A 72,089-nucleotide genomic window follows, 5' to 3' on the forward strand; every position below is an offset into this window, starting at 1 on the left:
GGGACTTTGGTCAAAGTCAATGAAAGAATACAATTTTTAAAACTAGTTGGTTGTTTGGTTGGCTGAACAACTAGTTTAATACTTGCTAAAGCTTGGAAGAGCCAGGATATTTTTAAATATAACTCTGATTGTGTTTGTCTGAAAGAAGATAGTCATATACACCTAGGATTACTTGAGGATGAGTAAATCATGGGATAATTTTCATTTTTGGGTGAACTATCCCTTTAACTGGCCCTAATATAATTATACTGGTTCACCTGACCCTGATTGGACACGTTTCTGTTTGCATAAGGTGTGTTCTTGTATTCAAAAACAGTTAGTCAAAGCACAACAAAATAGTTTAAAGTGTCAATAAGTGTTAAAACAACTGTTTTTAAAAGTTTTTTAATGTTATTTATGTTTTTACCTGAAGGCTTTACCCTGACTACGAGGTGACGTACCGGCCCCATCATCCTTCCCTGGAATGTCTGGAATAGGGGAATCCTCCATAGGAGATATGATGTTCTCCTACATGCATAAAGAAGGATTCGACTAAAACATTTACACACTGATATAAACTGAGCTGCTACAAAGTTGACTAAATGTTGCACAATATAATGACTTATTTTAGCAAATGAGGAGTCACTGACCTCAACAAGCGCTTGTAGAAGACGCTGAGTAAGAGGGCCAAAGGGACAGCCATCGTCAGGAGGCTCATGCTGAGACTCTGATTTCTTCAGTAGGGCATCTACATCTAACCAGAGGAGTAGAGGATAAAAGAAACACATGCAAAAAATTCAGTGCTGCAAACCAGAATCAAGATACCTCTTTATTGTCACAGTTACCTTTAGCATCCAATTCAGAAAGAGGACCCATCATGCTTTTCTTCTTGTCATTGGCTCTGGCTCCCTCTCTTTGCTCCTCCAACAGGTCTTCTTGAGCCCAGCGTTGGGAATAGTGCTTTCCAAGAGCTGGGATCTGAAAGGAAAACCCCGTCAGGTCTCAGAAGTGAACAATCAACAAAAAATCCATTTAACAGGCATTTCCCTGAATATAGAATCAGCTGAAGGAAATGAAAGAGAAAGTTGCCATAATGCAAAGCAGGAACTGAACTGTAAAAGATCTTTACCTTGTAGTACTCAGCTTCATCTTCAGGGGGTTTGAGCAGCTCTTCCAGAACTCTGATCTCTTCATTTGTAATGTCTGCACAGTATGGCTCCACCGAGGCCCAGAATCTGTTTTACACACATAAAGAATATACACAACCTTTCAATAGTTTGGGATTGCTAAGATTTTTAAAAATGCTTTTGAAAGATACTTTTTGCTCACCAAGGCTGAATTTATTTGATCAAAAACACATTAAAATCAGTAATATTGCGACATGTTATTACAATTTAAAATAGCCATTTTCCATTTCAATATATTTAAAAATGTAATTTATTTTTGTGATGCAAAGCTGAATTTTCAGCATCATTACTTCAGTCTTCAGTGTCACACGATCCTTCAGGAATCATTCTAATATGCTGAATTGCTGCTCAAGAAACATTTCTTATCATGTGCTGCTTAATAATATTAATGATTTTATTATTAATGTATTTTATATATCTATTAGTACGTTTGTGGAAACCATGTTTTTTTTTTTCTCAGGGTTCTTTAATGAATAGAAAGTTCAAAAGAACAGCATTTATTCAGAAGAGAGGAATCTTTGAAACATCATAAATGTCTTTTCTGTCACTTTTGATCAATTTAATGCATCCTTCCTGAATTCAAGTTCAGTCTTGAATTTGCATTTAAATGATCTGATAAAAATCTTTAAATGGATACTGATAACTTAATATTTCTACTCTGAAATAAAATAATTAAATGAGAAAGAATTGATAACTGATTTAATTTAATACCTCGTGTTTCTGTAGGCAAAAATCTGATCTGTATCCTAAATCTGGTTTAAATTCATATAAATTTACATTATAGACAACACAAACATAATATTAAGTATCAACAAACCTGTTGGGAGCATCATTTTTAGGATTGCGGGGTATATCTTGGGGGTCCACTTCAAATTCAAAGTCCTGAACCTTGGTCTGTATGTTTTTAGACTTCGGTCTACCTGGCCCAGGTCCGGGACCATGACTTCCTTTTCCATCAAGCTTCTGTTTTTTGGGCTTGGAATGACGAGAAGATGCTGCGAGATCTGGATCCTTACCTAATTTCAAAAATCTTTTGTCCCCTTTTTTGTCCTGCCAGTCTGTAAGAATCTGTTTCAGAGAGAAAACATAAATAACTTTAGACATGAGCAGTAGGTGGGAGAAAGACAAATAGAAAAACATTACTTTTCACCTGTCTCTGTTCTTCCAGCGCTCTGAGACGTCGGCTCGCAGAGGACAGGAGTGTTTCCAGCTCCAGCTGAAGCGTGTCCAGCTCTTCAATGCCAATGCCATCATCTTCTGAGCGGCTGAGTACTGCAGTATAGCGTGGACACACTTTCACATGGTCCACAGGTTTGAAGTCATAGTACTTCAGAGGTGGGCAGTCCTTCAGTTCACTCATCTTCTCATTAATAGAAACCTATATCTGTGTATAAATAAAGTCAGGGTTGTGTGAGGTATCCAAAATGGGTTTGATTAAGTCCTTACTATAAATGAGCAACACAGACTGTAAATAATTTTGTTTAGGTGGTAATGGCATGGTTGCTAGTAAACATTTACACAGAGAGTTAATGCTAGAGATGGACTTCTGTAGATGTTATTCATAAGGTTTTATCTGTGACAATGCCAATCTTGAATGTATTGCACCTCTGTATTCTCTCTCACTCTGTTATGCACCTTATATGTGAGCAGTGTGAGATCATGAGCAGCCACTGTAAGCTAACGGCTACATGCTAATTCAGCTGCATGCTGTTCAAACCACAGGGAACCAGCTGTAACATTTATCAATAAATATGCACAGTGGTTGCAATAAAAAACCTTATAACGTCAATTTATAAATATGTTAAAAGTCAAAACAGGAGGACAACCTGAACTCGTACAAAGCATTTATTCATAAAATATCATTGTTTACCTTCGATAAAGGGGCATCCATTGCTGACTAAACCATTATCTCAGCACGGTGGGAGAACGTTCGCCGATTAAATCTTAATAACAAGAATGTGTATTACAGGTACTTTACTACGATCAACATGTGTTTTATGAACACATCTAAACTCATTTGTATGAACTATCTGCAAAATCATTACACAAGATCAGATAAATACTTCCACTTGTCAGTTAATGTCCACAACATAACAGCGCCAGCGCATGGAATGGTACATTCCTGAATGAAGCGCGTCCAAACACTGTAAATAAAGATTATTTCTTTTTAGAGACTCACGCGCGGTTTCAAACCACAAAAGTGATAATGTTTATTTCAGCACAGTAATATTTTTAGACAAACGCTCTTTTGACTGTAATGTATGTGACCTGTCGTGTTATTTGCCATATAAGGAAGAAAAAGCGAATCAAGGTAAGATTGCTACTGGGCTTAACCGTAAATATTAGAATAGATGTGAAAAGTGCACGGGCGTTTGGTGTTTATATAGTCTTCTCTAAATTTCAGCATTTTTTAAAATAGAAACGAAAAAGCTTGTATATGTATGAAAATGCCTTTAATCATTCAGCATTCACTCGTTTGTGAATGCATTTAAATCATGAGCGTATAATAATTAAACTGATCTGCACGTCTAATAGGTATATTACGGGAGTGTGAGAACGCAATGGAGGCGTGTTTGAGAATCTCTAGGCGTGGCGTGCGGACTTCCGTCTTCCTCCACAGACCTCATATAAAATGGTAAGAGATTTACATTTCTAGAAAGTTGCTATGATTGTTTTTTGTTCTAACACTAGCAGTCAAATTACCCAATAAACAGCCTTTCCGTAAAACATTTGCATTTAATCACAGCAGTGATTTTTTTGGTGTATTTGATCGAGTGATGTTAGTCTGTGTTGATTTATGCTAGCTGGCTAACATCAGTGATTTTGCAGTCAAAGCCTCTTTTGGCAGAATCAAAACAATAAATGCACTATTTGAAATGCACGTTACACTGCATAGATACAATAATCGGTAAATGGCATGTGTTGAATTTATTTAGAACAACCGTTAGTTGTTAATAAGTGATGTTCAGGCAGGTGATTGACACTTCAGCACCTAAATGTCTGATTCGAGCTGAACGGAATGGCCAAGCACAAACCAGCTCTTCCACCCACCGACAATCACGTTTCTATGTGTTAATATTTAATATAACACGCCTTTAAAGTCGGTGTGGTTATAAAAGTGTTACCATTAAATCTTAAATTCAATTTAAGTAATATTTCAGTACTTATTTTAAATTAGTTATCCGTGCACCTCATCATTATTATTGTTTTTTAATTCATGTGCCCTCATAATCTTTAATCAAAATCACTTCCCCTCCCACTCTGGTGACGTGTTAATTGGCGCGAGGGCGGGGCAACCTGTCACTCAAATGACATCACAGCAATACCAAATCACAACAATCCAATCTATTCCCGATGGACAAAAGTCCTGCCCTACTTTTTTTCTTGTTTGAGAAGCAGTTTCATTCAGAATTGTGTTACAGTAGCGAAGAAAATATGATTGCAACTTCCATTTAATGCCGACTTTAATTAAATATTCTATTTTTTTATATGTAGACGGCAACATTGCGACCCTACCTGAATGCGGTGCGCGCCACTCTTCAAGCAGCCCTGTGTCTGGAGAACTTCTCCTCTCAGGTTGTGGAGCGACACAACAAACCTGAGGTGGAGGTTAGGTGAGGAAGTCACTCATAAACCCCACATTCTCCCTTTATATATGATGTATTTTCAAACTGATAAATGTATGCAATGTATGTCTTTCAATACAGGAGCAGCAAAGAGCTTCTGTTGCAGCCGGTGGTCATAAGCCGCAATGACAAGGAGAAGGTCCTGATCGAGGGGTCTATAAACTCAGTGAGAGTCAGCATTGCTGTCAAACAGGTACGAAGATGAACTGCTGAAGACAGATTTAGTGATGTCAGTCCTTTTCTAGCCATCATCTTCTAAAGATATTCATGGTCTTCTTAGGCCGATGAGATTGAGAAGATCCTGTGCCATAAATTTATGAGGTTCATGATGATGCGAGCTGAGAACTTCTTCATCCTGCGGAGGAAACCTGTTGAGGTGAGATCTGTTGTGAAGAACGAACAAGTAATTTATTAAACAAAGCATGCAGGTGTTTTTGGTGTTTTGAGTCATGTAGGACTTTGGGACTGCATAATATATGCTTCATATCAGGTTATTTATGTAAATTATGGAATCATTTTCTGAAATGTTAAATAATGTGTATGTGACGCACATAAACTAACCCCTGTTTTCTTATTTCCTCTTTTGGGCTTTTTAGGGCTATGACATCAGCTTCCTCATCACCAACTTCCACACAGAGCAGATGTATAAACACAAGCTGGTGGACTTTGTCATCCATTTCATGGAGGAGATCGACAAGGAGATCAGCGAGATGAAGCTGTCGGTGAACGCCCGGGCCCGAATTGTCGCAGAGGAGTTCCTCAAGAACGTATGTTTAAGATTTTGCATGTATATCTTTTTACGGACATGTTTAGAAGAATGGAAAATGTCAACTCTTTTTATGTATGTTTTTCTGTTCTAGTTCTGAGGATGCTTGTCTACATTCCTAATACCCATCAGAGATTGGTGTTGCTTTGGTTCTTGCGGACAAAAACATTCAAAGGTTTTAAATTCTCCACAGAGCAAAGGGGAAAGAGTTTATTAGTTAGCAACCAAGCAAGAAGATCTACAGGAACAACTGGCCAGTCCTGCAGCACTATATGCAGTCCCCTTTGCCTTCTGTTCAAGGTGCTCCTTGTGCCCATGGATATTAACAATTGTACATTTAGTCAAGAATTTATAACTCTCGTTTTCTGTTGTTAGGAAAAAAAAGAAAACACACGGTCAAGGCAGGTCCTTAAAAGTATTACCTGTAATTAATATTGATGGGCACAGGAATCTTGTTGTTGGACTGTAGTTTTTTTTTTTTTTTTTGTCTTTTATATACATGTACTCATGTGCTTAATTTTTGTTACAAAGAAAATCAATTCAATGTTAAAGAGATCATGAGAGGGAAAAAAAAAATAGTAAAAAGTTTTTGGCAGAGCTAAACTCCAATAAGATAACTATACAAAAAATGCGTAAAACACAATACCAGAATTTCAATAAAAACATATATTGTGCTTTCTGTACCTCTTTGGATTTATTTCTAAACTGCATTCACTTCTTTAACTTGCTTTTTTGTGTGTAGTTATTTATTATACTACTCTTGTGCTTTCAATCCACTTAAATTAATTGATCTTTCTGCAGTTTTTGTTAGTTCTTATCAGTTTTTTTCTCATACAATGCCACCTGAAACTAGTATTGAGCCAAGATGTTACATTGCCAGGTCAATTGTGTTCCTCATGCATTTTGAGCATGAAATTTGATGAGAATTATAAAGCTAGACTGAGTACAGAAGTGGATATTGATCCTCAAATGCTTAGTAATCAATAGAGGAGTCCTTTTGTGATCTATCATTTTGAGCATGATGACTTTAAAGGATTGGTAACAATAGATACCCAGTCCAGTCAATTAATTGTAATCTGACTGTGATAATGGTTTGTTATTATGTTAATTGCTCTAGTGAGGACACAATAACAACACAATCCATTCATCTCAAGTAAATTGTTAAAGGGATAGTTCACCCAAAAATGAAAATTCAGTAATTCTTTTCAGTCTTCTTTTTGGAACATAAAAGAAGATATTCTGAAGAATGTTTGTAACCAAGCAGATCTACCATAGTATTTTTTATATAGTCAATGGGGGGTGAGATCTGCTTGGTTACAAGCATTCAGAACATCTTTTGTGTTCAGCAGAACAAAAATAAAATGATTCAGGTTTGGAACAACTTGAGGGAGAGTAAATTATGACCGAATTTTCATTTTTGGGTGAACTATCCCTTTAAGCGATGTTTTATATTTACAAGAAATATGAAACAAAACAGCCTGGCTTTCTGAATTGAATGTAAGTTAGGTAGAGAATGATTTGTGGATTTTGTGGTTAGCAGGGTTCACTGTTGTTTCTTAACTTTACTTTAGTCTCAACAGTTATCTATCAAAGCACAAAGCAATCCTAAACCACTCAGGGTTTTTTTTTTTGCTACTGCTGTGCTGCTTTTATTGAACAAAAGTGCATTTTTCATGGATTGTCAAGGAAATTAGCCCAAAATGCATTGTAATTGTGTGATGGCACCTTGCAAAACCTTCAGTCGTGTATTTACTACACCTGCCATCAGCCCTTTGTTCTCCATGGGGACAGCTAGTGAGGTATATATATTATATTTTTCTCCCAAATTTACGTGCGTCATCTCTGTATTTTCACATAAATTATATTTATACTTTAAAGTCTGTAGGGAAGGACTTGATTTTGTCAATTTGTAATTGATTGGATGGTTGTGGTTTGCTATTGCTGTGATGTCATGTGAGTGGGTTGTCCCGCCCTCACACAGTAAACACATCATCAGAGAAGAGAAGAGTTGTTGCTGCAAGAGGGAGGGGAAGTTAATAGGCGTGTTCGGCTTGATGCAGTGCTGCCTATGGCAAGCCGTTTTGACTTTTATTCACATCTCAGGATATGAATTCTTGATATCAGCAGTTCAGTTGTTGATATCAGGAATTACATTTCCACTAGTAACAATGTTAATTCTTGATATCAACATTTGAATTTCCACTAGTAAAAACTAAATTCTTGATATCTGTAATTGTATTTTCACTAGTGAAATGTCACCATAGGCTGCCATTCAAATTCAGTTGTTGATATCAAGAATTGATTTCTTACTAGTTGAAATTCCAATTTCACATATCAGAAATACAATTCTTACTAGTAAAAATTGTAAATTTTGATATCAATAATTACATTGCTACTAGTAAAATGCAAATTTTTGATATCAAGAATTCATTTGTCACTAGTTGAAATGTCAGTTCTTGATATCAACAATTTAATTTGTTCATTTTTGATATCTGAAAATTTTTTTCTGATATTAATATAATTTCAGATATCTAAAATGGCTTTCTTACTAGTAACAATCACATGATATCAGAAACTAACATTGCCACTATTGAAAATCAAATTATTGATATCAAAAATTAACATTGTTACTAGTAGCAATTCAATTGTTGATATCAAGAACTGACATTTCAACTAGATTTTTACTAGTACGAATTGTATTTCGAATATGTGAAATTGGAATTTCAACTAAGAAATCAATTCTTCATATCAACAATTGAATTTGAATGGCAGCTATGGTGACATTTCACTAGTGAAAATACAATTACAGATATCAAGAATTCTAGTTTTTACTAGTGGAAATTCAAATGTTGATATCAAGAATACATATTTCTGTGAGTGATGACATCATTGTTGATATCAAGAATGAACATTTTTACTAGTAGAAATGTAATTCCTGATATCAAGAATTAGCATTTTAACTAGTGAAAACTGAATTGTTGATATCAAGAATTCATATCCTGAGAATGAATAAAAGTCAAAACGGCTTGCCATACTGACCGACCAAAGTACTGCTGCAAGAGTGATTATAGACAGCAGACGGCGCTATACTTTTGAATTGCTCTCATACACCTATAATTCTGTGCAGTGCTGCTTCAAGTCAAACACACCTATTTTGTTTAAAGATTATGAATAAAAATAATAATAATAATAATAAAAGATGTGCACGGATAAATATTTTATAATAAATATCGCAGTATTCCAAATAAAAATAGGAATTGTCAATTTTGATTTCATGGTGCACTGTCCAAATCAGTTTTACAGATATTTTGTTTTGTATGTTCTTTTTACTTTTAATAGGAACTATGCATAAAACACGAATTAATGATGATGTATATATATATAACTTTTTGTCTTTTGACATCTCCAGTTTTGACTCAAACTGTAAACAATGCGTCAGCGACGCCAAACAAGTTTCTGCAGCAGCTTAGGTCATGTGACCCACAGCTAAACTCTTATTGGTCGGCGCTCATTTAATCGCCAAACGAAAAAGCATCGACACACTCGACGAAGAAAAAAAAAAAGAATGCTTCGCTTTCTAGGCGGGAGATTGTTAACGTCGGACGTGAGTAGCTTCACATGAATCCATAGTTTCTATTTAAAATCTTCGTGCAAAATATCTGCGTTTGTTGTGACTGGGCTTTGAGTTGTGTGACACTTCTTTCCTCGTCTGTGGCACAGAGTCACAAGAGAAAGAATCCTGCCAAGAGACTGTGACAGACACAGCAGGAGACCACGCGCCCTTGTGAGTCTGTCACGCACAAACACAGAATATCATTCTATGTTGGTTGACAATGCATTATTATTATACTGTTCAAATATGTTTGCACTTATGAAGGTCAAGGGCTGGGTAAATCTGTTATCATAGTGCAAAGGGATGCCAGCTGACCCCACAGCAATTTACACGGAGGATTAATGTAGGCCTAGTGACAGACTTTAAATGAAGTGGTTTTGGTGAACAGCTTGCTTGTGTACTTTTGAGAGAGTTAAAAGATATTTCAAAGATATTTCTGAAATACTAACATTCATGCATACATACACGCATAGGGGAGATTGGGGCAACCTTAAACTTTTATTGTCCTGTGACCATATATTTTGAAAGCACCCATCATTTCTGCCTGACTAAAAAGGAGAAGCACTTGGGAGGATGGAAGTTTACTGTTTTTGGCTTGTCAAATAAAATTTTAGAATAACATATGTAATGGCTACATCAAAGGAGGATGTAAAGGTTACATCAAAGCAAATTTGTCCAGGTCTAAAAATATTTATGATGCATATTGGTGATAAAGCAATGTATAAATGCATGCAAATGTTAAATATTAGCCTAAATTAGTAGTAGACATACAGTGAGTCTCAAACACCATTGTTTCCTCCTTCTTATATAAATCTCATTTGTTTAAAAGACCTCCGAAGAACAGGCGAATCTCAACATAACACAGACTGTTACGTAACAGTCGGGATCATTAATATGTACGACCCCAATATTTGCATATGCCAGCTCATGTTCAAGGCATTAGACAAGGGCAGGACGTCTGGATGTGCACAGCTGAATCATCAGACTAGGTAAGCAAGCAAGAACAACAGCGAAAAATGGCAGATGGAGCAATAATATCTGACATGATCCATGATATGATATTTTTAGTGATATTTGTAAATTGTCTTTCTAAATGTTTCGTTAGCATGTTGCTAATGTACTGTTAAATGTGGTTACAGTTACCATCGTTTCTTACTGTATTCACGGAGACAAGACTGTCGTTATTTTCATTTTTTAAACACTTGCAGTCTGTATAATTCATAAACACAACTTCATTCTTTATAAATCTCTCCAACAGTGTGTAATGTTAGCTTTAGCCACGGAGCACCATCAAACTCATTCAGAATCAAATGTAAACATCCAAATAAATACCATACTTGCGCGATTAGACATGCTGCATGACAAACACTTTGTAAAGATCCATTTTGAGGTTTATATTAGCTGTGTGAACTTTGTTTATGCTGTTAAGGCAAGCGTGAGCTCCGGGGGCGGGGAGCACGAGAATTTAAAGGGGCCACAGCCTGAATCGGTGCATATTTAATGATGCCCCGAAATAGGCAGGTAAAAAAAAGAATAAAATATATATATATATATATGGGGTATTTTGAGCTGAAACTTCAGACACATTCAGTGGACACCTTAGACTTATATTACATCTTTTGAAAACACGTTCTTTGGCACCTTTAAAATGATAGGAAATATACTGAAATTATTTTAGATACGTTCATTGTACTTCTGCCTCATTTTGACTTATCTTGAAGACCACATGTATAAAAAAAAATCACTCTCCCCTTCAAACATTCATTCATTTATTAATTTTTTTATATAATTTTATATTCATTAACTTAAATATTGTATTTTTTAAATGAATAATATAAAATAATATTAATTGTATATGAAAATTAAGAATACTCATATGAGTACTTACTAAAGTTTTGTATCTGGTTTTCATCTTATGTTTACTGGCTGTGTTATCTAATGTGGTATTATTATGTGCAAGGTTTATTTGTGTTTCAGTGGTTGGCGAGAATGTGTTGGCCTGCAAGCTTGTGATAATGTAGCGCATTGTGATAGTTTTTCTAAATGCATGACTCTGGTCAGGGCTTTGGTGTTTGTAAGTCAATACTCCATCTCAGGCTTTTGAACGTCACCCACATCTCACTCACATACCTTCATTACAGATGCCATCACGTACATCTATTCTTCAGTTATCTTTTGCAGTTTATAAATTTTCTTTTCCAGCAACTGTTGAAATATAATACAAGTGCTGTGGTTTAGAGAAGACTGATTTCTCCTTATTGCCAGCGTATTGTTAAAAGTTTATGTACTGACCATAATGTGAGCTTAACCTGACAAAAATTAATAAATAAAGAGTATATTTACCGGCATTATTGTAAAAATACAAAATGTTTTCTGTTAGGGTTAGGTTACAGTAGTTATAACTAGCTGATTATAAAAACAGTAGAAGGGAATGCAACATTTTCATTCCTGTCAAAAATTTAAATGTGGAGCTACCCTTACTAAGTTCTATAAGTATGCATTCACACAACTAGTCAAAATATACATTAGTAATTTCTGTTTCTGATTCTGATATTTTTTATAACATATTTTGCTTACTTTTTAAAAATCTAAAGGTCCATGCTTAAAAATGAATTTAAAATGTGGCTTCATATATATATTGTAAGAAAAAGAAAAGCAAATATCCATACATATGTACTTAATACTTCAGCTGAAGTACAAACCTCAGACAGCAGAGGGCAGTAAACAACAACAGAGGACAGTGGTGATGCATTGTGGGATTGAGAATACAATACTAGAATCAGTAGCACCGTCATTTTACTTACCAAAAGTTCATGTGTACACTTTACTGTATTTATATAATCATTTTATAATTATTAAATATAATTGAGAGTTTGTCCAGCTGGAAATTCTTCTTTTTTTTATTTAACATAAATAATTATTAGAAAAGCAAAGCACAACTGCAAGACATTTTGATGAATCATTGCCTTTACCAGTAGCTGACCGTAAACTCGGGTCTGGGTCTTGACATTTTGTAAGCTTTATATTCTAGTCGCTGAGCACATGCAGACATGCTTATGGCAGAGGTCTAGTGTCCAGTGTTGATTGACAGGCTTTAAATACACACTGCACATGCATGGAATGCTATCTTAGTATTGCCTTAATGTGGTATTTATTGCCTCAGAATGTTGTTTTAGGATATTACGAGTTGTGGAGGAAGTCAAGACTGAAATCTGCCTAATGGCTGTGTGGGGTGCTGTAGAGCTGGGGAGGGTTCAAGCACCCTCTTCTCCGCTTAGTATCACGATACATGCCTGGTGAAGCCATTCGCTAAATGTTAATACGGTATATCTGCTCACTTTATGACTTAAAATAGACTTAAAAATCTGAAATTGTTTGTTACAGAATGCTGAACACATTTACAATTTAGCATTGCGTTTATATAGAGGTCTGTGTTTGGGATGAATATTTTACACATACAGACGAGCTGCGGCTGGCCTATATTGATTACCATAAAACTATGGTCAGTGGAAATATATATACTTTTGTTTTTAATTTTACTTTAGGTTCATTTTTTTTTTTTTTTTTTTTTTTGAAAGGCATGTAATGTAAAACATTTTCTTTGTAAGATCTGCAGCTCATTTGTGAGGTTGTTTAATGATGAGCTCATATTACCAGCAGTGACATGTTGGACCCCAGACACATGTGTGCTGTCACCACCATACCTGATATTGCCATCATGCTCAGTGACTCTTGTGCTGCCTCTCGACAGCCTGAATGATCCAGTCACTGAGGAGCAGAAACCACAGGCTAAGTGGTCCCATCAAATAAGCCAACATATTAAATTTTGCCAGGGCGCATTATCCTGGCCACAGCCACCAGGGAATAACGTTTCCATGAAAGGGTGTACATGGTCTGCAACAATGCTTAGACAGGTGGTAAGTGTCAAAGTAACATCCACATGGATGACCAGACCCAAAATTTCCCAGCATAACATTGCCCAAAGCATCACACTGCCTCCGCCGGCTTGCCTTCTTCCCATAGTGCATCCTGGTGCCATGTGTTCCCCAGTTAGGTTACGCATACGCACCCGGCCATCCACATGATGTAAAAGAAAACATGATTCATCAGACCAGTTCACCTTCTTCCATTGCTCTGTGGACAGGGGTCAGCATGGGCACCCTGACTGGTCTACAGCTATGCAGCTCCATACGCAACAAACTGTGATGCACTGTGTATTCTGACACCTTTCTATCAGAACCAGCATTAACTTCTTGAGCAATTTAAGTTACAGGAGCTTATATGTTGGCTCAGACCACAGGCACAGCTTTTGCTCCCCACGTGCCTCAATGAGCCTTGGCCGCCCATGACCCTGTGTTGTTCACCATTGTTCCTTCCTTGGACCCCTTTTGATAGATACTGACCTCTGCAGAATGGGAACACCTCACAAGAGCTGCAGTTTTGGAGAAGCTCTGACCCAGTCATCACAATTTGGCCCTTGTCAAACTCGCTCAAATTCTTACGCTTGCCCATTTTTCCAGCTTCTAACACATCAACTTTGAGAACAAAATGTTCACTTGCTGCCTAATATATCCCAGCTACTAACAGGTGTTGTGATGAAGAGATAAACAGTGATATTCACTTCACCTGTGACCTTGTTTTAGTAAATCGTGGCCACATTGCAATTCCCAATCCCCAAAAAGAGAACAAATTGTTGAACAAGTTGTGTGAATGAATTCTTAATTTGTGGTCACAATATATTTTTGTTCGCATGTCATGTGCAGGGCTCCGTATTTGTGTGAGTGTGTTAATATGCTGTAACTAGGGTGTTGCTTGAGACTGGCCCAATTAAAAGATCCGATCCCAAAAAGGGCTGCATATATAAAGTAAAATAGCATTTTGATTGGCATTGATTAGATGAGTTTGATTAGAATTGCATTATAAATATACTTTATTATTATGGAAATACCCGAGAAGGCTTGAAGAGCACACATATTGTCGTAGTCGTGTGTTTGATATTCGTGTTTAATTAATTAAAGCATTTCTTTCTCCTTTTTATTCAGTTGCAGCAAAATTACGATGCCCATTAGTGGATTTCCTGGAACAACATGCATTATATGACTTCTCCAAGGCATATTTAGAATATTTGCTCTAGGGTGACCTCCGGCGTCCAGTATGAAACAGACGTGTTTAGTAATGCTCACTCCATCCTATTCTGGGTAAAAATAGGAGAAATAATACTTCTCTCTAAAGAACTTTGAGGGCTTTGAGGCTCAGCATAGAGTTCAACCCCTTAGAAAAGTATTGCATACATTTTCTCAAGTCAAAATTTCAGGTGTACCACAGTTTAATACTTATGGATAGAGTTTTGATCCCTAACATTAAGTATGAGCAATAGTAATTAGTAATTACCAGCTGCTTCTTCTACTGCTTCCTCCTTTTGTGTCTTCAGCCCTTCATGAGAAGACCCACAGATGTCCTATTTAAAACACAGCACAGCTGTCTGGCCTGAGCTCAGGAAGGACCATATTTGTGAGGAAGTGTCCATCAGTTCATGACTATGTTCTGTTGCCAGGGGAACAGTTGGAAGTGGGATTTCCTGTTCCCAGAGAGGGGGGAGAGAAAGAGAGACACGTTTTGTTGTGTGCTGAGGTAAATGAGGGCAGTTGGAACACTAAGAACAGGCTCATTTGCTCTTTGTTGTTTGAATGGCTTCTCTAAATCACACATTACATTATATAACCTATCATACCTGGATGCTATCGATCTACTGGTGTGCTGATGTGGGGGCCTTTTATGCCATTATATTGATTAGGGATTTTTTCCCACCTCTTTTATGGTCAGCCAAGCTAAAATAGTCTGATCACTTTGAGAAGCAATAATACATCTTCCAACCACAATCTTCCACAAGCCACATGATTTGAGGTATCATTCATGTCTGTAACACAGGTGTGAGATGCATTCAAATCACTAACCCTAAATTGATTGCTGGAACAGAAATAGAAATAATTTTGACTAGGGATGCATGGTATATTGGATATTACCGACATTGGAGATTTATTTTTCATTTATCAATATCTTACGATTTAATTGTGCTCATTTCCCCTATTTTTACATTATTGGGGACCTATAATGCCCCTTTTCACAAGATGTAATAAAAGTCTCTGGTGTCCTGGGAATGTGTCTGTGAAGTTTCAGCTCAAAATACCCCACAGATAATTTATTATAGCTCATCAAATTTGCCCATATTTGGGTGTGAGCAAAAACATGCCTTTTTTGTGTGTCCCTTTAAATGCAAATGAGCTGCTGCTGCTTCTGGCCCACTTTCCAAAAGAGGGCGGAGCTTTAACAGCTCTTAGGTTGCTCAACAACAACAAGCCTTACATTGTTCAAACCGGAGTCAGACACTAACGTTACAACTCTTAGAATGCAACTGGACATTTCTGAATGGTTAGTGGATAAATTTATGTAGTTGCTGTGGAGTTGATTCAACTCATCGACTAGCATGTGCCGTCATGTTAATCTTTTGTGCAAATCCAGCGTTGAATTGACACTCATTTGTGAAGCAGTCCAGCATAGACTGACATCGCATTAGTAGTCTAAGCTTGTGGGTGAGTCATAAATAATACCGATACATTTCTGTTTGTGATCGCTTAAAGTAATAGAGCACATGGAGGCTAAAGGAAAGCACACGGGAAGTGGAGCTGACTGAACAGAAGAAATGCAATGCATTATTTAAAAATACTTACATTTTCTTCATCTGCAGCTTTGCCTCACTTGCGAAAACAAAATGGTGGCGCCGCAGGTGGGGTGGTAATATCATAATAAGATCCCCTTCCTACGTCACTAGGGGAGAGAAATCTGAGCAGCTCGTTTTTTCACATGCTTGTAGAGAAAGACTTACCAAAACAAAGTTACTGGGTTGTTCTTTTTCACGTTTTCTGGGTTGGTAGATGCACCGGGGACCTGATTATATCACTTAAACGCTGAAAAATTCAGATTGCATAATATGTCCCCTTTAAGATTACCTTTTGCCATCATCTAATGCTCACTTAAAGATAAAGATAATTATAAAAAAAAAACAACAACACATGAAATGTAATATTTAGCCAGCCTTAAAATAATATAACTTTTTCATACTGTACATTATAATGTTGTGATGCCTAAATTCACATGTAGCATTTATAAAAAAAAAGTTTTTAGTGTTTGTTTGACATTTAATTTATTTAGACAAGATATTATGTAATTTTAATATTAGACTTTAGTCCCACCCTACATTTGCCGTTTCAGAAGCCGTTTCACTCGAATTTACGTCACATTAGGTAAGAAAAGACTATTGCAACTTCCATTTCATGCCGATTTAAAAATGACAGCGAATTTTCGATTGATGGTGTATAATGTGGAAATGTTTGACAGGAGGCTTTAAAACAATGTGTCATCTTCAAAGCAGCCAATGACCCTGTGAATTTCATCTCCATATCCCATCATTTTGACTGGCAGTTTCTCTGGAGTTATGAGCAATACCTCATTTCATATTACCAATAAAACTCTCCACCAGACACATCCCGTCAGCCTGGGCTGAGAACTAATAGTGTGTCACTGCAAACCAAATCAGACAAAGTAAACCCCCCCCCGAAAAAAAACAAACAAAACAAAACAAATCCACATCCACACTGGCCTATTTGTCCCTAATGTATCATTCATTCTCTTAGAAAACAGCATATTGGACACAAATAATAGACGTCATGAATGATGTTCAGTCGCGCCTTTGATCTCTTCCTAACAATTAAATCTATTTAAAAGGAAAAGCCCCTCCTTTGGTGGGTAAATGACATTAGAAGGGTCTATTTATGAGGATGTCGTCAGTGAGGGTTGGAAAATGTGTGTACGGGGGGGTTGAGGAGGGCTGTGGACTGATTAATTTCAGACTGAGTCTGATTCAGCACAGCCAGTCACCTGATTGCACTTTAAAAAGGTACTCCTCTCAAGAAGCCATTCAGGCCAAGTCCATCTCCCAAGGACAGTCAAATCAGTTCCTCCACTGCTTCATGTGCTGGTTATAAACTCACACAAGATGACCTGGAGACTGTACGCTAATAATTCAGCAAAGTCCAAGGATAATGACAGTTTCTGTTGTTTTCTTTGTAAATCTTAATGTGCATTCACCAACTGAGATTGTCTTGACAAAAAGGCCATGCAAAATAACAAAGTTGTACTTATTGACATGAATTAACTTAGACAACAATAAGCATAAAAAGAATCTCATTTGTTGCTGAAGGTGTAATAAATCAGCCTATATATTGATCAGGATGACAAATGTGTTATGTTAAAACCTTTCGACGTATTTATTGCTTCTAAAAACAACATTATTGTTTATGATTGGCACGCTAGTTATCATTGTTTACTCCAGTAAATATTTACCTAAATACTGAAAATATTGGCTACAAAAAAGCTATTCATTGTTGATGCCCAGTAAAACAAACTCTTTTTTTTTTTTGTACATGCTCTCCTATTGGGGCATGTTGTCACATAAGGTCAATGCATGTTAAAATAAATTTCATTATTTCCTATGGGGTATGTTGTCACATTGGAACCTGCCACAGCTTAAGGCTTTTCAATAATAATAATAATAATAATATAACAATTATGAAACTAACATAAACACAAATTATGGAACAGCAAAATTGTAAAAGGTAAAATTATCAAACTGCTGTTTTTACAAAAAAAATGTATTAAATAAATTATTAAATAAATAAATTGAATGAAGAAATAAAATTTATAAATAATATAATAAATAAATTAATAAAAAAAATGTATTATTTAGTTTTAAAACTTTAGAACATGACATCTTGCCCCAATCAGTCATTATCAGTTAATCTTTTTGTTACAATATTATTTTTAACCCAACCACTGGGTTAAAACAATCCAATCGCCATTTTCAACCCAACTTGGGTTCTTTTTAACCCAGCATTTTTAGAGTGAATATAACCCTTGTGACAACTAGCCCCAGTGTCCCCTATTCAAAGAATAATGTCAGATGACGCATATGTTGGAGGGCTGCTACTGAATTTATTAATTCACTGTAGATTACCTCTAAAAGTGAGGCACTGTTGTTTCTCTTTCTGTGCAAAATCCTACAAGTCATTCAATCCACCATCATTCAGTACGAGTGAGAAATTGCATTCATACATCTGCAACTGACAATACATAATTTCCGGTTAATGGTCAAAAAATGATTTCACTCTGAAAAGCAAACAAATAATGTAACCACAAATACAGAATGCAGAGCTTAACTGAAGTTACAATATTAATGATTGAATAGAAACACTCTATGTTCCTGAAATGCTGCCTTTGGTGCCATTCACACAGGATGTTTTTTTTTTTTTTTTTTCCTTTGCATTATTTTGATAATTATTTGTCTATATGTAATGTAAAGAGATGGATGGCTTGAATAATCATGTTTTTTCAGCTCCTCACACCATGAACATTGTGTTTTTTTCATTTGAGTTCAAGGTTTAAATGCATGCTGCATTCTGTTCAATGCCATTCTCTTGTCTAGCTGGTTTAGAACACTTCCTGTGTGAACAACCCATTAGAATTTGGGATTTGTCACCTACCTTTTAGAACAGCCTTTATTTTGTGTATATAATGCCTTAACCCTTAAATGCATACCTCACCATACGCCATTCACTACCCTCCTCCTCATTCATTTTTTTAAGTTAGACTTCAACCTTGGTATTCCTCAATCAATTCATTATAGAGAATATAACAAGAAAAAAAAATCATAAAATTATAAAAGAATGCCTATTTTTGAATTTCTGTAAAAATTGTGTAGGGTCGCTAACGACCCAAGGTGTGTATCAGTGTTTGTATATTTTTTCTGCACAATATTAATCGAATCTTAGATGACAGAATAAGTGCAATTCTCCTTTATTCCACAAGGTGGCAATGTCTGATACACAATGATGAAGTGACGACTCATTTAGACGGAAAATGAAATAATAAGAAAAACATGAAATGGCTCAACAATTTACTGCAGAGCAAGTACTAAACGCAATCAAATATGACTGTCACTATCACTAGATGGATCTGGTGAAGCTGCTAGTGATCGAAATATTGATTTTGAAGATGTTGAAAATTATATAGTTCTGAGAATATGTTTGAGATCGCGATTGGGCTCATATTTGTGACCTCAAACATAAAACTAGCCTGTTATTTGCTGAATTTACTGGAAAATGAGCTCTGACGAGGACAGTGATAATGGCATAAAACATCTGCTCAAACTGAGCTCCAAAAGGTAACAAAATATGGTTTATTTTATTCTTCTGTAATTTCTACTCTAATATCAGAGGAGTTTTATATTATTGCGACAGGTAGAGAAGTTGGATATAGATCCGGGTCGATAAAGACCCGAATATGTAAGAATGATTGGCGAAACAGTCATGCATTTAAGGGTTAAAATGCTGACTAGCTAGCACACTAGATTTTGTTACACAGCTTTTGGGTCTGCTAAAATGGTGTACTACTAGGACTAGACTGGATTTCATCTGAAAAAACAACAGTTAAAGGGATAGTTCACCCAAAAATTAAAGTTTTATCATCATTTGCTCACCTTCATGTCATTCCAAAACCTGCATGACTTTCTTGACATTTATTCATTTAGCAGATGCTTTTATCCAAAGTGATATACAAATGAGAAATACAACATTCATCTATTAAAGAGGCAATAAACACAAAAAGTGCTAGTAATTTAAAGTTTCAGAATAGTACAAGTACTTGTTTCTGTGCAACACAAAAGAGGATATTTTGAAAAAAAAATGTTTTTGTCTATACAAATGAAAGACAGTGGGGTCCAGTGTTTTTTGGACCCCTACGTTCATAAAAATATCTTTCGTGTTCCAAAGAAGAAAGAAATTCATACAGGTTTAATATGAAGGTGAGTAAATGATGACAGAATTTTCATTTTTGGGTGAACTATCCCTTTATGAGATACATTATAGTAACAATCAACAAATGACCTTTGGTTTTGAGTCGCTCTACAAGTGTTTGTCAAAGAGTCATGAATGACATCAGTCACTGCAGAAGGAAGTAGTGTGTGCTTACCTACTACTTTTAATTTCTGTAATTACATTGGTGTCAGATGGTCGAGACATATCACTACACAGTAGCTTCTTGGAATGGAGTCTCTGCGATCCAGTGGTCAGAAAGTGTAATCAAGACCCCACAACATGACTGCGTATTTTGACCTTTGAGCTTCAGGATTGGACTTGTCCCAATCTGATTGTAGGAAGTTCCGACTTCGACCACTAGGGGCTCTATTGAGCCTGATCTCAATGTGACGGGAAGTTCTCATTCACAACATTACTTCGGCCTTGTGAACACAACCCGGACAGGTTAACAAGGCTGATGGAGCATCAGAGGAAGACCACATGAGAGCAAAAACACTTTTGCTGTATACAGAAGGTTAGAAACCAGGTCCGTTGACCAATTCACACATGGCCTTCTCCATTCATATTCAAACCCTTTCCTGGATGCCACCATTAAACTTCCGAGTGCAGACCTTGGTGTGAGAAGCTCCCGTTAAGGGGTAGAGACCCATCCTGCAAGGAACACAGCGATTAGATCTCTCTCATAAGCACCGGTCTCTCTGGTCTGAGGTATCCATCTGCACACCGTCAGTCTCACCTTTTAATGCGGCTGATCTGCTCGCACAGGAAGGACAAGTACTGAGTGAGCTTGACCATTGCGATGATGAGCGTGCCCCCCACCAGCGTGCACGTGGGCCAGAGGAGGGAGCTAATGATGGCCCCGCGGCCATAGAGACGTGTCAGGAGGACGCTGTCCTGCTGCTCTGAGGGGTCGTAGTAACACAAAACCTGTTGGTGTGTCTTCAGTCGCTCGGAGATGTTCATCACGATAGTGTGCATCAGCGTATGATCCTTGCGGCACTTCGGGATGTAAAAACACTGATGGGAAAGAAGGAAATGCATTTACTTGACACAATTCATTTCAGCCCAGTTCAATTTGTTCAAAGTGTACTATACTGTATAGTGGTCATTTTATATTCTCAGAAAGTACACAGTCATATCTTCTAGGGGACAAATTGTGAATTGATAATTTTACTCTGCGTCCTAAATATTATGTGAGATTAGAATAAGTATGTCTCATAAAAACATAGTATGGATGGTCTACTATTTCCAGTAGATTTCCGAAGTGTGGTTCCATGCACACTTTAAAAGTAATTTTTCCCACATTGTGTTCTGGTGAAAGAACTACAAATACGAATAAAAAGAACTACAAACATGCCGGATGTGTGTGAGACCGATGTTAAGTATAAATGCCCTGAAAGGGGTTTGAGTTATTAATAATTAATAGGTGTGTGGACATGGAGCATTGTAATCAGTTTAAAAGACCAATCCAAATGAAAATGCTTGATATAAACGCCTCAATCAGAATAAAACTGCCCAAACCAAATTAAATTGTACCGGTTTTAGAGGGATAAACCTTTCTATAAAACCAAACAAAATAAAAATTCTTCCATGTAAACACGTTAAACCAATTACTTTGCATCTACGCCATCACATCAAGAGGCCAGGGGCGAAATCAAACTAGAGTAAAACTGAAACAAAACATTTATTAAATACACTGAAGGAGCTCAGTTTATCATTACAACAGATCTTCATCCACATATGCTACAAATTCATGCTGTTGCTTGATTAAAAGCACTTTACATAAAAATAGCGTGCGCAAGAAAAAATGGAACTCCGTGTTGACAGGAATAAAAGGCGGCAAACAGGAGATAGGCTAATGTGCGCATGTCACAAAATCATTCCGATTGAAAGTGCCGGCACATCGCATTAGATAACGCTTCATGTAAACATTCCACCGAGTCTTTTAATCGGAATGACCAAAAAGTATGTAAACGTGGCTAATATCTAAAAAAGTTAATCAAAGTCTTTTTCATTTTATTTATTTATTTGCTTTTCTTGGGTAATTTTTTATTTATAAAGTTCACAAGGACTTGATGGTCACATCAGGGCCTGTATTTATCAAGTTTCTCAAAGTGCCATTTTAGTCTTAAAGGGATAGTTCACCCAAAAATGAAAATTTGATGTTTATCTGCTTACCCCCAGTGCATCCAAGATGTAGGTGACTTTTTTTCTTCAGTTGAACGCAAATTATGACTGCAACCGCTGCCCTCTGTCAGTCAAATAATAGCAGTGGATGGGAACTTCAACTATAACAGTAAATAAAACTTGCTTAGACAAATCAAAATTAAAACCTGCGGCTCGTGACGACACATTAATGTCCTAAGACACGAAACGATCGGTTTGTGCGAGAAACCGAACATTATTTATATAATTTTTACCTCTAATACACCACTATGTCCAACTTCGTTCAGCTTCCTGTTAGTGATGTCAAAAAACGCGTTCTGGTGACGGAAGTGATGTCTCGCCCATATACTTCAATGATCGCGAGACATCACTTCCGTTGTCAGAGCGCGATCCGACCTCACTAGCCGGAAGCTGAACGAAGTTGGACATAGTGGTGTATTAGAGGTAAAAAATTATATAAATACTGTTCGGTTTCTCGCACAAACCGATCGTTTCGTGTCTTAGGACATCAATGTGCCGTCACGAGCCGCAGGTTTTAATTTTGATTTGTCTATGGAAGTTTTTTCGACTTTTATTGTTCAAGTTCCCAATCACTGCTATTATTTGACTGACAGACGGCAGCGGTTGCAGTTAAAAATCATAATTTGCGTTCGACTGAAGAAAAAAAGTCATCTACATCTTGGATGCCCTGGGGGTAAGCAGATAAACATCAAATTTTCATTTTTGGGTGAACTATCCCTTTAAGTGCTGAGAATTTATGAAATTTACTCCCACTTTCAAACTTAAGCATAAAAGCAAGTTATCAAATTTCTTAGCTTTAAGAATCACTCTTGCTCTCTCAGTTATTTAAGACGGCTCGAGAGGTCTCTCAAGTGGTTAGGAGTTGCCAGTAGGGGCTTGTGATGGCACTGAGGAGACAGAGACGTGTTTAAATCTTTCAGAAGAGTAAGAATGATTTTGAAATGTTTGATGACGAGCAGTTAATCAAACGGTATCATTTGGACAGAGCAGGCATCATCTTTGTCAGCTCTGATTAATGTTGGGCCGTTCACATTCTGCTTTTGCGTGCACAAATTCGTTATTTCAAATGTAGGCGCGTTTTGTCCAGGCGTACATATGCTGCAGCGAGATGAAGCAAGCAAGCGCACCACAGGTCATGTGACAAGAACCAACCGATCAGCTTCGGCCTTTTCGTAACAACATCGAAAACTCTGCCGAACAGCTGATCGTAGTTGTACAGGGCGGATTTTTATTTCATCTCCATAAATATATCTAGTAGTAAAGCTAAAGCAAGCGCTAGAAATCAATTAATCCTTTGCTGATACTTCCTCGTCATCGTGTAGAGCGCAGTTCATGGTTGCACAGCAACTACAGACCCCACGGGAGCACAAGCGCTTGTGGAAAGAAGGAGAAAGCAGCGCGCCCATTCACCAAGCAGTAGCGCTTCTTCCTCGCACCAGTTTGGTTTTCTTTTGGAATCCATGGTGACTGATTATATCATAATATCTAGGCTATATAGGCTATAGGCAGGACAGTTAACAGTCCACCGGTTTTAAATTTGCAATTAAAACATGGTGGAAAACGTGTTTATCTTTCATTTCCAATGTGTATGTAATGTATTCTCTTAAATTCTTTATTGCCAAATGTGTGTTGAATGTAAACTCCTCTTAGGAATTTCACCATTCAATGTGAATTTATCTGAGAATATTCATAAATAAGGAAATATATTCAGTGATTGTTCCATGCCTATGTCATCATCCAAAATCCCGTTTGTGGCACAGCAAAGTGTTGTGAATCATTTCTAAGACTGACACTTAAGATTTAGTCCTGCACTTCACTTAAATTACAACTGAGATGCTTGATAACTAACTTTAAGCGCAGCTTTGAGCCAAGAATTTTTTTACTCTTAAGTCAATTCTTAGCAGTGTTCTTGTGAGTAATTCTCAGAGGCTTGATAAATACGGCCCAAATTTTTACACATATTTAGAAACATGCAAAGAATTTCTAGAACTTGGATCTCTTACTGACTGGTTTACCTTTTGAGGATAAGTGACAATGTGCTGAATACCTAACAGTATTTTATTTCTTGGACAGTGAGGTTTGTACACAATGTTTTAAGTAACCTAAAAAAATTATTTATATGGTAAATAGACTGGTTTTATTCAGGGACATAACTGTTAAAAGGAATCAGCCTGACCACATCGGGTTACGCCAATAAAAAAGAAATTCATTAAAATCAGTTAAATAGATCCTTAAAGGAACACTCCACTTTTTTTGAAAATAGGCTAATTTTCGAACTCCCCTAGAGTTAAACAGTTGAGTTTTACCGTTTTCGAATCCATTCAGCCGATCTCCGGTTCTGGTGGTACCACTTTTAGCATAGCTTAGCATAGTTCATTGAATCTGATTAGACCGTTAACATCGCGCTTAAAAATGACCAAAGAGTTTTGATATTTTTCCTATTTAAAACTTGACTCTTCTGTAGTTAAATCGTGTACTAAGACCAACGGAAAATAAAAAGTTGTGATTTTCTAGGCTGATATGGCTAGGAACTATACTCTCATTCAGGCGTCCATTCAGCAGGATGAATCAAGGAACTTTGCTGCCGTTCCATGGCTGCAGCAGTGCAATGATATTACGCAGCGCCTGTGAGCCCCTGCTTGCACAGGGAACGTGCCTTGCAACCATGGAGACGTTTGTGAGAGATGCTGCATAATATCATTGCACTGCTGCAGCCATGATACGGCAGCAAAGTTCCTTGATTATTACGCTGGAATGAGAGTATAGTTCCTAGCCATATCAGCCTAGAAAATCGCAACTTTTCATTTTCCGCCGGTCTTAGTACACGATGTTACTACAGAAAAATATCAACTCTTTGGTCATTTTTGAGCGCAATGCTAACGGTCTAATCAGATTCAATGAACTATGCTAAGCTATGCTAAAAGTGGTACCGCCAGAACCGGAGATCGGCTGAATGGATTCGAAAACGGTAAAACTCAACTGTTTAACTCTAGGGGAGTTGGAAAATGAGCCTATTTTCAAAAAAGTGGAGTGTTCCTTTAAGGCAAATGTGCGTTTTTAAAGCATAGTGTCACAGAAGAACTGCCCATGCATGTAATGTGATATATCCCTATAGTTAATGCATATGGCTAGGTGTGGTGTACCTCAGGGTTGGCCTCATGGGCCTCCTCATTGTATGACAGTCGCAGAACTTTCCCTGTGGCGTTCAGACTGACGTAAACCTGAAGACAGGGATACCTGGAGCTCTTCCGGCACTCTGAGCCGCAACTGTAGCTGCAGTTAATCTCAGCAACTATACCAGAGTTCAGCACTGTGCAGTTTGACTCCTCTGTCCAAACGCTTAGAGAAAAGAAATGGGGACAGAAGTAGAATAATAAAGTTAAGAAATCGCTTAAAATTGCATTAAATGCAGACAGGATATGCCAAGATGGCTGATTGTGGGTTATATGGTTAACTCAAAGTGTGTTTGAGTTGAAATAAAAAGCGAGGTAGATCTCCAGGAGCAGGATGAAGCACACCTGACTTAATGTGAACCTTAACCTGTGGAGAGTTGTGACCAGTGAAAAGTTTGTTGTTGAAGGGCATCTAAGTTAAAGTCACCATGAAATCAAAGCAGGCAATATTTCCTTTTAAATGCATGTTATTCTAAAGAAAAATAAAACTTTTTATACTCCTCCCCTCCAGCCACCTGTCATCTACAGACTACTTTTTATGATCCTAACGGTTCCTAATGGATATCCTGTCATATATACAACGATCAGTCATAACATTATGACCACCTTCCTAATATTGTGTTGGTCCCCCTTTTACTGCCAAAACAGCCCTGACCTGTCGAGGCATGGACCCCACTAGACCCCTGAAGGTGTGCTGTGGTATCTGGCACCAAGATGTTAGCAGCAGATCCTTTTAAGTCCTATAAGTTGTGAGGTGGGGCCTCCATGGATCGGACTTGTTTGTTCAGCACATCCCACAGATGCTCAATTTGATTGAGATCTGGGGACTTTGGAGGCCAAGACAAACTCGTTCTTGTGCTCCTCAATCCATTCCTGAACCATTTTTGCTTTGTGGCAGGGTGCATTATCCTGCTGAAAGAGGCCACAGCCACCAGGGAATACCATTTCCATGAAAGGGTTACATGGTGTGCAACAATGCATAGGTAGGTGGTACGTGTTAAAGGAACATCCACATGGATGGCAGGACCCAAGGTTTCCCAGCAGAACATTGCCCAAAGCATCACACTGCCTCTGCCGGCTTGCCTTCTCAAAGTGCCTCCTGGTGCCATGTGTTCCCCAGGTAAGCATTGCACATGCACCCAGCCATCCACTTAATGTAAAAGAAAATGTGATTAATCAGACCAGGCCACCTTCTTCCATTGCTCCGTGGTCCAGTTCTGATGCTCAGGTGCCCACTGTTGGGTCAGCATGAGCACCCTGACTGGTCTGGTCATACACAACAAACTGCGATGCACTGTGTATTCTGGCACCTTTCTATCAGAACCAGCATTAACTTCTTGAGCAATTTGAACTACAGTAGCTCATCTGTTATATCGGAACACATGGGTCAGCCTTCGCTCCCCATGTTATTCAGTGGGCCTTGGCCGCCCATGACCCTGTGTTGTTCACCATTGTTCCTTCCTTGGACCACTTTTTATAGATACTGACCACTGCAGACCGGGAACACACAAGATCCGCAGTTTTGGAGATGCTCTGATCCAGTCGTCAATTCACAATTTGGCCCTTGTCAAACTCTCTCAAATCCATACGTTTGCCCATTTTTACTGCTTCTAACACATCAACTTTGAGGACAAATGTTCACTTGCTGCCTAATATATCCCACCCACTTCACCTGTCAGTGGTCATAATGTTATGCCTGATTGGTCTATATATATATATATATATATATATGTATAAGTGAAGCGCTGTGAATACTTTCCGGATGCAGTGTGTATATATATATATATAATTTTATAAATATAAGATTTTTAATGTTTTTAAAAGAAGTTTCATCTGCTCACCAAGGCTACATTTATTTAATTAAAAATACAGTAAAAACAGTAATATTGTGAAATATTATTACAATTTTAAAATAACTGTTTTCTATTTGAATATATTTCACAAAGTAATTTATTCCTGTGATGGCAAAGCTGAATTTTCAGCATCATTACTCCAGTCTTCAGTGTCACATGATCCTTCAGAAATCATTCTAATATGCTGATCTGCTGCTCAAGAAACATTTAATGTGTACAATTGTACAAAATATTTGTGTACAATATTTTTTTCAGGATTATTTGATGAATAGAAAGTTCAAAAGAACAGTGTTTATCTGAAATCTAATCTTTTGTAACATTATAAATGTCTTTACTGCCACTTTTGATTGATTTAATGCATCCTTGCTGAATAAAAGTATTCATTTCTTTAATTTCTTTTCAAAAAAATAAAAATTCTTACTGACCCCAAACTTTTGAACGGTAGTGTATAATGCTACAGAAGCTTTGTATTTCAGATAAATGCTGTTCTTTTGAACTTTCTATTCATCAAGGAATCCTGAAAAAAAAAGTACACAACTGTTTTCAACATTGAAAATAATCATAAATGTTTATTGAGCAGCAAATCAGCATATTAGAATGATTTCTGAAGGATCATGTGACACTGAAGACTGGAGTAACGATGCTGAAAATTCAGCTTTGCATCACAGGAATAAATTACTTTGTCAAATATATTTAAATAGTACACAGTCATTTTAAATTGTAATAATATTTCACAATATTACTGTTTTTTACTGTATTTTTAATTAAATAAATGTAGCCTTGGTGAGCAGACAAAACTTCTTTTAAAAACATTAAAAATCTTAGTGGTTCCAAACTTTTGGACTGTACTGTATATATATATATACACACACATATCATATTGGTGATTTGTCTGGATTTGGCCCTCTGTTGTGCCGGCCGATTTGTATGTTAGTGGTTGTCTTTGTGCCAGGCCTCTTGTCTCCTACTCTATGAATAACAGGCCTCGTGTTCTTTGGCTATTCCAAAGGCTCAGCTGCCTCTAATTGCATTTGACTGCAGTATATGCCAGCTCTTATCTGTGTGCAATCTATTGTAGGTCAGTGGTATTTGGAAGTTTAAGCTCCTAGTACTGTTAGCTAATCTGCAAGTTACGATCAAAAAGGGGATGTAATCAGTAAATGTGTGGTACATACAGTGTGGACCGTATAATTAGTGTACATTTAATAGCCAGCTGAGGAGAACGAAATAAATTATGCTGACAAATGTTCCGACTAGAATGGACCCTTTCACAGACTGTGCTGCTGATACCACACAGCAATTAACAAATCTAGCAAAAACTTTTTTTGCATTTAATGTACATTTTATAACATTGTACTTTGTCATATTATCCTGACAAAAAAATTACAAAAAACAAACAAAAAAACTACTGAACACCTTTGAGGGTGTTTCTAATGCAGTTACTGATGGAGTTAGTTAATTTGATTTTTTTTGTTTAAATAAGAATTATTATTTTGCTGTTTGAGCCCATTATAATGCAAAAATAGTATATGCTGTATAGAATTTTACCCTGCTGTAGTTCACTTCTGTGCTCCAATCTCAGAAAAGTGAAAAGGTTCTATAGAAGAAATGAAAAGCATTCACGAGCAGAATAGATTAGCATATAACACAACAAAATAGAATAGATATTAATATAAAATAAAGACGTGAATGCTATTGACAAGATGTTTGCCATAAGCAGAATATAACAGAACACAAAATAAATAGAATAGAATACAGTAGAAAAGGAGATGAGAAACAACTGCAATCACAAGCATTTAGAAAAAAAGAATAGAGAAGAAAACAATACAGTTAAAAATAGAATATAGTAGAAGACTTGAGAACCACCTGAAACTAAAAATGTTCAGGAAAAAGAATAGAATAACACCTCTAATTAGAATACATTATGAGAAACATAATCAAAGGCTTTAAGGATGCATACAAATAGTTTTTTGTTGTTGTTTTAAAGCAATGACATTGAAGAACCATTTTTATCTCCCTAAAGAACCTTTCAGGGACCAGTTCTTAGTGTGAATAACATTTGAAAAGAGAACAGTTTTCCACTATAAAAAGGTTCCATGGAATCATCAATGAAGAACCTTTATTTTTAAGAGTGTAGCATATTTAATCTTTGATTTAGAAATGATATAAAGGTGTACTCAATATTTTTTTCCCAAAAGTTTGCACTCTAAAGAAAAATGGTTCTAAACAGTAGCAAATTATGGTTCTTTGGCTTATAACAATAGCAGAACACACCCCTTGTTGGTGCTAAACAGAACCCTTTTTTATAAGGTTCCATAAAGAACCATGCTTTGAAAGTGCTATAGGACCTCAATAGTGTGATTAAAGGTGATTGGTAAGAAACTGGTTACAATCTGAAAGTTAAAATGTGTTGACAATTTAAGAAAAAAATAATTTACCTGTTGAGAATGTGTTGACAGTCTGTGTAATTGAATGGCTCCAGAAAACCCAGGAATGATATGGCTTTGACAGTTATAGATTTGAAAGACAAAAAGGCGGGGAAAAAGAACCCTAAACTTTAACACAAAGAACCCTTTCAGCATGTAAAGGGTTCTTCAGGGTCATGCGGTTCTAAATAGAACTGTTACTATGTGTAGATAGACAAAAAAACTTCAAAGAACCATCTTTCTTTAGAGAGTAGTTACTGTTACCATTGCAGAAATTATGATTTTAAACGTATTTCTCAAAATTACTATTCATTTCAATACAGCTTTAGAATGGGGAGAAATTACTGAGTGCACCTTTATTTCTGTGGTTTAGGTGTATTTTTGTACAGTTTTGTTCCTGTGAGGGTGTCTGGGCATTTTTACCTGTCTGAGTAAGAGCGCACCATTGTGATGCCCAACACAAAGTACATCATGGCAGAGAAAAGGATCATGCTGAGGCCTAAGAGAATGGCTCTGTCCTCTCCAGCCTTCAGCGCTGTGACCGTCCTCCTCTTCTCCAAAATATCATACTCGCGGATCTTCTGATAAATGGTCCTGCTTGAGTGACATAAGAGTCACAAGACACACAAATGGCTTAATGACAACATAGTGTGTGCCAAACCTAATATAACAATATTGCTTCAACAATCATTTTAACAGTCCTTATCATTTTTAGGTTGATTTAGGTTTGGTTCAAAAGCCCATGACACACAGATATGTGCTACTGTCCTATTACCTATGCATAGTTAGTTCCTTTCCAAATATTTAGCTAATGATTCTTTAATCAGGTCATTTTGCTTTTGAAGATTATGCATGGGTGTGAAGGCAAGCTGTCTAACCTGCCTATCTTTATCAGTGACCTTTTGATAATTGCTGTGAGTACAGTGGTCAAAAGCATAACCCACTTCCTGTCATTAGTTTACATCAGAATCCGTGATTAGTTTGATTATTTAAATGTATGTTTTCTGACACTAAATTAAACTGCTAAATTAGTGCAAAACAGAAGTTAAATGTAATAAAAAAATTTTTTTTAAAAAACTGCTAATAATGGTGGGTGAATTTCTGTGCATTAAGTAAACAATGATGCATTGGTTATAAATGATGAGAGTAATTTTTTATTCAGAAGTTGCATGTTTTCTAGGGATGCAGCCGATATTAGTAACTTGAAATAATAGTAGTTTTAAATGTATCAGGCACTATTGGATATTTAATTGTGCATGTTCATTTTTCATCTTTTACATTTATATTGCTTTTGTGACATGACAGCCAACGTTCACTTGTAGTTAATATTTAATTAAACTTTATTAACACCTGTAGCATTTTAGCATTTAGGTTTTTGTTTTATTTTTCACATTTTTTGGACACATTTTTAGATCAGCCAGTTATCGGTTATCGGCCATAACATGAAAGCATTTAATATTATTTAACATTAACACATTTTTAAGTAAATAAAATTATTAATTTATTTATTTATAATATATTATAAATTATATGTATATAATATATTTGTATAATTAAAATTGAGCTGTTTTTATAATTATTTTTATAATGTTTTTTACCCTGCACTGAATCAAAATAAAATCAAACATGCAACCTCTTCATAGAGACTTTTATAGGCTAAAATAATGCTGTCACAAGTTGTTTAGCTAGCTAGTTAGTTATTTGAGTCATTGTACTTTACCTTCTCTCACTTCCTTGAGCTCCTTTGCTTCCAGCCCAGAGAAACATTCTCCCAGCTATTCCACTGTGTGCAGCTCTCTCTGAAGCACTCACAAAAGACTGCTGGGACAAACTGACAGAAAAACACACTCTTAGTCGACCATGTGCTTCAATCCACACCGTTTCGTCTGCACGCTGTTCCTGATACGAAAAGCTGGGTCTTATTTTTATAACAGCCTTCAGAGAATGTTCTGGGTTCCCTACTGAGTTTCACCCCCTCACAAGTTGGTGAAATTTGACAACTGCAATATTAAACAAATGGCTCCATTGTTGGTGATAAACATAGTAAGTCCAAAAAGAGAATCCAAATAGAGGAAAAGTTTCTATAATCCTCAGCAGCAAAAGAAGTCCATCTCACATGGTTAGAACCAGTTCTCCATAAATATAACTCGCACCAGGCATTGAACTAAGCATCTGATCCTTTGTTTCCTGCTGTTGGATTGTTATTGACTATTCATGGGCTATAATAATGAGAGTAGTGAGCAAGGAGAGGAGGACCATTCACGGCATTGATCCCTTCCTCCTGCCATGTCGGAGAGAGTGAGTGAGAGAGAGGAAAGAGAGGCAGCGCCGTTTAAAGCCGCATCCTCCCCAGCACCCTATTGCTGATTGGTGTTGATGGAGAGTCCTGTAGTATCAAGGTGACACAGGTGTTTTGGGCCACACGTTTGCGACTGACTGACTGCACACTCCTGCCCTCATATGCTATCCAGTCCATGCTCATGTGTGTCGACGAATGTGGCGAGTCTACCAAGCGTTTAACTGGAAATATAAATGTGATTCAAAGAACTGAGCTTGTGAAGAGCTGATGTTATAGTACTCAAAATACCCAAAAGATGCTGTTTTCATGCATGTATCTTTAAATGCAAATGAGCTGCTGCTCCCCACCCCACTTTGTAGAAGAAGGCAGAGTCTACAGCTTGTGCGTAATATACAGTACCTACTGCTATATATGCATATAATATGAATCAAACACAGAAAATCACTCACTGTTCTGAATTGAATAACTTACTAGCTTCAATAAGAATACATTTCTTACTTGAATGCTGCTCTGGCGAGGAGATGAACATGGCGGGCTGTGTACACCTCCCTGAGAGCGAGGTCTATGCTAATAGGACAGAGTTCGTCAGCAGTCGTGGACAGGGCCTAAGCATTTGTGATGTCACAAAAGCTACAATCTGCAAATGGCTTGTTCTGAGACACTGCTTATGATTTATGGGGATTAAAAAAAGAGGAGTGGGTGGATTTTTACCATTATGGGGCACTTGTGTACACACTACTGTTATGGTCAAACACCATGTAAAAGTGAATTCTGCATAATTGGCTTAATTCACTCAAAAGATGAAATTCTGTTCACTCAACCTCATGTCATTCCAAACCCATATGTGTATTTTTGGAACAAAAGGAGCCTTGGAGAGCATTATATATGAGTGCGGCTGCTTGACAGTTCTTCAGGATCTTAGTTTCTTTTCTCAGTTTCTTAGTTTCAGCTTACGGTTTCAAATCATCACTTGCGCAAGTGTAAACTATTATGTTCCTTTATCCACAAAAGTTTTGTTTCCAGTGTGACCTGGAACAGCTTTGTGTTTATCCTTAGAACTATTTAATATTTACTTCTACTAGTTGTAGCATTCAATCATTATGGTCTCACTTTATATTAAATATCTTTATCAGCTGAAATTAATTTCTGTAATTATGTCTATAATTACACTGTTGACCCTTGCCTTATACCTTAAAGGTGCAATTTGTAAGAATTTTGCAGTAAAATATCCAAAAACCACTAGGCCAGTGTTATATATTTTGTTTACTTGAGTACTTACAATATCCCAAATGTTTGCAGCTATTTGCAAATCGCGAGAAAATTGCAATTTTATCCAAGGCTTCGGGACGTGTGAGGAGTTGCCCTGTCAAAAGTTCCGCTGCTCACGGCGTGTGTTGCGCAATCACTCCAGAGGCCTCGTTCAGCTCCCACAACACTCGGTCCTGCTCTGCTTCATACTACAGTAACATCCATGAATGTGAGTTCTTCCTGGGTCCTATCCCAATTCTTTTCCACCGGCCATTGAGGTGAAGACCACATGTCCCAAGATTCCATGCTCAAACATGGCGTCATCAAGCTATGCCTTTGTTTTGAATAGGCCTCTAGCGACCTCTAGCAGACAGAAAATATTACATATTGCACCTTTAACCTAGCCTGGTAATACCAGACTCTGCTACTTCACTTTGCTTCGTAGACAGAGTCTGGAATGGCATAATAGAGAAGTGTTTTCTCTCTCGCTAGGGGACGCTTGTCTGAAGTTTAAAATCATTGGTTACCCGTAAGCCAATCAGATACGTTTAGTTATGACGTATGTTATGTGCCTGTACAGCCGCATCGAAGCACAGACATCATGCATCGAACTCAAATCTATGATTGAACTTCCACTGTAAACCTGTTGTAAACACATGATAAAACATGTTTTTTAAACACTCTTCTTGTTCTGGCTTCAGTTTGAAAAAGAGTTGAATGTTCTCCAAAACAGAGCGAATTGCATCCCGCGTCTCGTTTCCTATTTCCGCGGTCGTTTCGGTTTTCGATTTCTCTAACCTACAATGTAAAACTCTGCGCTTAGCATCTACGTTACGTCTCTTAGCCCGCCCTCTGTTCGTTGATTGGCTTTTTCCAGACCGGTGGCAAACAGAAAGCTCTGACGCTGTATCAGACGGAGTACAGAAGCGAAATGAAATTGAGCGGAAGTAGGAAGTCTGACGTAGTCAGGCTACCTTTAACCCTCCCTTAAACCAAACCATACCATTAAACACTTAACCTTAACAGTATCCCAGCTCAATAGCAGAAAAATGGTTTGCAATACAACATTAACACAGATTAACACAGTAAGTACATGTATTTTATTATTATTATTATTATTATTATTATTATTTATGTGAGTAGTTAAAGACACCTAATATAAAATGTGACCATCATTACCAAATTCATGTATCAATGTATTTACTGGGTACTTCAAAGAATGCCATTGTACAAAATACACGTTACCAATTTACCATGTCAAAACAAATTGCAGTACTGTGGTAAATGTTGGTGTGTTTTTATGAGCTCTCAGCTTGACTGAGTGAGCAATTTCCACTCTCTGTCTGCCCTGCCCACAAAGGTGCACAGCAACATTTTATCTCAAATGAAGGTCTGAAAGGCAACAGTGAGCAAATCTCTGCCCTGCAGCGGAGAGCTGTAAACGTCAATGATGGGAATATGCCACATATCATATTTGTGCATGTTGACTCTTTCCTATGCTGAGTGGGGCAGGGTGGGGAGTGATGAACTAGATAAGAGGCTGAGGCAGACAGGAAACACTGACCCAAGGAAACCCATTGTCCCCACTGCACCCAGTAAAACACCTGCCAAGAAATGCCAGGGCAAAATGGCACCAGGAGAACCACATCAAGTGTTTTTAATATAGAATTGCTGTCTTTAAAAAGCTTGGTATGTCCTGGACAGTTGTTGGTATTTGCCCTTCTGATCACCTTAGCTGGGTACATAACGCCTTACAGGGGCCTTTTTTGTTGCGAAAAAACACAGACATCTGGCATTCACCCAAAACAGCTGGAATGTTCATCCAATGTGGCCACGCATGATGGGATTTACTAAACCCGTATTGTCACTGATTTATGAGGTATTGTTGATATTCCACATTAGTAAAATCATGGCTGGCTCAAGCAGCGCTATAGAGTAAAAGTACCTTTTTTTTATTTTTCATTTTTCAGCATTGTAACAATAGTTTTTCTGTTTTCAAAACAGAAAAGAAGTTTTTCTAGTAACAAGCTACTTCCAAAAACTAGCAACATAGCATTGCTTATTGTATGTGGAGTTTTACAGACAAACAAGCTAAAGAAATAATCGAACAGGTGCTCATGCTACTGAATCTGTTCAGAAAATGATTCACTGATTTCCTGAAATCCCTGTGTTGCATTATTTCTCTTTTTTTCAATATTTATAATTCAGGTATGGGGGCTGCGTGGAGTTCTGATCATATGCGAATGCGTACATTTCGGATCCGATTTAAGCTTCCGATGCGTTGAAATATTTGAACTTCTGCGGCTAGACCGGCCGACTGGATATGATGTATACTAATCAAAACTATGAGCGCGAAGTTAGAATTACCAATATATTAACACTTTAACATTATTCTGTAAACACTATTTCTGTAAAATGGTGTTTTTTTTTAATAATTAGCTCTATAAAATCTACTGTGTTTTTATTTTAGATGTATTGAGGGTCATTTGCTTTGTGTGGATATATTCATACATGCATTAACGTTACATTCTTTAAAATCGTTCAGTTTACCATGGTGAATAAGCCTGGTTGCTTCACGACCAATTTAGAAGTTCCGTGCGACTGCCACTAGGGTGCGAAATGCGACAATCAGATGCGAATGTCGAGTGCAGTGGAAAGGCAGCTTATCACTAGCTGCATTTACATGGACTCTAAATAATGTAATCCATATTTTTATAATGCCTTCTATTTGCTGCATCACGCCATGCTGCACCGCTGGCGTCAGATAGAGGGGTTATAGCTCTGGATCTATGAATGATCATAATTCGTGCATAGTCTTTTATCTCGATTCACTGATCCTGATGGCAATATAAAGAATATACTCCAAAAATCTTTTGTGTAGTGGACCCCGTCCGAATGATGGCTGAAACTTTACTGATGAGTTTCATGAATTTATCTACCATGAAATATCCATTTTTAACTCCAGATATTCACCGTAAAAGCTTGTCTTTTCAAGGGGTGCTTAACAACCTGGTAAACTTTCTATCCGTAAGAAAACTCTGAACTGTAATAATGTGCACGACACGTTCTGTTGTTCATTACTGCCGTGATCAGTATCACTCCGTAGACTATAATACCCGTCAAAATAAGAGTCACCCTATTGTAAGACGGATAATGCAGACCTTATACATAATTACACCCACAAAAATATGTACAAAAACAAATTAGAAGATTAATCACAATAAAGTATGTTACATTTTATAAACGGGGTGTTTTAATCACACAAACCGCACTTCACCTAAATTTGAAAGAAGTGCCCATGGTGGAATAGTATGGAGCTCCTTTCAGGGGTGCAAAATGAGTCCGTTCCCATCCCGATTGTAAAGAAAAACGTGATTGGTTTTAGCAAGAGTGTGCTGCGATTGGTCAGCGCAATGTGGCCGTTATCTGATTGGCGTAAGTAGTCGGTGGGTGGAGTCAACCTATTTGTGGATTTGTCTGCAGTCTTGACGCTAGAACTGTTTCAGAATCCACAAATGCGTGAGGCGGATTCACAAATGTACAGAAAGCAATTCACAAATAAATGCAGGCAGAGTTGTGCTTGTGACCATAAAAACATATTTATGAATGTTTTTTATTAGCAAATCTCATTTTATTTTTTTGTGAAACTCCTAACATATATTTGTAGATCTCATTCTATTCATTTGTGCATACGATTTTTCTTTTGTGAATCCCTTTACATTTATTTATGGATCATAATCTATTTATTTGGAATATTGGATCTTTAGCTTAATGACATGCTAATTCTGCCTACTGGAGGCCTGACACATGAAAATGATAAATAATTATTGCTCTTTCACTTCACAACTTATGAATGATACTTAGTGCTAAACAACCTGAGAACTAAAAACAGAGTTTAATCCACTTCATTCAGTTACTTTCCTCTATTTATAGCAAACATTTTTTCATCTAAGCATTACACACCTTACACAAAACATGTTTCAAACAGTTATTTCTAAATCTTTAAAGGGTTAGTTCACCCAAAAATGAAAATTATGTCATTAATGACTCACCCTCATGTCGTTTCAAACCCGTAAGACCTTCGTTCATCTTCGGAACACAGTTTAAGATATTTTAGATTTAGTCCGAGAGCTTTCTGTCCCTCCATTGAAAATGTATGTACGGTATACTGTCCATGTCCAGAAAGGTAATAAAAACATCATCAAAGTAGTCCATGTGACATCAGAGGGTTAGTTAGAAGTTTTTGAAGCATCTAAAATACATTTTGGTCCAAAAATAACAAAAACTACAACTTTATTCAGCATTGTCTACTCTTCCGGAATCCTTTCCATTGAATTGATTCCATTGAATCCTTTCATCTGCCGGCGTTGGTAATGAACTTTTACGTCGTTGTTTTTGGCAATTAGGACATCCGCGACATGCACACTTACGCACCATTTTAAAAAATATAGCAAACCAAAATACAAACAATGTAGAATAGCTTGAATACAGCTTTAAGAGAATGAGCGTTACTGTCCGAGTTGCTTTTGGGTTTGTCTATCATTAACCATTTTGCATTCATTAGCAATATGATCTCTGTTCACCCTTGTTATTTAACACACAATTACACACCTAATGTTGCATGAAATTATGGCTCTAATGATAAAAACTGAGGTAAACTCCAAAGGACGACATCACTGATAAGGTTAAAGACAAGCTAAATAAAATGTTCAGAGCTGACTGAAACAATGTGTCAGTCACCGAGCCCATGTAGATACTGTAAATAAGTGATCAATTGTTAAACTAAGATCGGAAAGACAATAATAACCGAAGCTAATATCGAGTATTTTCATGTGTGAAATAATATAAAGCTAAATGTGTATTTGTATATATGTGGTCTAAATTCCTATTACACACCTCTCTGGTATACTCTTTTGATTGTGACATTCAGTGGTCTAATATTTCCAAATGAAGAGTTTGTTTGCAAAAACTAAATGAAAATTATATTAATTCTCATAAATCATGTCTTTTTATTGTGCATTCCAATTAATATCAATCAAACTGCAGTTGGGTTGTTTTGATTAAGTAAGAATACCTCCAAAAATACAGGTAACTTACAAAATTAAAGTTCATTGAAAGTATGTGTTAACATGAGACTCTTATCGGGCGATAAAAAAAATATCGCCGTTAATGTATTCTCAAAGTTGGGTTGGGAGCTAGGTCTATACTACGCAAGCTATGATGACTTTTACTTTGATATTTTGGCGCGGATGTATACCTAGCCGAACTGACCCTTCGCAAAGACCTGCCCCCCTTAGTTACTGTTGCTTTGTCTGACAAGCCGTGGCGCTGTCACCCCACACAGAGTGGAAAATACATCACGGAGCAAAGAGGACACTGACAACACGTCGACAGACAACACAGAGCAGGTTACTTATGATATTTAACAAAGTCCCAGCTTTAAAACTGTGTAGTTTTTTTTATGAAATTCAAACAATAAAACCTGTTTTCTTTAATGTGTCGTGACCATGGTCGTGAAAGATTGCTGTAATGCCTCAACTCAAGAGGCTCGTAAACCGATCATCTCTTACTACGAGTCCATTTATAGCATCAAATAAACATGAATGAGCATGAGAATCAATGTTGTTTCAAACGCGGAAAGATGTCAATATACAAAATATAATATACAAAAGTTTAACTCCACCGAGGTTAATCTTCTAACTCCTATCTGCTTTGTCAGACAAAATGGCAGATTACTTTTAGTCATTTGCTGCGTCCCAATTCACCTACTTATACTACGCCCTAAAAGTACTCTTTCTGTGAACAAAAAGTACTTACTTTTGGGTGTGTAGCAAAAGAGTAGACAAGCTTTGGGACATACTATCACGTCATACAATTGCGTCTTTGCTCTCTGTCACATCCAGTCACCGTAAACTGCCCTGTCAATCATCTTAAATCCTCCACATTTCTACCGTATCGGAGTGAAATGCAGCACGTTGATCTGCAGTCGCGAGTCTTTCATGTGGAGAACTCTCCTCATATTAATGCATAATGTTGCATTTAAAAGTTAATGGCCAATCAGATCTTTATAAAAGTCCACATTGGTATTTGCAGATGAAAAATAACATAGATAACATTAAATAAATATTTTCTATCAACCTCTCAGCGTCGATCGTGCATATTCGCCATGTTTTGTAGTTTTTAACACTTTTTAGGAGTTTGTTAAGCAGAACTAAATGAACTAAATGTTAAGCAGATAACTCCACATTTCAGGTTTCAGAGTTAAACCAAACCAAGTAATTGCCTTGTAATTGCATTTAAACACATTTAACACACTCAAACATACAGGTGCACACACATATACACACACACGCAAATGCAAAAGGACAACCAAGGGTTCAGCAATTAAGTCGTGTATGGTGTACAAGGACTTGCACAACTCAAAATTATAAATCCTCAGTCACTTTTAGTCAGCTTTGACGAAACTTCCCTCAGCTGGTGCATCTTTTTTGAAGTGACTAGCAGCCTGGTCACCTGACCTGAATACTGCGCGCTGATTCACTAAAACGTGCTTGTCGGTTTCTGCTCTAAAATGTGAACTTGTGATGCCTTTGTTGGTATAACCGGCTTTTCTGACAAAATGTATTTAGGGTTCAGAACGTGCTATATGTGGAGAAAAACGCACAGCAGTCAGTTCCTTTTATTCATTTTTTTTTTTAAAAGTTGTGTTTATCGGTTTTTGCAAATGAACTTATCAAATATTCACCTTTGTCCATGACAATGCTATATATCATTCATGTCTGTTCATGCAGGCAACTGAAACTGGAGCACTTCTCTCGTATCACACTGCAGACTGGCGATTTGTTTCATATAAATGCAGCTAGTGTCTTCTTACGTTTCAGTCATCGATTGTTGGACTTCAGTATTGAAATTATATTATTGTAACATTACTGCAATGTTCTTGTTGCTAGGCAGATTTGTACAGGGTTCTGATCGCATGTTTTTTTTTTTTTTTTTTAGATAATGACTTATTGGCCTATGGAATATCAAATGTCTTTTAATGGTGCATTCTGGGAGGGATCAAGCACATTTTTAAAGTTAGAAAATCAATCACACTCCTATCTGTGTTGATGTTTAGAAACTTAATTAGTTAGAAGGATTGTCACCCAAACATGCCAAAAACTCATGGCTGGTTAATCACTGGGCGTTTACAGGGTTGGATAGATCACTTTTTGTGCTGAAAACTCCATTCAGTTTCAAATCTTGACAGCTGTTTCTTTTAGTGCTAATTTACTGCTTTCATCAAGCAAACATAATTACCTTTTAATGGAGCATTTTCAGGTCTATTACTCTAATGAGATTTTTATTTTGGAATCTTTCAATGCTGCTGGCCAGAATTCAGACATTGGAATATAAATATGTTTTATTTTGCACAGCAGATGCAAATGCATACAGACAAACTGGAGAGATAGTCGCAGATAGTGACAAGAGTGATTGATGAAGCCAACAAAAAAATGAACAACATCACGCTGCTACTCAAACTGTGTAAGTTTATGACATAAATATGTGAACTGAATCCAAAAATGCTGCAATAAGAAGCCTTGACTTCATGATAACAAGTGTTGCTTGCTAAAACAAGATTTGGTGACTATCCAAAGCACCCAAGTCTATTTATAAAACTGAATGAATAATTTACTACATACAAATGGCTCCTGTGGAAATTCCCTCACCATTTACATTAAGAACTACCAAGGATATAAAGATGTTTTATATAGGGTCGATAAAACTGTTCAGAGGTAAATAAGGTTTATTTGGAGAGTGCCTTTCTCGGAAATTAGTATTGGATCTTCTGGCATGACACATCACATAATTGTACTGTATTGGATAGCGGCCACAGTTGTTGTAGTTTTAATTGTACGTTCAGCCCTCATCATAGATCATCAGAGAAATCCCAGCGCTTCAAGTCCAATAAAGAGTTCCAGAAATTGACGTTGTAGATGTTAATGCTGATTGTCTTGGAGACAGCGAATATGATTTGGATATCTCTGCTGTATAATTGATTGCTGTATTAAGCATCCAAAATTAACACCCATCAATGGCAACGTGAGTTAAAATTGGTGTGGCAAGTAAATAAATCTATTATCAGATAGTTGGCTGGTAACTTTAAGGGAATGACTAGTGTTTGGGAGTCGACTCCAAAAGAGTCGATTCCTTAACTCTTAAGGTGTAACCACACTAGGCACGGTTGCCTTGTACCATGCCCTGGCACTATTGTCCCCACTCCCCCGCTGACCTGCACCCACATTGCACTTAACGTTCCGGAGCACGCTTACATAATTTACGATGCAACTTTTTGTTTCGATGAAAACAGGACGAAAAGCACTTTCAATAATAGACTGCCTAATAAATTTATCATTAATGCCATGCAGTGGTTTTCACTTGATTGTGCTGCATGTATCAGAAGATCATTACAGAGACAGTTGATGCGACCGTTATAGTGATTACAGCCAATCACATTACTTTCTGGTGTTGCACGAACGCAGTTGGCTAGCGACTTGCTTTAGGGAATTTGCATAGGGCCATCTGATTGGATGACGCCTGCGTTGACGCTTGAAAAGTTGAGAAATCTTCAACTTCTGCCGCTTGCAACGCAAATGTGAAACGACGCGATGGAACCCACAATTCAGTTCGGCAACGCATGACGTCACCCATTCAAAGTAAATGAAATGCGTTAACGCCGGTGCCCCGTGTGAATGCAGCGTAAGGTAAGAACCATACCCGTTATAAACCTAAATGTACTCGATTTAATTAGGGATGTGTCACGATGTTTGAATATATTCGATTAGTTGATTTAATTATAGAATATCGAATAGGTTGTGTGATTATCATCTTAATAAAATTCTCCATTTGATGCGGTGGTGACTTGTAACCAGAGGGTGGCGCACACTGCCAATAACGCACCTAAAAGCTGTCAATCAGCTCAGACATTGCCTCACATGCACACTAGACTTGTGTGGCATGTAACAGACACATTAAAATTCATTTTAACTTAAGTGCCGTCATTCAGTCTGTTCACAATATGTTATTACGTGTTTAGGCAGCCTAAAATCATTATGGCTTGAGGTAGGCTTGCTGTGTTAGGCAGTGTTCCCGGTGTTCAGCCACAACACTGGTATCATCACTTGCCCACTGCGGCACTGCCACCCACTGTCGTTTTATTTATTTTTTTATTTTTATAACAATAAAAATCATTTAGTTCAGTATGAGAACAGACACTACAATTAAAATCAAAATGTGTCTACTCAATTCAGCGCTAGCCGAACGAGAGTCACAGCACAAATCAGCAACAGTGAATCAGATTTCTCCTCACTTCACCTCACTCTTGACTGACAAAATGGCGGTGAAAGTTTTGGTTTCAAATCGAAATGTAAAAGCGTCCATTTAAGCGGGTTTGTCATTGTACTGCCTTGTTGTTGTGTTTTTCATTAAAAATAACAATGAACCCAGCATTCAAGCAATCGCTGCTACTGAATTGGCGCTAATTTGAAAGTGAAATTAAAAGGCTCACGGCCACACGGGCGTTCATAATGGTGCGGTGAGCGAGCGTTTTCAGTCTGCTCTGCACCGCTATGAATGACCGTGAAAAAAAGATTGAAAGTGTGAATGGTCTCTCCTCCTCTCTTTTTCCGTTTATGTATGTGTAGCCTATACATGCGTGATGCGTGCATGCGGGGGAGGGGTGTATAATATTTGATAAATAATATTTGAATGATTCCCAGCGATCTTCGAATATTATTATTTAATGCCCATCCCTAGATTTAATTAAATTAATTAAAAAGTGTACTATCCAAGTAGTAATAGAAGATGTTTGGTGTCGTAACGATGACAGTAGCGCACACAAAAGTAGTAGCTGTTCCGTGCTCTGGCATGGTTAGTGCTCACACTATATGCGTACCATACTCAAGTCCAACTAAACCGTGCTCTGGCCCACCTCTTCCAAGCAAGCCAGGGACAGTTAAACGAACCGTGCCTTGGCATGGTACGGAGTGATCACACTAGTCAAATGAACCAGACTTTGGGGGTCAAATGCGCAAGTACCCCCTTAATAGCCCTAGTGTCCAAGTCAACACCAGCACAGGAATCTACTCTCATTGTCGACTCAGTTGCTGTGCCTGAAATCGCTCACCTATCCACCAGAGAGCAGGAGTTGTTGTAGAAACATTGTCACATCACAAAGTTTTATCCTGCATGTAGCTTATTTACAATAAAATAACAGGCAATTAGGTAGTTATATATTTATATAATTGTTATATAATTTGTTCATAATCGTTAAACTAATCATAATTTTAAGAAAACTGCCAACAAGAATAAACACATTAATACGTGTACATTATTGCATGTATTTAGACTAAATATTATTTTTATTATCTTGAACTCTCCTTTTCTAAGCAGCTTTTTTTGGCCTATTACAAGAGATGACAATGTGCATATCACCGTCATCTGACCGTTTGGATGAATTCATTAAAGAATATATTACCTTCTCTCTCATTTTTTTAACTATAAATTAATATTCAACCAAGGCTTTTTCTCATGAATTTCCTTCTTTAAAATTAAGGGGTATTGGCAACAACTAGGAAACAATGGTGACACATCATTTCAAATGTCATCTCTAAATTGGATGCTTTAAATGTATTGTTTTAATAAGGGTAGTTTTTAGGCTTCATGTCGCAAAAAAAAAAGAATAGCCTACATTTAGTGTGTAATGATGGCAATCTTATTGCCGACCCTGAAGTGGAGTCGATTCCAGGAGTCTATGATAGGAGTTGGGAATTGGAGTCAACTCAGAAAATCCCGGTTGACAATATATGACAACATAATAATTTAGAATAACTTTTAAAAAAAGGTAGTTTGACTGTCGCTGATGTAAATTACTTTTTTTTTTTTTTTTTTTTTTTTATGTTTCCTTCAATAAGCTAACAAAAAAATTTAATCATTGTGGGCAGGTTCACTAAAAGAATATTGGGTTTGCCATTAATGTGCTGAATTTTATAAAATTAATAAATTGTTATATTTTTTATAATATAAATGTGTTAAAAACATTTAACATTAATTATAACATTTATTGACCACAATCAAATAAAGCATTTCTGTGGCTTTAAAAAAGAGGAAATAAATATCGAGAGATTGATTATATTGTAAGAAAGGAGAGAAATATGCCAAATTTGTTATACAAAAGTGTTATACTTGTAGATACATTTTTTTTTAAAAATGAAAACATAAGGATTGCTAGATTAACAGCGTTAATAACTATGGAAATGCTTTGTCACAGTCTGTGAAAATGGTCAGTTTAATGTATGAAAATGCAATGCACAGTCCAGATAGGAGGTGCCACTTTAATTAAATGGCCAACAGTACATGATGAATGTAAGGCTCATACAGTACCATATTTCTCCATTGATAGGGAACAAATGTCACTTCAATGCACTTTTCAGTATTAGGTGTGTTATTGAAATTTGAAGTCTGAGCAACAGGATATTCCTGCCTTGTGTGTGAACAGGGTGTGTATCCTGAAGACTTTGGTGTTGGAAGGTCAGCGTCTCTTTCAAGGCTCCACGGCAGCTGGAGTCTGACATCACAACAATACAGAGACATGCTTCACATTTTACAGTGTAAAATTTACAGCCATCACCGCCACGATTAGCTTTAAAAGTATGAGTGCGAAGAAGGAGGGGGTCTGGAATCCGGTGCCGGTGGGCGTGTATGACGAGCGAGTTCTGCTGAACTATCTGTTGGGTTGTAAATATTGCTTGAGAAGTGTGGTTGAGATTGAAAGAACAAAATAGAAACTGTGTCTTCACTTGGCTTCATTGTTATTGTGTGTCATGACAGGGCAAACGGGTCATTTGTAGAGCCGCGTGTTGAAAAGATGGTGTCTAGATGATAACATTTATTACCCCAGTAAACACATCCAAGTAACTGCCTTACTCACTTTAGGAACGTGGTATTTCAAGTGTGACACCAGCTGGATGCTATTTTAGGATCTTGATTCAAGAAGAGCAGAATTTAGATGAACACTGTGATAAGTGTAATTATTTGAATGTGCCTTTTATTAAAGGGGACCTATTATGCAAAATTCACTTTTGCATGGTGATTAGACATAAATGTGTGTTGGCAGTGTGTGTACACAACCACCCTATAATGATAAAAATCCAACCACTCCTTTTTTTTAATCCCCATAAATCATAAACTGTGTCTCAGAACAAGTTCCTGGCAGTGTGACGTCACATTAGCCACAGGCCCCGCCCACAAATGGTGACAGATACTACCGTTTTAACATAGAACCACCCTGAGCAAGTTGTACACAGTCTGCCATTGCCACGCTGACGAGAATGTCTCCCGCGTTTTAGGTGATGATAATGCAAGGGGGAGAGAGAGAGAGAGAGAGAGAGAGAGAGAGAGAGAGAGAGAGTGTTTATGGATATTTTAATGCACACTTGCACTGTGTTTTATTAAGCTCTTACAGTGATTTTCTAGAGTGAAAACAGACGTTTCATATTTTGTGTGAAGTATAATAAACATTATAAAACTCATTGGTAAACAGGCTTGTACTTATATAGTGGATAAAAACAAGAAGACAAATATAAGTTATAACCATAATTAAACTAAGCTATACCTGTTCTAGCTCCATGCAGCATACATTCGCAGTTTCTGACATTATAGTGAATCCTGACTGACTCCTGACACCGGAGAATCAGCTCTTGAAGCTCCGCCCTCTTAGACCGAGCACAGCAGCTCATTTGCAATTAATTCACACAATGAAACGGCGGGTTTTTGCTCACCCCCCAAAATTTTAACATGCTATAAAAAATTATCTGTGGGGTATTTTGAGCTAAAATTTCACATACACACTCTAGGGACATCGGAGACTTATTTTACATCTTGTAAAAGGGGGCATAATAGGTCCCCTTTAAGGAGATTCTTAAAGATATTTACAGATATTTAAGTAATTTTACCCAGATGGACCCAGAATTATATGCTACAATTTCTATTGTAGGCCAAAACTAGATTGTAGATTAACTATCAAGCAATTTTAGAGATTTATCGGTCAATATTGGATATTTCATTTTTTTTTTTTAATGATTATCTATTGTTCATACTGTACGTTTTTAATTTAATGAATTACTGAATCCTAATTATTGACATTAATTATTGACATATGTTATTAATGCTTAAGATTTTAATTTTCTTTTTTTACATTCACTTTTTAAATCAAATGTTATAATTATAATATTATTTTATTATTATATTATTTACTTGGTTATTTTATATTTAAAAACAAACACTATCGATCTGTCACATTCAAGGCAATGATGAACAGAAGAAGGGATTAGCAGCAGTATTTAATCCAAATAAACAACACAATCCAGGGAGTGATAGCATAACAGCTTGTATATAAACAATACAAGACAATACCGGACAAAGAAAAAAACAAACTCAGAACTTTAAATACACGGGGGAAGCTAATCAACTGAAACAGGTGCATAACTTAATCAGTAACCAAGGGAACTAACAAGGGAATACAGACAGGGAAAAGCAAATTTAAGTGGCCATTTACAGGACACAATTTTCAACTGAAGACAGAAACTTTAAGTTTTGGCTTTTCGTTTTCATGACAACCGCGTTGAAAACGCATTTTTTTGAAAACTGGTTTCAAAGTGCAAGTTTTTGAAAAGTGTACTGTTATAGTCTGTGTAAACTACAAAAACGCAAATTTGTGAAAACTGTGATGTGCATTATGTGTTCAGTCTATAGGTGTGTAATGTTTCTTTTCAAAGTGACATCGCCATCTACTTGCCTGGCATGCATAACAGTGTTTTTAGTCGTTTTCGTGGATCCGTGTGAATGAGGATCGTTTTGACAAAGTTGTCGTCTGTACACGAAAAAAAAAAAGAAAAAACTTTTCAATTTTTTGGTACATGGTTGTCGTATAAACTTACCTTAAAAACAAACAAACCCAGCATTACCCTGACACTTTCAAACGTTTGGGGTCAACAAATTTTTTTTAAAGAAATGAATACCTTTTTTTTTCAGAAAGGATGCATTAAATAGAAAAGTGATCATAAACACTTTTACAATGTTTCAAAATAAATAAATGCTGTTTTTTCAGATAAATGTTTTAAAAATACTATGAAGACTGGAGTAATGGCTGCTGGAAATTCAGCTTTGCCATCAGAAATAAGTTACATTTTAAAATATATTCAAATAGGAACATTAAAAAAAAACAAAAAAAAAAAAACTCAACCTTACTAACCTCAAACTTCAAAACGGAAAATGTCCCAAAAGGGTTTTGCTAAGATCAGAGAGTCTATATCAGTGGTTCTCAAACTTTTTTCCCAGTGGGCCGCACAATGGTCCAAATGAAAGTCTCACGGTCCGCATATAATTTACATATGACGTCACCAATACAAACCAATCAGATTTAATGTTATCGTATTAGCAAATACTATTATTATGCCTAGATGTTGCACACAATAAATAACAAATAAAAACTAACTTACTGACATTAGCTTTACAATAATTATCAGTAATGCTCAATGAACACACAAACTGTATAAATCACTTTAAGTTGCTATTTAATTCTGTATGACTTTATTTCTTCAACAGCATCGCAATAGTCACCAAACAATCACATAAACGCCTTAATAGGCAAATGTTACTCAGCTCTTTTTACAAACAACATTGAGCGCATTGTAATTACAATCTCTGACGATATCAAGCATTCTGTGATGTCGCAATCCCTCACGCAGCATCGGATCCGCGAGCGCGCGCAGAGTTGGACTCATTCCAGCTGCGGGCGCGCTGATGCGATTTAAAATACATCAAACAAACACATCGATTTCACAGTTCAGTCTTTTGAAATTGTAGGTTTTGCTTGTCAACAGGAAGGCCGTCCATCTCGCTCAACTGATTCTTCCATTCTTCTTACCTTCGATGCTGACTCTTCTTGTTTGCATGTGTTCCTTCATTGTATGTTACTCATTTTGTTTTTCTCCTCTAATAACAAATTTGACCATTTTTGACCAGGCTTAAATTTACAAAATTAATGGCTACTGTTTGAATTCTTCCTAAGCGCGCACTTGTGTTTGTTTCGTTAACTGAGTGATTGCGTCATTAGCCTACATTGCCTGATGTCTGAAAATAATAAATGCTCACCAAAATTATTTTATATGACAAATAAAGCATTATAGCTCATTTATATTTATTTAATCCACTTTAATTTAAATTTTAAAACAAAAATAAATTGTATGCTATAATTTATTTATTTTTTTATTTTTTTATTGTGATCGGCATATCGCGAGCCGCATTTACATTCGTGACGGGCCGCAGGTTGAGAACCACTGCTCCACACCCATTCAAACGCTTGCTGCAGTGAAGTGTCGCGTTGCGCGACTCGCGCCCAATTACACTCACTGGATGTCATGGCAACTGAATCATCGAGGAAAACTTTAAATATCTCGCCTTCGCTTTAATTTCTGACCATCTCCAAAAAGACATAAAACACTAAACAAATGATTCTGGCATGCGTTTATCAAAGTAGGAAATCCAGACTTTTAATCCCTTAACACAATTACTGCTGTTGAAATACGAAATTGAGGCGGGTCCGGATCCGGACCGGAGTCCAGACTTTGAGAAGTGCTGGTCTATATGATCACTCGATCTTGCTGTAGATTTTAAATCTTTGCTATTTCTTAAAAAAAAGGGTTTGTCATTTTTTGTAGAAACACCAAAGCTCTTTCCTATGGATAATTATGCTATTAGGTCAAGAAATACTATCTAATCTTTTTCCAAGTTCTTAAATGCACAAAGTTCTCACATCATCTCTCACACCAAGTGTGTTAATAGATGAATCAATGGTCCTCACACAGAATCAGTACATCAAGAGCAAATGGTGTTGCCCACATTTTCTGTACATTCTGTGTTTTATTCTGTTCTCCCTGCTTGCTTAGCAAATAAAATTCATCATAGATGATTACACCACACTCTACCTACCACCAAAGACATCAGCTTCAGGTCAGGTTGCAAATATTTGCTCAGCATTGAGAGAGTGGGCAGCAAAGCTAATTTCCTTTTTCCACATTAAGACTATAAATCCTTCGTCTGTATTTCAAGTTGTTTGTCTGTTGCGCTGCGTTTAGAAATACCTGAAATCACAAAGGCTTCCCCGGCAGGTATGGCAACCGTCGCATTCAGCATCAGCCATAACGTGAGGCCAGGCATGTGCCAGTAGATTATTTAACAAAGCAGACTGACTAGCCGTGAGAGATTGACATGCCACTCTCAGGGAGAGCGCAGCCCGTCCGTTTGTCAATACCATTTCGAGTGAGAAAGCGGAGTGCTCTCGACAGCAGCCATCAATTGGTGAATGTAAAACTTGCTGTTTTCCTCCAGCTCTGCCACTGGTCAGAGATCTAGTCAGCAGACTGTTAATCACACTCACTCAGGCCCAGTGAGACAGCCACAGCCGCAGGGTAATGACACCTAAACAACAGGGATAAATCACAGAGCGGGGCCCTCGACACGAGCACAGGAAACAAAGTCATGCTGCTAAATTTGACCAAAACCAGGAACAGATAGGACATCTGTTTTGCACTTGATTACAGTGATACACTCAGATGTGGTTGTAACATATGCAAACATTTTTACTAGGACTGTGAATTAATTGATATACTGATTAAGTAATAAATTTAATCGTAATTAATTGCATATATCAATATTTGTTTTGTAATGCCTCAGACAATATTGTGGCAGATGAGTAAAGCATCAAAAGATGACAATAAAATTAATGCATTCTTGCTGAATTACAAAAATACAAACAAAAATATTTGAGAATTTTTATATAGTCCAGAAAGCATTGATCTAAATGCATTATTTTATGCATTATGATTTTTGCTGTTGCAGAGTTCCAAACAACACAAATAAATACTAAATAATAAAGAGAGATATGAAAAAACATGGCTTTAAGTTTTTCAGGTGGGTATGCAAAATATTCAGGTAAGGAATACTACAGAGATCAAATAACATTGGATAGTCTTCATAGTCTTATTAAAGGTCCCGTTTTTCATGTTTTTTTGAAGCTTTGATTGTGTTTATAGTGTACAATATAGCATGTGTTCATGTTTCGCGTGTAAAAAAAACACAGTATTTTTCACATAATTTACTTATCTGTATACCGCTGTTTCCACTGTCATAAAAACGGGCTGATGACTTCCTTGTTCTATGAAGTCCCTCCTTCAGAAATATGTAACGAGTTCTGATTTGTGCCAGCGGTTCCTGTGTTGTGATTCGTCAGCAGCTTAGCTAACCGGTTGTCACCTTCTCCAGACAAAGAGGGAACTGCTCCATCTTTCAAGAATAATCTTTGTGCGAATCCGGCATTAAACTGATTGAGATTGAGGAAGCTGTCCTCAGCAAAATGTGCTGCACATAGTTTTACATGTGGATTATTATTTTCGGGAACTGAGTTAAACATAAATTGTTACCATTGATCTCTAAGTACAGCGTCTCTGTGAAGGCCAAACAAAGGTGATTGGACTGCGGGGTGAAAATAACAGCGTTTCGACGACATGGCGACAAACACACTCTACAAACGCAACTTTTGCTCTTCTCCGTGGGAATGCAACAAAACCACGCCCCCTTTTTTCCTGTGGGCGGAGGTTAGTCAAAAAACTGTTTTAGTGATGTCATTAAAGAAGGAAGTAGAGGGATGTAGTCCAAACTGGCCGTTCGATGTAGGCGACTTCTGTTAAATAAAATATCTCGCTTGGCATTGAACTTTGAGCTTTAAAATTTTACAGATTTTATTTATACTCTAACAACAACATTACACACTAACTAAAGTTTGAAACATGGGATCACGAAGAACGGGACCTTTAAATACAGATTAATGCTTACTAATAGTTACAAACGTTATTCAGTCAAGAGCAGAGTGACTTTCTTTGTCTTTCACTCTTTGATTAACATGACAGACAGCAGCAGGAATATTAGACTGCTGTCCCTTTAAGAGTTTATGCATGGATCCAAAATACTTACACAACTTGCGCTATCTTTCTCAACTAATTCAGTTCCAAAACTGACTGTGTTTAACTGGATACTTGCCAAGAAGGGCATTTTGACATAATTTTGTATGTGTTTGACAGTGTTGGGGAAAGTTACTTTTAAAAGTAATGCATTACAATATTGTGTTACTTAGTTACTTTTTATGAAAATGAATGTGTTACATTATTTTTGTTACTTTTTCTCACCTGGGCTGGGCTTGCTTGTTTTTAATAACAACAAAAAAAGTTGTATTTTTGGTAAATGTAAAGACCCTTTCACACCAAAAATGAAATGAATAAGCCTTAGTCTGAAGGACATGCATTTTTATGCCTGTACATTAGAGGGCGCAGCTCAAACAAACCTTTCAGCTGTGCTGCCGTTCTGGATTAAGTAAGAATAGGATACAGGAGATGGAAGATGAACACTCTTATTTCTAAATTTAATATAAAGTAATTTTTGAATTGGATAACTGAAGGCCAGCGGCAAAGACATTGGTTAATAAAGTGACATTAAATATTTGTGTAATTTAATACAGTTGATTATTACAGGTTTGGATAAAATTCAGAGATTGCATTTCACTGTTTTTATTAATTTTGAGGAATACTGAATGTTTTCGTGCAAGTGAGATGAGTAAATGTATGTTCACATTTAGTCTAGAACTACAATAACCGTCATGATCACGCAGCACATACAACACCTCTGCATTTTATTCCTCTCAACTTGAGCACTGGAGAGCTGTCAATAAATGTGAAAAAGTAACAGATATATTGTTGTAAATTGAAAAAGTGTTACTTTACTGGTTACTTGAAAAAGTAATCTGATTTCCTACCTCAAGTTACTTGTAATGCGTTGTAACGCTGTTTAAGCGCAGTGAGCCACTCATTTTGGTACTCGCGACTCACAAGCTGCTTGAAACTCAGAGGCGGCTTATGTGCGCGCCACTTTTATAGATCAGTGCACGCACAATGCAAGCCCTACTTAACTGGAGCAAATGAAACGAGTTAGTGAGAGGTGGGTGTGACTTTGATATTGGAGATAAGAGAGCGAGAACGCTGCTGACGTTATTGCCTGTGCCGCTGGCAACAAAACGGGCCGTCTCGATCCCTGGCCGATCGATTGGTGCATCTCTATTTATAGGCTAATTAATACTAAATGAACATTAAATTGACAACCCAAATTTTTGGTCATGTGGTCAAGAATTCTGGTCAGAAATCTGGTCATTTGATCTATACTTGTTAGCCTTTATGAAGCAGCCTGCACCATGTAAAATATATTTTTTTTTAATCTAAAAGTAATATGGATTTTTAATAATAAAATACTAAGTGCACCTTTCCTTTCACTTAACAGGTTTCAGAGATTTGATTGTCTGATTTGATACGTGTCAGAACACATGCTGATTAGTGTAATCAGACTTCGCCTACAGTCAAAAAACACATTCCCTCCATTAGTTGCTCTTTTTCTGAACAATCAACCTAAAGTCTAAAATAGAATCATCACATTTAACTGTCACCAGCTTTTCAAAGTCTTGCATTAGTTACAGAAACATTGTGTGTACAGAACATTTGTACATGTGGCTGCCAAAATCCCAATGTTATCTTAAAATGAGGCTCCAACTTTTCTCTGCTATAGTGGATGTCCTGTTTGTCCTCTGGCCCTATTTGGACTTTAGAGAGTTTTTATAATGAAAAAGCGTGTTTAGTGAGACCAATCCTTTTGATCAACCATTAACTGACAGTGTAAAACAGAAAAAAGAGAGAGTTCACCCTAAAATTTAAAATTCTGTCATATCCCTCACTTTGTTCCAAACTTGAATGATGTTAGTTCTTCTGTTGAAAACAAAAGAAGATATTTTGAAGAATGTCTGAGCTGCTTTTTTTTTTGGGGCTGTTATGTCATGTTATTTGGGGCTGTTTATGGCACAGTATTCCAAATCTGAACAGACTGAAATAGAAGTATTTACTTACTGAAAATGACACACAAAAAGCATCACTTTATAGCCAGGTATATTTTACATTCATGGAACATGCTAACAGACTAACATCAACACGATGCACTTTTTATAATGTTTGTTACCCTGTTTCAATGTACTGTTCAATATGTCTGCATAACAGCCATAAGAGAGATGCCAAAGTGTAAAAACCATGTGTAAACATATCCATGAGCTTACAGCTGACATGTCAAAAACACAAAAGGTTCATACCCCTTCTGAATCATTGTTGCAGCCACATGTATGAACAAAAAACACTTTATAACATCACCAAACCATTATGTTTCACATCAGCCAAGCGGACTGTATCATGTTATGCAACGACCCTGTTTATTTTAGCAGTCACTCTTCATTCAAAAACATTTCAACCCCAGTAAAGGTCACTTCATCGCATCGGGTGAAGGTAACCCTGTAGCCATCTGTGTGTTGTTAAAAAAATAAATCTCCTCATGTCTGGACAAACAATGGCAGGCGAGAAGTGCATACAAGTTGTGAAGAATGCTCAACTGCTTTGCGCAGGTTGTAGAGTGTTTCTCTAGGGGGACAGAAACACCCGTCCCCCGCAGATCATGTAACCTAAGATGAATAAATGAGCCTGTGCACTTGCTGTCTCATAAGAACCCAGAGCATTTCTGGGAAGACATAGTATGTTAGGTGTCATGCTGGGCTTTCTGGTGCTGTCAGAATCTGGAAACTTCCATAACTAGCTATATACATGCTGCAATGAGTAGTGTGTCAATGCCTAGAGGACCTCTACTGACAAATCCTGGCTGAGTCAGGTGGAAATTTCTGACTGAGTACACACTTAGCTTTTTATGTTCCAACATTTTGGCCCAAGGTCAAAATAATTATAGCATTCTGTTGATCAATGGGTCTCCGTTTGAGCTCGCAAATGCACTGGGGTATGGAAAATTACACGGCTTAAAACTCAATAACAGTGCCAGCTTCGAGCAAAACAATATCAGTTGAGCTTGTGATGTTGAAAGCCCCATGTTGCATGGTCAAACAATGTCATTTGTCAAAGATCCTTGACATTGCTGTGACTGTAGAAAATAACTACAGTCAACAAGTCAACAAGTCGAGGGTTATTTGTTCTTGTTTAACCTTGTTCAGATGTTTACAGATGGACTTTATCCCCAAATGTTTCCCAAACCACGTCAAGCAGCAAAGTGTGGGAATGAGCTGCCGTTTTGTGTGAGGAGAGATGCTTGGCATCAGCTGGCACTTCAAAGCTGCCTGTGCCCATCCAGACAAAGCATTGGCTGTAATAAAAGGCTCTGCTTATTTAAATTTGCTTAGCTGATCATAGCGTGACTTTTTATGATGAGGACGGTAAGGTCACAATATTGGGGGTTTGCACCACTTGAAGATGCAGCACACTGTGAGCCTGTTCCACTATGGAATGAGGGACATTTTAATATCAAACTATACAAGTGCACAATGTTTTTTCTTTGTTCTGTTTTGTTATCTATCAGTCTGTCTTTTGTTCTAATGTTCTGTATGTCATTCTAACGTTCTGTCTCTTTCATTTTAATGTTCTGCCTGTTGTCTATCTGTCATTTTTCTACTCTATCTATTGTTCAAATTTGTCATCTATCTATCTATCTATCTATCTATCTATCTATCTATCTATCTATCTATCTATCTATCTATCTATCTATCTATCTATCTATCTATCTATCTATCTATCTATCTATCTATCTATCTATCTATCTATCTATCTATCTATCTATCTATCTATCTATCTATCTATCTATCTATCTATCTATCTATCTACTTTGCCAGGGTCATCCAAATCTGCTCCCATGGTGCATCTGTTGTCTTTAAAGTTACATTGATTCACAGCCAGTTAGAAAGCATGATGTTCTGTTTGCTCGCTCTTATGTTCTGTGTGTTCTAATTTTCTTTCTGTCATTCTAATGTTCTGTCTGTTGTTCTAATTTTCTGTCTGTCATTCTGATGTTCTGTCTGTTCTAATGTTCTGTCTTTCGTTCTAATGTTCTGTCTGTTGTTCTAATTTTCTGTCTGTCTGACATTCTAATTTTCAGTCTCTGTCGTTCTAATTTTCGTTCTGTCTGTCGTTCTAATGTTCTGTCTGTTTCTGTGTGTCTGTGAAGTTGCAGCTCAAAATACCCCATTTTTTTTTTTTTTTTTTATTAATTTTTTAAACTGCCTATTTTGGGGCATCATTATACACGCCGATTTATGCAGCGCGGCCCCTTTAAATTTTGTGCTCTCTGCCCACGGAGCTCTTGCTTGCCTTAAACAGCTATAAACAAAGTTCAAACAGCTAATATAACCCTCAAAATGGATCTTTACAAAGTATTCGTCATGCAACATGTCTAATCGCGTAAGTAAAGTATTTAATTGAATGTTTACATTTGATTCTGCATGACTTTGTGCTCCATGGCTAAAGGCTAATGCTACACTGTTGGAGAGATTTATAAAGAATGAAGATGTGTTTATGAATTATACAGACTGCAAGTGTTTAATTATGAAAATAACGAAAGTCTTGTCTCCGTGAATACAGTAAGAAACGATGGTAACTTTAACCACATTTAAAAGTACATTAGAAACATGCTAACGAAACATTTAGAAAGACAATTTACAAATATCACTAAAAATATCATGTTATCATGGATCATGTCAGTTATTATTGCTCCATCTGACATTTTTCGCTATTGTTCTTGCTTGCTTACCTAGTCTGATGATTCACCTGTGCAGATCCAGACGTTACTGGCTGCCCTTGTGTAATGCCTTTCATAATGTTGGGAACATGGGCTGGCATATGCAAATATTGGGGCGTACATCCCGACTGTTACGTAACAGTCGGTGTTATGTTGAGATTCACCTGTTCTTCGGAGGTCTTTTAAACAAATGAGATTTACATAAGAAAGAGGAAACAGTGGTGTTTGAGACTCACTGTATGTCATTTCCATGTACTGAACTCTTGTTATTTAACAATGCCGAGGTAAATTCAATTTTTGAATCTAGAGCACCTTTAACGTTACATTGATTCACAGCCAGTTAGAAAGCATGACTTTGCCCCGACACACCCCTCAGCATGCGTCTCTGTCTCCCATGTGTGCGAAGTGCTAATGGGACGTGGCTTTGCTGCCTGCTGGCTTGGGATCTGATATGGTAGCTGAAAAGAGCGGCACCAGAGAGGCTGCAGGCTCTGGCTGAAGGTCAGTCGGTGGGCCTTCACCAAATACAGGTCACGAGGTCAGGGTAGGAATTCACATACCCTCCTACTACAGCTGGATGATAAACGATCAACTACACACAAATACATCAACGTAACAGCAAAGAGTTTTGTTCTGTTTTGTCATCTGTTTTATATGATAAACTAGTATGTTTGGATTTTTTGGTGGTAATTTTATTAAATAAAAAGAAGCCATGGATTTCCTCAAAGGGTCTGCTGTAATAGTCAAGCAATCGCAGCTGTTTTCAAAGACTCTGTAAAAGTTTGATCAACAAACAAGACGCGACTTAAAAATGAAAAGGATAACGCCTCAGTGTCTTGAGGCTAGAAGTTCAATTTCTGTGGATGTTTACTCAAGTGCATTATTTTTTTCTCTCTTTTTTTTTTTTTTCATTCTCTGTAACTGGCTAACCGTTATTGCCCTTCAAACAAACTGCCACCCACTAAAGCAAATCCATTCATAGATGTTAAAAGAAAGTCAAAAGTCTAACTTCCAACTTATCCTAGAAAAAGCATTGATATCAGGAATCGAACCAAACTGTGTTTGACAAACATAAATTGTGCCTACCCTCAGGTGTCTTTGTTCCTTCTGGATTATCTGGCCGATAATCCCATTCCCAGCAGGTGATTGTGTCTGTTGGTGGCAGTTTAAATTTTTCTGCAGATGTTCTATTAGTTAAGCCGGTTTGTGAGGAGCACTATTAGTGAGAGAGACGTGCTAACTCTGAGTGTAAGCCTGTGTGCTCAAAATGTTTCAGATAACTGCTGGTGCAACAAGAGTGACAGGCACAATAGACTCACTTGCTCTCTCATGCTTAAAATTAGTCAACTAATGTCTGTATGTGAACATAGACCCACTGATAGCCAAGATACCATGGTATTAGATGGTAAGACTATGATTCTCTGATATATAATACCATGGTACTGAATCATTGCCATATTCAAATACTATAGTATTGACATGATACTTCAAGGAATATCAAAGAAAAAAAAAAATGTAATAATAGTAGTACACTACCATTCAAATTTGGGGTCAGTAAGATTTTTTTTTCTCAACCCAACCCTATAGTAAGTTCATGTAGTTTATTATTATTAATCAGTTATTAAATGTATAATTACACTGTAATAACCAAATTAATACTTTCATACAGTATAAGGACTTGTGAAATTGATCAAAAGTGACCGAAAAACTCTCTATTTCAAATAAATATATTCTTTTGAATGTTTTATTCATCAAATAATCCTGAAAAAAGTGTCACGGGTTCCAGAAAGCACATTAATGTTTTTAACAGTGATAATAATAAGAAATGTTTCTTGAGAAGCAAATCAGCATATTAGAATGATTTCTGAAGGATTATGTGACACTGAAGACTGGAGTAATTCAGCTTTGCGATAACCACTATAAATTAAAATAGATTAAAATAGAAAACCGTTATTTTAAAACGTAAAATGCTTGTCAGTATATCAGATGATCTTCTAGGTCATGATGACTTTTACATCACCTTTTACATTAAAAAAAAAAAAAAAATGGAAAACTGTAACTATATAAAACTAGAATTATAATTGATTTTTAGACATTTGACCTATAGAAGGAAAATAATAAAATGCTGCACCTAAGACACTAAAAGGTTATGGAAATGAGAGATTAAAATACATTAATTTGTATATAGGTAAACTACTATTTATGGTGATTGTTTAGGCAGAATGATCATGTTTTTCACCCATACACAGAATATGTCGTCAGGATTGCTGAACTAGGCTGCCATCTAGTGTTAAGAACCTTGAGTTGCACATATTCTCACAAACGTCTCTCATGAACCCTTGAAGTGGCGTGATGGGCTGTAGTGATTTAACAGCCTTTTTTTTTTATTTTTTTTTTTACTCATTCCTACAACACCAATATCTCAATTTAGCAAAATAAACTTAAATATAAATTATGTTTTATTAACAAAGTTTAGGAGAAGCACATTCAAATAATCAACCTTATTAGCACGAGAGAAGGTGTGTGTGTGTGTGTGTGTGTGTGTGTGTGTGTGTATATATATATATATATATATATATATATATATATATATATATATATATATATATATATATATATATATATATATATATATATAATTTCGCTAACCTACCTCTATCCCACAACAGTTTTCCAGTATCTGTCCACCACCCCTACTCCTCACTATTAACTATTTCCTATCCCAACCAGGGATGGGGAGAGTACTCTGGGTCCAGGCCAGATTCCGAGCTTGGAGCCCTCCCCTCAGACAGCATGCCAAATTTGCATACTTGTACTATATCCGATCATATGTAAGGGTGAACTCGTGAAATGATCAATCAACTTGCAATATCCTCTTGGATGGACTTGAAAGTTCAAAGCATCAAAAAGGTGAAAATCAAATATTGAAAAACAGTTTGAAAAGATAGTTTTTCAAGATTTTAGAGACCATGAGTGAAAGAGGAAAAAGACTGAATAGGAAAAATCACCTTACCCCTGTTCTCTCATAGGTCTTTTCATGTATCTTTCTTGCAGTATGGTGTTGTTCTCTGACGGAGCACTTTCTGTTGGTCCCAGGAGGAAAGAATTGAAGGAAGTATGTAACACTTCCGTCAGTTCTGATAGAGTGAAAGCGGCAGCTCTGGGAGCCACAGACTTCTGAACAATAGTCTACAACAACAAAAATGCACGTCTGCACAGGGACTTCATCAAATCCTTACATTTGGCCTTGATGTCTGGAGAGGTGTGTTTTTGTTTTTTTACCCCCATTTCCAAGGAAAGTCACATGTTTGCAAAAATGAATGAACATCAGTATTAGATGAATTATAATAAACTGGAGTGCTTGGATGAAGTCTGTTTTGTCATTCATATGCCTATGTGAACAGTTTTTTTCCATGAAATCCAATCCAAGTGAAGTTCACATAAAAATAAGAGGGTTAGTTTTGGTCATTTTTCCTGAGAAATATCACTAAAATCATGTTTGGGTAGAGGCTAAGACATTCTGATAACTTTCCTTGCCATCTTTTTTTATATATACTTTTGTGTTCCACAGAAAATGCCTTACAGATTAGGAAAACATTAGGGTGAGTAAATGGTGACATTACTTTCATTTTTGGGTAAACTATCCCTTTAAGGGACTTCTTTTTATGTGCATTTCATTGTGTCTTTGCTTGGTGAATGATATGCACAGATTTTTATCAAGTTGACCGTGACCAGTATTTTACACATTGGCCTTTATAATTTACTAAATAAACTAAAATACATTTTAATATTTTAATATTGCTTGCCTTATATAATTATGTATTATTTGAGGGTTTTTTTTCTAACACAACTATTAATGAGCCATCAATAGGCTGATTTTCCTGAAGTATTGGTACTGTGGCTCGGTTTGGTCACTGAATGTGTACAGGATGTACATATACATTCAGCCATTAGGTGGCTCTGTTCACACAGAAGCCAGTTGAAATTCATGTTTACATTCTCTTTCTTCGGTCTGTCTTTATTTATCTCCACGTTCCCTTGGCATTGGCCTTTTAGTTTTTAAAAGCTACAAATTTAAGATTGATACAGCTAGGTCTAACATTGAAAGGGAGCAAAGCTTTTGAAAAATGGGCCATTTGAAAGCACTGTAATTATACAGTCATCAAAGATAATAACAAAAACATCATTTCAAGTAGAATTTCTTTACATGCCAAAATCACACTAATTTAATCATGTCTTTAACCATCTGTAGCCTGCATTTTTTTTTTCTAGCTTTGTGATTTGAAGAACGAACCACACTTAAGTTGAGCTGGAAATTGTACAGTATGTATTGAATTTAGTATATATGGGGCGGCCACTGTGTTTCTCAAGGGGAGTCTGTCTCAATCTATATGACTGACTCAATCAGGTCCAGTTGTCTGCCTTACTGCATCAGGATGGGGGAGACTTGCTAACCTTATATTACACATTCACTTAGAATAAATTACATTGTATTGGCTGCATGGTGTGCCCAAGAGAACGAGCGATAAATCTCTAGGGTGTGTTGCTTAATTGGTGCAATCTGCGAAATTCTCGCGAAGTGCTGAAATCGTACCTGCTACAGATAATGGAGCTCCGTGGGGGTCTTTAATCGAAGGGATTAATCAATCGTTCCAGACTGAAAGGAACAGGGGAGTATGTTGTAGGAAGAGATGGAGTGGGGGTGGGGAAGATAGGATCAATCCGTTTAGTCCTGTCTTTACTCATCCTGCCTGCAGTCTTCCAGCCTAGAGCAGGAAAAGGCACTATCTACAAATCCCACCCGACTCCCAACCACATAGAGCAGCTAAAAATAGCCCGCTGATTTGACACATGCAAAGGCTTTATAGTGCAATCTGAGCTCAGTCCATATGATCCGATATGGATATGATCTCATCCTGTCACACCTAAGAGATCCAATCGTGTCCCGCAGCCGTGTGCCCAAACATGTTAGCATTAATTAACTATTAGAGTGTAACTGTACTGATCACTGGCTGGTGAATGTAAATCTGGATCATGTGGAGAGGAGGATGGGACTGTGCTAATGTGTCATCAAGAAATGAGTCTTAGAGTAGAGAGAGCGAGAGCTGCCACACATTGAATTAAAGTGGCAATAGTCAAGGAGAGAATAGCAACCTCTAGATGTGTAGTTGCAACATACAGTAACAATAACAACTAGATATGAACTGCTTGTGCAAAATCACTGATAGGATGTTTGGGTAATTGCTAAGGCATTCTGGTTGATCTGGTTGGTCTGCCAGGGTGTTCTGGGTGGCACCTAGGGCATTAAGATATTATGTCACTAAGTTGTTGCTAGGGCATTCTAATTAGTTGCTAGGTGGTTTCTAGGGTGTTCTGGGTTGTAACTAGGGCATTGTTAAGATATTATGCCACTAAGCTGTTGCTAGGACATTCTAGTTAGTTGCTAGGATGTTCTGGGTGGCAGCTAGGGCATTGTTAAGATATATTATATCACTAAGGTGTTGCTAGGTCATTCTGGTTAGTTGTTAGGCAGTTGTTATGGTGTTCTGGGGGGTAGCTAGGGCATTGTTAGGATAATGTGGTGTCAAGGGTGTTGCTAGGGTGTTCTGAGCAGTTGCTATTAAGATGTTTGGGTGGTTGCTAGGGCAGTCAGGTTGGTTGCTAGATGGTTGCTAGGGTGTTCTGGGTTGTAGTAAGGGCACTGTTAAGATATGGTCTCTAGGGTGTAGGGTGTCTAGTGTGTTCTTGGTGGTAGCTAGGACAGTGTTAATATATTATGGTCTCTAGTGTGTTGCTGTGTTCTGGCAGGTCACTGATATAATGTTTAGGTGGATGCTAGGGTGTTCTGGGTGGACGCTAGGCCACTGTTAAGATATTATGGTTTCTAGGGTCTAAGGCGAAAACTCTGAATTAATGTTCTAATAGTGTTACTGGAAGAACATTTGTTCATAACTTTGAGAGAACCTTTCCAGAATCTTTGCCAATGATCTGAGAACATTCGCTGGTGGTTGGTTGGATGTGAGCTTGGCTAGTTGCCAACTGATCCTATAAACCCTGAACCATGTCTCTGTTATATTGTGGTGCCTAGAAAAGGCTCAGGTCCTTCCCTCAGTGTAAGTCTATGGGATTTTATCAAATATATAAGTCTGATCAGTGATCACTTATAAAAATAAAAGTATGCCTTTCCTTATCAATACGCATCCTCACTGATGTTTAATACTTAAGGGTTTGTTCAATTCCATCTAAGTATGTGTAATAGTAATACTACATCACTAATAACCACACATCAGAGAAGAATGCAAATAGGTGATCAAATTCTTTGAGGAAAAAAAAAACATTTATTAAATGCGCACAGCATTTCAGTTTGTTGACAGCAAATGCAATGAATGATTGAATATGCATGTTATTTATTCATTATTACTAATGCCAAAAAAAGACTCTTTATATAACCCAGAAAATTAGGTTTTATGTGTGTAATATGTATCACAGCAGTGAATATTAATGTAAGAAGCTGTGATTCTCATATCTTCTATTGCTGCTATCATTATGGCTACTGTCTTTGTTCTGTCCTGTTGGCATGGCAACTAAGTCAAGCCCTTGCTGTTATCAAAGCAAACCTACTGGGGCACAGTGTGTCAGCGTATATATGTGTGTGTGTAGTATCCTGCGGTAATGAAAACTGCAGTTTGGAGCTCTGTGGCAGATGATGCTGCTATGTATACCAAATGTATCTGCTGTACTACATGTCAGACTACATGACACAGATTCAAGGAGAACTTGGAGAAGAGTGTAAGTCTAGACCCAAAGTGGCTCTGTCTAATAAAGTTCAAGTGTATATTCTCAGATATCTTATTAAAACTATAGTATAAGTGCGCCAACCATAGGTTAATTCCAATAACACGGGGGCTTTTGCTGTGTTTTAACATCCCGACCAGCCTGAAATGCCAACATTGGCTCAACCAGTGGTTTGAATTTGGGCCTGTTTGGTCAGCCAATGGCAGACGGGTGAGTGTTTGGGAAATCTCTTGAAATGACTCTGTTGTTGCAGAATTTCACTTTCTCTCATGGGTCTTATTAAACAACTATTAATCAATTACAAAACTGCACATGATAAAGAATATACACAGTGATTAGTCCCTTTTCTAGTAACCTTACAACAATAGTTATAATTGTGCCTATTTTGGGACATTTCCTGTTGGTCTTCTATGGTAGAAACTGCAAGAAGTAAAGCCAAACACTCAGTTACAGGCAGATGTTATCACCCTTTACACAATTTTCTGCACAACTGAATCATCAATACCATATGTTTTGCAGTTCAACAGAATTACAGTTAATATGCAAGTAAGCGAACACTTACATTTCAGACACATGATTCATTGTTTTGATTTCAAAATGACAGTAATGCAATTCGTGTATCTGAGATTTATCTAAAGGACATCCAGCAAGATAATAACAACAAAATTACTGTGAAACATTCTAGGGTGTATTCAAGGAGTACTCAGATTACACCATATTTCTTTTCAAAAACATGCATTTTATTTATTTCCCAAAACTCTAAATCAAGTTTAACAAAACTGCACTGAAATAGTGCTTCACAATTAGTTTCATAGCCATTGTCATTCTTTTCAGTGCAAACATGTCTGTGCATGTAAATTTGACTTATTGTTGATTTATGTCTTCATAAAATTCATGCTGTTTACCTGCCGCAATTAATTTCGCTATTAAAAAATATTTGTTAAATTTTTAGAAATCATGGCAGCAGTCACTTATCGTTTGATGTACAGCAATGTAGACTAGGCATATATACATATGCAATGTCAAGCAATTTTTCGTTATTTTATGCTTGCATAATGTAAACTTATTTTAAATAACAACTTAATGCGTCTGGATCACAAGTGTTAAGGCCTGTACACACTGGGACGAATATTTTTCGAGACGTTTTTGTTCATACCCAAGCCATTTTCACTGACGATGCGCAGAGTGGATGTGCAAATTCACTCCCTGATAGTATGTGGCGCTTGTGCTTAACGGTAGTGCAAATAAACATATTTATGATATTAAAGGTGCTCTAAGTGATCCTGGGTGGATGTAATTTCCTGTTGACGTTCGAAGTGTTGTCAAACAAAACAGAGGCTAGCTAGACCCTCCCTCCTCCTCCTCCCCCTCCCCTCCATGCTTCCTGAAACAGTCATAAACACGCATTTAAAATCATTCTTGTTGGTTATTGGCTGGAGCATGTTTATTATGTTTTGTGGTCCAGGCTGCACCAGTTTGTTTTTATTGCCGTTTTCGGAGCTTGTGGCGACTACAGAGACTGCAATTTTTTTACAGTGTGTACAGGGGACAGGCAGTGGATAGTGAGGAGATGTTTGCTGTATGTGAAAAAAAAAAAAAAAAAAAAAAAAAAAAAAATATATATATAAATATATATATATATATATAAATATATATATATATATATATATATATATATATATATATATACATACATATACAGCTCTGGAAAAAATTGAGACCACTCCAAGTTCAGAAATCAATCTTAATTTTTTCCAGAGCTGTATAATTTCTTATGAGAGATGGTAGTCAGAAACGTTAGTGCAAATAAGTCACAATGACAGTAAGTGCAAGTGAACGGCAGTGCAAATAAACATATTTATGAAATAGACATTCTCAACTCTATTTCTTGAATGTAAAAGAAAAAAGCTGTTTGAGATGCAGGGATAGTTTGTAGGGGTCTTCCTTGTCTACTTACTTTCTCTTCGTCGTCTTGGTATCAGTGTGTGTTTGGCAAGACCGTTTTGTGCTTGAGCGCCACCAAGCCGTGTTTTACTGTAACTTCAGCAGCTCCACGCACGTGAACGAAAGCGCCACTCTCATTGGTCTGCCAGTTTTTAACGTGGCGCATCAAACCAAAGAAAACAAACCTGAGGCGTTTTTTCTGTTTAAACGTTTTTTCGCGTCTGTGTGCACACTCACATTGGCGCCCTTTGTTTAGTCAGGAGGCATTAAACGTCGGCAATAATCACGTGCAACATTCGTCCCGGTGTGTACAGGCCTTTAAGGTGCGAAATTTTGCATTTTGGGGCAAACAAAAGTCAGTTTTCAGTAACATTGAAATATAAATATATAACCACAGCTCACACAGAAATCATTTTTAAACCAAGCAGCTTTCTGTTGGTCAAGGAGTTGAATTTGTGTGACCAACTTGAACGTGAGTGGAATCTGTATGCGGAACAATTGCGCCTGCAAAATTTCGCTGAGCAACAGTAAATGTGCCTTCACCTTTATTGGGCACAGCCCCAATAAAGTATGCCAATTTGCCGCAATCTGCTGCTGCTTCGAGAATTCCACAATAATTAATCTGACGACGATTTTTAGGGTTGTTTATGCTGTTAGCAAATTTGCATAATTCCTTTAGTGAACTGGCCGTTAAAGGATTAGTTCCTGATAATTTACTCATCCTCATGTCATCCAAGATGTTTGTCTTTCTTTCAGTCGAAAAGAAATTAAGGTTTTTGAAGAAAAACATTCCAGGATTTTTCTCCATATAGTGGACTTCACCAGGGTATAACTTCAACTTCAAAATCGTCTGACATCATTGTTTTATCGTAGATAAATCATCGTAGATAAATGTGCGCTATTATTAAGCGCACATTTAAGTGTTTGTGCCAAGTGTGTAAGCTGAAGTAGTGCGCTTACTGCATGACATGGAGGCGTCGGTGCGATCACTTGCATTTAACTTTAAAAAATACTGCGTCATTTTTGGTCTTACATCAAAAGTAGCCTAATACATCATTCGAAACTGAATAATTTTATTTGTGTAAAGTCACAATAACAACCAAATGTTGTGTTTTTGTAAAATAAAGAAAACAACAGGATGCGCTTTCTGCTGTCTCGGTCTCTGTGAACTTGAGCACATCAAAAAATAAACCAAAACTCAGTGAACTTTCCTCACAGACATGAGAAATGCATCTATCAAAATCTTGAAATGTCTATTTTTAAATTAACTGACAGGCTTATTATTTTGATTTATATGGTTTATTAATAAAAACCATGCGATTTCACCTAAATAAACGACTACTAATCGACTAGAAAAATCTTTAGTTGAGTGCAGCCGTACATATTACGTAATTGCCCTGAAATAACCTGTTCACAATCACAAACGCTAGGTTAGAGAGTGACTGGGTAAATAGATATAAATTGGTGTGCCTTCAAGACAGCTGTTTATTTTTTTCTCTCGAGGGGCCTCTCTCAATTAAACTCTAATCTGTTGTTCTTACTTCGAAACAGTCAGCACTGTTCTAACCATCCACTTATTCATTATTACATGCAGCTTTCATGTCACGTAAATAACTTTAATCAGCAATACTACATCTTTATTCCCCTATTCCAGTAAAAGCCCATGACATTCTCAATTACTGCGGGTGGGCAGGGATGGGGGTCTTTCGTCCATGCACACTGAGCATGTATGAGAGGAGGAGAGAAAGAAAAACAGCACACTTGTATCATAATGAAACGACACACAGTCCTCGTTGGTTTTTCCCAGAAGCCATGTGATCAGTTGCCATGGGAATGGTGCAGAGACCCACTTCAGCTGCCTTTGTGCTTTCACAATCTTGGCTGGAGAACCACAGTCACCTACAAAATACTGCCCCGTATTTAATGTCAACACCTCACCTTGGTCTTTGAAACCTGCATGTCCATTTACCTGAATTCTCACATTTGTGCTGATAGTATTTTAATGGCACAGGCAGATTTGGTTGATTGTGTGATATATGAATAGAGCAGCCCAGCTTGTCTTTGTCATCTATTAGCTTGCCGGATCAGTTGTTACCCTTCCCTCTGTTATTAATGTGAGAGCTACTATTTCTCTCTCACAGCTCCCTTTCAGCTAAAGGCACATTCTTACTGCATTGCATAATTTTCCGGCTGTGGGGTGACCTACTTCTCCTGATCTACCACACACACACACACAGACAGGTCCACATCACAACAATCAGCAGCTACTTATCTATTTGTATTTATTTTTAGGACTGTCAATCAAAATGTTTTACTGATTAACCCTTTAAATTATGAATTATGACAATCTCAGTCAGGATTTATTTCCTGTGTGTTTTTATTGCTCTTAGGGCATGAAAAACAAGATCCGGCTTGTTTTTTGTTTGTTTTTGTTTTGTTTTTGTTTTTTGCACATTTTCAAACAGGGGCCTGTACCATGATGGTAGATGAACAAACTCAGGGATATAGGATTAGTTTGGAGATGACAAAACCAAACCACTCCAATCCAGCTTTGTTGGTACCATGATGCTGATCATCAACTTTCTCTGTCAACTCAGGCTTTGATCCTGAGTTTGTGGAGCGCGTGCACATGAATCCGTAACATCAGTGGCAAACAGCCAATCACATGCCTTGCAACATAAATAAACTGTGATTCACTTCTCGTGAGAGAGCCAGCGCCATTCAAAACTCTTTCACTGAAAATGAAGAATTTAAATGCATTTACACTAATGGAAAATACTTGTCTGTGAAAGAGGACAAATAAAAGAAATGATCTTTCTCTATCAGTGCAAGTGAAAGTTGTGAAGTTAGTTTATGTAGTTGATAATATATAGTGATAGACTTAAACATACAAGGTCACATGTAGTCATTTTTAAAGAGTATATTTACTCCTTATTTAGGCCTATATTACATATGATCTATATATATTAATATTCATTGAAACTTAGTGCTTAATAACTACTGTTACACTAAACTTGCGTGTGTGTAATGGATTAATAAAAATATATATCATATAATTATACAAATCATATAGATTATATTATCATTAAAACCAGATAATTTCATCATTAAATATTTGTTTTTACTATATAATGACCTTTAATATGGAGGAAGAGAAACTGGGGGAGTGACTTTGTGTTGAGTGTGTCAGTGTCACTTGGCTCACATCTGATGGTCCAATTTCAGTTTGAAATCTCTAACCCAGAACATAACCTGCCCCGGAGCAGGTTAGCCGTGGAGCGCAAGTTACTATGGTGATGAACACCACTAAAAGCCAAGTTACTTCCAATGTACCTAAAACCCAGGATTGGCACAAACTAATCTGAAACTTACCTGGCTAGCCAGCTAATCCAGCTTCATGGTACAGGCCCCAGATTTTAAGATGCCAACTTGAGCAGATAGTATGCATTTTTGGTTTTAACTGAAGATATACAGTAAGAACAGTTTACTTTTTGATTTAATGAATAAAGTAACATGTTACAAGTAAGATACATTACGTAATCGTATTACTTTTTTGACAAAACTGCAAATTACATTCAAATAACACATACATTTATTTGCAGCCTGAAATGTTACTGCAGATGAAGTATTTCAAGAAATAGAATGAATTGTAGCTGGAATATAGCTAGTGATTCATGATGTCCAATTAAGTGGAAAATATACTTGGAAAATTTAACAATGATATGACTCTATGGGCCAGCGCAAACCCACTTTTGGCATTAAAAAACTATGGTCGGGATTTACTAAAGACATGCAGTGCAAAATTAGCGCGAAAAAGGGCGTGAACTGAGTTGTTTTCATGGCTAACCTTATTGCATATGCATTTGTAGGAGTTTCCCTTTCAGACACTAAATTTATGGAAGGAGAGTATTTAAATGAATCATGAAACGCGATTTACTAATGTTTGTGCTAGTCAATTTACTGGTATTTGTGCCATTTGTATAACGCCCCAAAAAAGCATGTGTTAACCCATTTTGCGACATGGCTGCAATTGTTGCTGTTGAGACCGCAGAGATCAGAGAGCTTGTGGTAGATGGGAGAAAATATTTTCCACTTGCATTCGTTTCTTTGGAATGCCAGAAGAAGACGTTATCTGAACATATCGTTTTCCAAGCTAAGTTGGCCTCTATATATACGTGTATGTGTCAGATTACATGTAACAAGTTGCGCCTGTGTCGATGTTACTTGATGTTCCAACATGTTGTTTTTTTGTTTTGTTTTTTCCCTGCAAGAGTCTCCTATGATATAAGGAATTTATGGATATTCAGGAGCAACTTGGCATTTCTGACTGGCCATCGGCCATCTTGGTTTGGAGAAAAAAAAACATCACATACAACCGCTTGCCACTTGGAGGCAGTGTATAGGATGACACACTAGTGTCCACTGTGGTTGATGTGCAACTGTGCAATCAAAACCCATGCTTATGCAAGAAATGGCTTTTTGAATAGCTGTCTACTGTAGTGGCCTCTAATGTGTTACAGCAGTGGTCGCCAACCCGTCGATCGCGATCACTGTTTATCATTGTTCCAGTAGCTCGTGAAAACAGCAGAAATATGAGTGCAAAAATACATTACATTCCTCCAGTGTTTGTACTGTATTTTTGTATTTATTTTTCTGTTATTTTCGGGAGCTACTGGGACAGTGATAAAGGTAAATAGCCCACATCATGTCCGAGTCTGTAAACGGCCGTAAACAAGAGACAGAGACGCTGAAGACGGACACAAAGAGGAGACAATTCTGTAGCAGGCAGAGCAGCTCACTGTTTACGATGCTCGAAATATAGGAAGAAAATATAAATATTGAATTAGGGGTGAAGGGTTATATGAAGGCATCTCTAAAAGGAATTACTTATTATTTATATTATATTATTAGGAATTATTTATTTTCCTCTTACCTCTGAGTAAAGCAGCTAATTATTAGCGCAGTTCAGCTTTGTTTACACAGCGGTAACCAAGAAAACACTGTATCACTGCTGCTCCATAACGCCACCTGCTGTCAGAGAGTGAATTTGCGTCTCATTCAGCATGCTGTTTTTGTTTCATGCTTTTTTGTGTAGCATATAATTTCACAAAGATAAAGTCAGACCGTTATGTTTTTGCTTTAAATCTTGAAATTAAATCTTAATTAATTCAAATAAAAAAAACTGCTCATGCAATGTGATAGCATCTTTGTTTGGATTGTGATTAAAAAGCAGTGGTTCCCTCTAATTTGAAATGGCTATGTATTTTTGTTTATAATAATAATAATAATAATAAATATCTGCAACCAGTATGAGAATCGGCCAATTTGCTTGTAAAATAAATAAATCAGAATCTAAATTGGCCACGAAAAAAATACTAAATACAATCTGGGCTGCCTTTTTCTATCAAGTAGATCTTGTCTTTCATAAAGGTCGAGGTCAGGGATCTTGGGCTTAAAAAGGTTGGTGACCACTGTGTTACAGGGTTAATTATTCAAATAATAAATAATCACTTAAGCTACTAATTGCTGATGAAAGCCCCCCAATGAAGAAAATGCGATTAAAGCATTATGAAATACATACTATCTTATGAAAATAAACATGTTAACTATTATTATGATTGTGCGTTTAGTTGCTTCACTCTGAGTAATAACTATACTAATGTCTGTTATGATACCAGTCTCTACTTAACTACACAAAAAAAAAAAACAAAAAAAAAAAAAAACGGGGGGGAAAACAATGAATTTAAGTGTAATGTCATATTAACAATTGTGCATATTAGTATGCTAAAGAAACATTGGTTAGTATGACACACAATCTTAAATTTATTAAGTTAAAAATGTTGTTTGATGCAATCTTACATTATGAATCCTATGAATCCTACATTTAACAAAGGCATTGTTGTAACTAATCATTGTAAGCACACTGTGTACAATGGAAAAATATTTTTTAAATGTAGTTTAATCAGAGGTAACCTGTTTTCTAATTTGTGTTTTGATTTGTTTCAGTAAGATTAATTTTATTAGTTTGTGACTTTCGCAACACAACTCTTTGTTGCCTCCAGATTGTAGGTGTGCAAACATCAAATGAATTATTAATTTCTCACCTACGAGGGAGCCAAAATGAGATGCAGCTCCCCTGGTGCTGCAAACATCTGACTGAAAGACCTTGGAGTATTTACCTTTAATATCACATTGCATTTCTGTTCACGTACAACATGTTCTGTTGGGTGAAGATCTTCTGTGGCGGATTATCTTTGAATTCAATCACACCATCTCAGAGTGGTGTTATGGTTTGTTTTAACTTGTGGTTGCTAAGTAACCTCTCTCACTACAATCTGTGTATCATTCAGTACACTCTCTCCCTCTCTCGCTCTGCCTTTGTTTATCAGACAAAATCTACTAAGCTTTATTGGCATGACCATGAAGGATTACAGTTATGTTGGTGCAGAAACCGGCAAATAGTGGATATTGCAAACAAAAACGTAAACATAAAGTTAAGGATGGGAATATAATATCAGAAAATATTCGAGGCTTGTAGTGTGTTCTTGACTTTAAAGGGGTCAATAATTGAGAATTCAATTTTTTCAAATCTTCAAGTACTATAAAATTATCCTGAAAGTTTCAGAACTTAAAACATCCTCATTAATTCAAAAACAGCTTTAATTGAAACCAAGCTGCCAAAATGACTCATTTTGCATTTTGTCTCAGTATGATGTCATAGTGTGATGAAAGACTGCCCCTGCAGAAGATCAATGCCTACTTCTACATCATTGCCTCTTTAGCCCCTCCCACCGATTCACGCACGTAGTAGGAGGTGAGTAAATACGAGAGAGAAAGATAGGCAATCACAGGATTACTTGAGCAACAAAACGGTAGAGATGCTTCCAATGATTACAATACATTTTGCAGTGCCAAGTTCTGGATAAACACAGTCTTTGCATTGCTTTCCTTGTGATCCGAACATAAAGAAAGCGTGGATGACCTTTATTTTTAATGAAGTTCCAAATCACATCAGTAAGACATGGTTCATGTTCGCTTAATTTTACTGCAAATTATTTTTTTTAAAAGGCAAGGTTTGACGCAGGCCTGTCAGAGACTGACAGCATTGTCTGTTACAGATTGATTGATATGTACTCACTTTGCTGAAATGATAAACAATGAATATATAAGAAATACATATAAATTAAAAAAATATTATTTACCACTCTGTTGCAGATAGGCTTATATCCTTGGTATATGAGATGTAGGTTGATTGTCTTCTGATTCAGGATCAGACTCTGGCTCAAACATGTATGGCTGAATTTTACCGGTTGCCA

General features: G+C 36.9%; 3 protein-coding genes across 4 annotated transcripts in view; 1 reads left to right on the forward strand and 2 right to left on the reverse strand.

The window, feature by feature from the left end:
• Positions 1 to 3,444, reverse strand: part of tada3l (transcriptional adaptor 3 (NGG1 homolog, yeast)-like) — a 4,977-nt gene extending 1,533 nt beyond the window's left edge. Inside the window, exons 1-7 of the mRNA XM_067387352.1 lie at positions 3,037 to 3,444; positions 2,317 to 2,550; positions 1,984 to 2,234; positions 1,109 to 1,214; positions 825 to 957; positions 630 to 733; positions 407 to 507 (exon numbers count right to left, since the gene is read on the reverse strand). Coding sequence (XP_067243453.1) covers positions 407 to 507; positions 630 to 733; positions 825 to 957; positions 1,109 to 1,214; positions 1,984 to 2,234; positions 2,317 to 2,526 — 905 coding nt within the window. The 5' untranslated portion in view covers positions 2,527 to 2,550; positions 3,037 to 3,444. The remainder of the gene's footprint in view (positions 1 to 406; positions 508 to 629; positions 734 to 824; positions 958 to 1,108; positions 1,215 to 1,983; positions 2,235 to 2,316; positions 2,551 to 3,036) is intronic.
• A 280-nt stretch (positions 3,445 to 3,724) lies between these two features.
• Positions 3,725 to 6,093, forward strand: arpc4l (actin related protein 2/3 complex, subunit 4, like). Its single transcript, XM_067388343.1, has 6 exons — positions 3,725 to 3,801; positions 4,662 to 4,780; positions 4,874 to 4,985; positions 5,073 to 5,168; positions 5,389 to 5,559; positions 5,653 to 6,093. The coding sequence occupies exons 1-6, from the start codon at positions 3,799 to 3,801 to the stop codon at positions 5,656 to 5,658; spliced, it is 507 nt and encodes a 168-aa protein (XP_067244444.1). The 5' UTR covers positions 3,725 to 3,798; the 3' UTR covers positions 5,659 to 6,093.
• Positions 6,094 to 18,629: 12,536 nt separating this feature from the next.
• s100p (S100 calcium binding protein P) lies at positions 18,630 to 49,587 on the reverse strand. Of its 2 annotated transcripts, XM_067387353.1 has the most exons (6): positions 49,467 to 49,587; positions 31,459 to 31,569; positions 30,162 to 30,335; positions 25,430 to 25,625; positions 20,836 to 21,116; positions 18,630 to 20,750 (listed from the first exon to the last, which is right to left on the reverse strand). In XM_067387353.1, exons 1-6 carry the CDS (start codon positions 49,523 to 49,525, stop codon positions 20,666 to 20,668), a joined length of 906 nt encoding a protein of 301 aa, XP_067243454.1. In that variant the 5' UTR covers positions 49,526 to 49,587; the 3' UTR covers positions 18,630 to 20,665. The 2 variants fall into 2 exon arrangements, with proteins under 2 accessions (XP_067243454.1, XP_067243455.1); XM_067387354.1 differs by having other exon boundaries at positions 20,679 to 21,116.
• Positions 49,588 to 72,089: the final 22,502 nt, after the last annotated feature.

This window comes from Chanodichthys erythropterus, chromosome 6, assembly GCF_024489055.1.
Source record: "Chanodichthys erythropterus isolate Z2021 chromosome 6, ASM2448905v1, whole genome shotgun sequence".
NCBI classification, from domain to species: Eukaryota; Metazoa; Chordata; class Actinopteri; order Cypriniformes; family Xenocyprididae; genus Chanodichthys; species Chanodichthys erythropterus.

What these genes read in the sequence shown, in the direction of transcription:
- arpc4l (XM_067388343.1), top strand. An exon ending in TCAGCATTGCTGTCAAACAG is followed by an intron (nt 4,986 to 5,072) that starts GTACGAAGATGA and finishes TGGTCTTCTTAG; the next exon opens with GCCGATGAGATTGAGAAGAT. An exon ending in TGCGGAGGAAACCTGTTGAG is followed by an intron (nt 5,169 to 5,388) that starts GTGAGATCTGTT and finishes TGGGCTTTTTAG; the next exon opens with GGCTATGACATCAGCTTCCT.
- s100p (XM_067387353.1), bottom strand. Translation starts at nt 49,525, where the DNA reads ATGGCTGATGCTGAATGCGACGGTTGCCATACCTGCCGGGGAAGCCTT. An exon ending in GCTCAAGGAAGTGAGAGAAG is followed by an intron (nt 30,336 to 31,458) that starts GTAAAGTACAAT and finishes ATGTCACTCAAG; the next exon opens with CAGGACCATTTATCAGAAGA. An exon ending in GTGCGCTCTTACTCAGACAG is followed by an intron (nt 25,626 to 30,161) that starts GTAAAAATGCCC and finishes CTTTTCTCTAAG; the next exon opens with CGTTTGGACAGAGGAGTCAA.